Source organism: Stegastes partitus, unplaced genomic scaffold, assembly GCF_000690725.1.
Source record: "Stegastes partitus isolate 25-593 unplaced genomic scaffold, Stegastes_partitus-1.0.2 Scaffold43, whole genome shotgun sequence".
Lineage (NCBI taxonomy): Eukaryota > Metazoa > Chordata > Actinopteri > Pomacentridae > Stegastes > Stegastes partitus.
Genome location: NW_007577774.1, coordinates 410,364 through 480,234, shown reverse-complemented (window position 1 = coordinate 480,234; position 69,871 = coordinate 410,364). Strand labels below are relative to the sequence as shown.

Sequence of the window (69,871 nt, the reverse complement as noted above, 5' to 3'; positions counted from 1 at the left end):
CTGGTTTTTGAAGCGAGATGAGAAGGAAAACAAAGTGCACCTGAAGGTTTAACAAGTTAGAATGGCAGACTCTGAGAAAGAGAAGGTGCAGGAGGAGGAGTAGACTGACAGGTGAAGCGGCACTGTGCGTGACTTTGTGATGATGGTCTAATTAAGGGAAGCTATCTAAGAGACACAAAGATGGAGTTATGTTTGTGCAGCAGGTGCAGCAGGGAGTCAGGTTTCTGACAACTGCTACTGGTTTCAGTTTAGATTGATAATTTGCATTTTGAGTGAATCTGAGTTCATCCTTGACTCAAGGTCAACTCTCATCTCACAGCCTTGCACAGAGTTTGCTCAGTTTTAATGAACTCATTGATCTTCTTGTTCAAACTGTCTGCAGAGTGAGAAAGTGAAACGCAAACTCCAGACAAAGCAAGTCAGTTTTTGTCAAAGTGAGCAAAAAAATTCTGGTTCAGAGAGTGAAGCTAATAGATGTCTCCCAGAGGCCTGTTCCACTTTGCCTTGTCACAGCAGGTGTAAATATCACTAAATCCAGCTCACCATTGGGACTAAATGTCCCGGTAAGCCATGGCCCTGAAACTGGGACATCCTAATGGAACAGAGCCATCTTTAATGGTATTAATTACACCTGTGCTCGGTGCAACAAACATTTATTCCACTGGAGAATCTTCCACACAATAAACCATACGGCATAATTATTTTAGTGAGCATGCATGCTGGGGTAAATTCTTATTTTTACTGTCTTTTATTGCATTAAAAGATGTTCTGCCATGCTGCAGTGATTTTATTTTAGGTGAACATTGTGTTTTCCCTAAAGAAACATAATGCTACCTATGTTTTGTTCTTGATTTTTTTAATTTCTGGTGTTGAATCTGTTGACCTGACTTCATTTTTACCCTCCACATTAATACTCTCTGTCTGTCTTCACCCACAGAGCTGCCAGCAGAGGAGGGTGAGTCCACTTTAAGCCTCAAACACCTGCTTTTCAAACAGAAACATCTGAACGGCGATCATCTTTTAACGTTGCACCATCCGGACACACCTGTTCCCCTCACTTCCTGTGATGACAAGTCATTTGTTGAGCACCTGTCCATTGGCTCCTTGCTCACTTTCTACCAGTGGACCAAACAGCTAATAATATGCTCACATCACACACTGTTAAAGAAATCTGTCCATCCACTGTGGCTCAGGAGATGTTGAAACTGTCACTGTAGCCGACAAAGCAGCCAAAACATGCACAGGCAGGAAAACATGGAAGGCAGTGGTGTGAGTTTACACACAGGAAGATACGGGAAAAAAATCTGATTTACGTTACATTGTAGGAGGAAAACTAATCATCACACATCAGTTCAGCATTTCAGGCTGAACATTAGTTAATTCACAGGTTTTGCATATACACCACACTGAAATTTTTTCAGATGTACTGCACATATAATTCATCTGAATGCACTGGATTTGCTGCATTTTCTCACCACCAGGAAAGAGCATCTGGGAGTTGGTGGTGGAGCAGTTTGAGGACCTGTTGGTCAGAATCCTGCTGCTGGCCGCCTGCATCTCCTTTGTGAGTTTGTTCACGCTTTTTATTTACACGATACAATGCATCTGTGAGTTTTTCACAGTGAAAGATTCATGGTACGCTATGCATGGAGCCTCCAGATGTTTAGAATTGTCTTTTTATAGTGAAAAAACAGTTCTAGTTTGGATGTTGTTTGCCCATTTTACATTTACTTTGCTTCACTGCATCCCTCTAAGATGAACCAGACAAAACATACCACTAGAATGACAACACCAAAACAATTTTAAATTGAATTAAAAACAATAAAATTGCACTTCAGCATCAATTTGAAATTCTTAAATTTTGATGATGCATTTTCAGGCTGCATTTATCTCATTTATTCCCCTCCACAAGGTTGTGTCATCCTTAAAATGTGGAAGATTTTTAACAGAATTACAAACCTTAAATCACAGTCATAAACATTATTTTTGGATTAAATTGTGTATTTAACCAATTCAGCACAGCTCATTCCAAAAAAAAAAGGAAAGCAACAACACATTTAGCATCATCAACAGTTTACACTCTTGACCCCAGACTATCCACAAGCAGCTCCACTAATCAAATATATTCAGATTTAGTTTGTATTGTAGTTAATATTTGGATTAAAAAGTCAGTCCTGGAAGAACTATGTCATAAATTAGTTGCATTTTTTGTGTTGTTCAACTGTTGTGGAAATTTTACATCCAGGTTTTACCTTTGAATAAGACAACAAACACACTGCTGGGTTCTCCATGAATTTAATATTGTTTACAATCTGGAGAATGAAAGCACATCACTGCGATGGAGAACAGACTTCCCTCCTCTCTGCCACAAAGAAGAAACAAAAACATATCAGCTTTTATGGTGCCACACAAACTCTTCTGGCTCGCTGTAGATTTGAAGTTTAAACTTTCGAATGCAGTGTTTCGTTCCATGTAAGAACCGCTGAATCTATCTTTACACAGACAAAAAGCTTTTAGGAGGGAAAATGTATCTTCTCTAGTTGTCGTCACACTTGAACCGTTTTGACCCCTACACAGTTCTTTCATGAGTATGCTGAGCTACATGAAAGTTACTCTGGAAACAAGAAGAATACACTTTAAAAAATAGATAATAATTGATAACCTTAGAGCTTCTGATCGGTTTTACTTTCACACTTAAACAGAAACAGTTTGTGAACTACCAAAGAGCACATTCAGGGTGCAATAAAGAAACTGGCAGCGTGAGTTAGCTGCAGTCCTCAGTGATGAGCTGCATCTTTTCTGACCGCTCGCCTGTTTTTCTTTGTAATCGCACACACACCCGGGCTGACCAACACAACGCGTACATCACCGAGTTATTGAATTACATTTGGACCCGTTCTCATTTACACAAGGAATCCCTTCTCCGTGCTGCACCTCCCCTCGCCGTTGCTCTCTCCAAAACAGTTTTGTGGAGGAGAGCGGGTTGCTCGCATTGTCTTAATCCTCGATCTCTGCCCTCCGGCCTCCCTGTACAGCTGTCACTATGGCCTTAGAAGGCCTGACGGCTGCATGTGTGTGCAGCAAAGAGAGAGAACAAGATAAAGGGAAAGACAGAGAGAGAGAGAGAGAGAGAGAGAGAGAGAGAGAGAGTGCAGTGTGTGGGCACATATGCATGGCGGGAGCTTTATTTTAAGAAAGTCTCAAGCCAGGACGAGAAACTGTATCCTTGGACAAAGGTCAGGGATGGAAGGAACGAGGGATGGCTTGCAGCAGCAGGAGAGAGTGGAGGGCGAAGGGGGGGAGCCGGGGATTGGGTTGCACAATGGCATTGTTTGTTACAATGACAAACGAGAGCAATAGATTCAGAGTCGTATATGGTTTCTAAAAGAGAGAACACTAAATACTGCAAATACATGGTCGTCCTATTCATACACACAGGAATGTTGTACCACCACGACGTGCTGACAGGCTCTGACGCTCGTTCTGGAGATCGATTGTGTCTTTGAAGAGAAGCAGGGTGAAGACAGACTGGAGGGAGCAAGCAAGCAAGCAAAGGCTGCTTTAAAAAAAAAACAGAAGAAGAGTGAGAAAAGATGTGAAGCAAATGGAAAACATCACGATGTCGAGCAGAAACAAGAGCAGGACGGGAGGAATCTGCTCTTTTCTCTCTGGTTCGGTCCGTGCTCCGTTGGCCTGCAACTAATCTGTGTCAATGTCAACACAAAGCCTTTCCGAAACAGACCTGCGTTAGCAACATGGGAGTCGGAGGGGCGTGCACGTGTTCGACTATAGGTTTGGAAAGGAGTCACGTGGAGAGGAAAGATTTCACACATAGGATGACATAAGATACAACAAAGTGAAATGTCACTCGATCCAGCGATGCCTCAGAAGCTTCATAAATAGCCGCTCACCGTGACAAATTTATGTTTGTGCTTTATGCTAGTCAGCAGTAAAAGATAATACTGTCACCCCGAGCAACAGGTGCACAACAAACCTGAAGACACTTGTAGCACAAAGCAGCTTAACAGCAGCAATAACATATTGTTTTAACTCTAAATGGAAGTCCGCACCATTATACGATTAACCTCTCTGACCCCAAGACCCACTGGTAGAGCCAACAAGTTGGAGATTATTTAAACCAGCAGAACTTTTAGTGTACTTTTAGGGAAAAAATTAAAATAAATCAGCATACAGCACGCATCACGTGCAAAAAATAAAATAAAATTTAAAAAATGGGGTTCTTAGGTCTATTTTACTCAGTCTGTGTTTTTATATATTTACTTGCAGAAAATAGTAAAAATAAATAAATAAAAATACACAACAGAAGTCCCCAGAGTCAGAAATTATGTCTGTAAATCGTTTCTTTTTTATTTTTATTTAACAATATTCATATTATAATACTTTAAAACCAGAGAAAATCTTCAAATCCTCACTTTTACTGCCTTATTAGTGGCTTAAATGATTAGTTTGGCAAAAGCTCTTTATTTTCTGTTAATCAGCTCGTCAGTTAATTGGCTGTTTTAGCGGTGCATCATGTAATTTTGAGATTTTTTTTCGGAGAGAGTGTGAGAAAAGGGTTTTTGTTTTAGGAGTTTAAGAGCTTAAATGTTGAGATGTGTATGTGAAAATATTACATATCAAGCTGAATCATGTTATTTTGAAACTGATTCATTATTCATTTATTTTAGTCATTTATTAGGAGCAAATGTTAAACTTTTGCTGTGTTTTGCTTCACAAATGAGAGGATTTGCTTTTATATCGTTGTAAAGTGAACATCTTTGGGCTTCAAAGACGGTTGGTGGTTGGAAAAAACATTTTATAGGGCGAATAATTAATCGTAGTATTATAGTTATCTAATCTACAAGCTGCAGCTTTGCTCTTCCCAGTTGTTCCTCAGGTTTTTTAACACAGGAAGTAATGGGGATTAAGCTTGTTAAGTTTGGAAAACTTCAGTAGCTCTTCATCGTCAGACTTCACAGAAACATGACGAACAGCACAAAGTAAATGTCATTCAAATGTGAATTCTAATGTGCTCTAACTTTCCCTCTCAGGTGCTGGCTTGGTTTGAGGAAGGCGAAGAAACTGTCACTGCCTTTGTGGAGCCCTTCGTCATCCTCCTCATCCTCATTGCTAATGCTGTTGTTGGAGTGTGGCAGGTCAGTAAGCAGACACACACACATGGGAACAATTGCAATCACAAGGACACATACCTGCCCCCTGAATGCTGTCTTTTACACACACACACACACACCTAAATAGACTCTTATACTTAGTAACAGTCACACACAATAAATCACACATGTCGGCGGCTCGTTCAGGCCTCGTGTCCTTTACGGAGAGCACACACTCCTTCCAGGGCGGCGACCGGGATTTCAAAGTTCAAGGGAAGCCAGAACGAGAGGCGTGACGTCAGCAGGAGGTGAAAAGGTGGAAGGTTAAGCCGACGGGGCGAGTTGACAGACTGGGACCTGTCCTGCCTTGAAGGTTTAAACCGCTCCGTTACAATACACACCGTGCGATCCGCAGTAAAAATACAGAGGGACGATCACGTTACCAAAGGCCCGGGGTGTGTGCACGGTGCATGTGTGGGGTTCATATCAACCCTGCGGCAGTCATTTGGAAACTATGCACAAGGATTCACACATGGGGGGTATGGAGGAGAACGGAGAGAGGGAGGGCAGCTGGCATAAGTTGGGCTTTACACTTTGAGGCGGTCGAGATTCAGCCTTGGAAGGAACCACAGACTGAACTGAAACATCAGCCTGCTTTCTGATCAACCTGTTCAAGGAACGATTTCACAGGAGGAGGCTGCACAGTGCAACAGGGGGGTGTCTAGAGATTTATCGAATGTCAAACAACTGTGCAGGCTATGAGCGCATGGACAGTCAATGGATTTGCCAGCCTCAGAGCATCATTTTCTTCACCATACTCAGGTTCATCCCAAAATAGCTGGAATGTCCCTTTGAATCAACAAAAATCTTTTATTGTAAGCTTCACAAAGTTATTATATATTAAATCAATGTACTGTATTATGCCAGTAGTTTACAATCTGGGGATCTCAAAGGTGAAAATAACATTCTGGTTAAGCAGCTTGGAACCTACAGACATATTACAGTGGGGAACGATTGTGTTATGTTTCATTTAGGTCATTTCGTCCATCATGATTGGCGGATTGCGTAAAGCTAGTATACTTATATATTTAATTTCAGTACCTTCCTCTTCAGATACTCCTTAACATGCTTTGTGTTTCATTTTATTTTGGTATCCCGTCATTCTGTTTCTATACGTTGTACTTAAACGTCCGCATACAGTTAATGCATGGCACTAAAATGACCACACATTTTGTTTTGTGTGCAACAGGAGCGCAACGCAGAGAGCGCCATCGAGGCCCTGAAAGAGTACGAGCCCGAGATGGGGAAAGTTTACCGGTCGGACAGGAAGAGCGTGCAGAGGATCAAGGCCAGGGAGATCGTTCCTGGTGATGTGGTGGAGGTTTCCGGTAAGATTCACTGGAGGGGGGGCTTTCCTTTAAATGCAGCACTGATATATATATATATGTATATACAAAATAAAGAAGACCATTCAGCCACCCAGTGAGGGAGGCACAATCATGATTCACCTTTAAGACACTCTCAACTCACATTAAAATAAACAAAATGCACATGAGGAACTGCACTTATGAGTCACCAAGTGTTCTGTATGAGCCAAAGCATCCTACAAGTAAACAAACTTTGCATACTGCATAACAGTCTAGTTCATGTGCAGTTTCTAAACAGAAAATTGTCATTTAAAATGTATGAGCATGAGCGCAACAAAGCTAGAATTACATTTTCTACCAGAAAGCAAGATAAGCAGCATCAGGAAAATTAAATTAAAGTGATATTTTGTGTTTTGAGCAGTTTACGTGTGCACATGCACACTGTAGAGGATTTAACATCACACAAACAGGACGCATTTTAATTTTTGGCACACAAATAACTAAAACAAAGTTAATCTTGGTGACTTTTCCGAAAAAAGAACTCGCAAAAATTTCAGACTCTTGCTTTAAATGATTCCTGATACAATACAAGCAAAATAAAAGTGGCTATAGTTTGCTGATTCAGCCTGATCTATTTGTTTGACCCCATCAATTTAACATAAAGCATCCTGCAGCTACAGAATCGCTGCACGCTCATATATCCATACATGTATACGTGTCAGCATATGGCTGCTAATGTCCTTGCAAATGAATGTGGTCCTTTTAAGGCAGTCGAACTGAAGGAACTTTCTGCGAGACAAAAAAAAGGAAAAGAAAACTTCGAGTATAAATGCACCTAATATCACTCCTCTGTCTGTCCCTGTCCCTCTGTTTGCTGTACACCTGTTCTTTTCACTTCATGGCCTCCCCAAGGTCTCCCTCTCCCTCGCACTCTCACTGTGGTATCAGTTTTCAACAACAACACTATCTATCCGGAGTGCTAAAACCAGTCAATCAACTCCGCTGCCCCCTCCTTTCCTCCTCCATCCTGCAGATTGTTATGAAGCTCTTTGTACTGTGATGCCACCAAATAAACAAATCACTGCAAAACGAGCTCAAAAGTACATGCGGTGTTAATAAAATGTCTGTTTCTGTCCATTTCTCTGATGCTAGTCGGTGACAAAGTGCCAGCTGACATCAGGATCGTCTCCATCAAATCAACAACTCTGCGTGTGGACCAGTCCATTCTCACTGGTACGTGTTTCATCAGATACAGGAAAACTTCGGTCTTTCTGATGTTCACCACCTTCGCTGACCTTTTAACCCGTCCCTCACGCCTGCAGGTGAGTCCGTCAGTGTGATCAAGCACACCGATGCCGTCCCAGACCCCCGAGCTGTCAACCAGGACAAGAAGAACATGCTGTTCTCTGTGAGTCTTTTTCCTCCTTTTCACCATCACGTGACCTTTATATCTCCACCAAAACCTGAAAAACCACAACTGTTGAATCATTCTAAAAATGTTTTGTTATTAAACTTTCAACTGGGTCTTCTTCCACCACCAAATAACCGCTACAGCAGACATTTTCTATAGGCAGGAAGCATCATTGTGCAACTGACGGACACTTCTTAAACTACTCATACAGCTACAATGTGAAGAAACAACATTTAAAAAAACTGGCAAAGGACTGGAAGCAAGCAACAATATAAAATTAAAATAAAATGACTTAATTATTCTGAATAAAATGCAAAAATTGCAAGATCAGTGGAGGTACAGAGGGGTTCATGTCTTTCAAAAAAAGTCTGTGCATTTATGTTGGATTTCATGAAAGAAGTTTGCTTCATTTGTGTATCGAATTAGAGAGTTTGAATGTAAAAGGATACAAAAATACATTGATTGTATTGGCAAAAACGTTCATATAAAGAGCTACATATTTAATTACAGATTAATATTGTCATTTTAAGTAAATATGTACGTAATCTAAGAAAGCAGAAAAACACAGTATAAATAATATGGTAAAAGTAACTGTAAAATTATGAGAAAAACCACTAAATTGTTAGTCAAAAAAGTTGAAAACATACTGCATAAATAATATTGTAAATTTTCTGCAAAAAAAAGGAAGAGAAATTTATTTTTTAATTTTTAATGTTTTTTTTTTTTTTTGCCTAATACCTAAATTGGTTATTAACAGATACTGTCTATAAATTAGCAGACTTTTCTGTACTATGTTAAAAGCAGAAAACTACTGCAGTTATTTTTCATTTTAAAAAAATTGATATTGTTGGAGTGTGCTTTGGCATGCCTTTTTCTTGGAAGACATTCTGAAATATCACAATAGGAAAAGTACAAATAGAAAGAAGTAAATTATTGATGGGCGGTTTGCTTTAGAGTGTTTTATTTCCTGCATGACTGAACAACGACAGTATTTCCTTTTAACAAATTCATATTTTTTGTTGCAATATTGTGCAATTATTGTGTTGCTCTATCAGAACCGCAGGATGTATACATTCTTCTACTTAAATGATTACTAAATAAGTGACAACTACCCATTTAAGAAGTGAGAGAAAGAAAAAAAAATGCGCCACTGAGATACGCTGCAAAATTCCATGTCATGGACTCAACACCTGCAACCATACATCATGCTAAAGTTGGCAGGCTAACGCCAATGTTAACATGTTAATGCTGTAATGTTTACATGTTCGTCTCCTTAGCTTAGCATGTTAATATCTTCTAATTAGCATGACATGCAAAGCACAGCTGAGGCTGATGGGAATGTCATTAGTTTTGTAGCACTGGACAGATTAAACATCTGATCTGGTGATGGAGAAAGAGGAAAAGTTGTCATAACATTTTATTCAAAACCATAATGGTCATATTAAACCTCAGGGGAAGTCATGAGGTCATGCCAGTGCAGGCTGTCCAAAGAGTTTTCTATTGAATGTGTCCTTCTCTTGTTCAGGGTACCAACATCGCTGCCGGTAAAGCCGTCGGTATTGCTGTTGCTACTGGTGTCTCCACTGAGATCGGTAAGATCCGTGACCAGATGGCTGCCACCGAGCAGGAGAAAACCCCTCTGCAGCAGAAACTGGACGAGTTCGGAGAGCAGCTCTCCAAGGTGGGTGACACTTTATCAGACTGTATCTATCACCTGCCAGTTTGAATTATTCATATCATAAAGCTGCCTTCTCTGTTGTGTTTGTTGAAGATGTTTCACCTCTCATCCTAGAGGCTTCTTTAGTTCTGGATAAGGAGATGAGATGAAACATATTCAAGAACCAAAAAGAGAAGTCCAGTTGCCTTGTAATAAAGCTCTTATGATCGCTATGACCTTGATGATTAAGAATCTACACAGATGAATAAATATTTTAGACATATGAAGTATATAATAAGGAGATTTTCATATAAACAAACCTCCCTCCTGTCCTCCAGGTCATCTCTCTCATCTGTGTGGCTGTGTGGATAATCAACATTGGCCATTTCAACGATCCAGTCCATGGAGGCTCCTGGTTCCGCGGTGCCATCTACTATTTCAAGATCGCTGTGGCTCTGGCTGTGGCTGCCATCCCTGAAGGTAAGCCCCAGGGATCAACTTCTGTTTGGTTGCCCAAGAACATTATCATATCGAGTACTCATGTACTCATGTAGCCTGACTATATGACGCAGCTTCCAGGCTGATAAAAACTGTGTGAAGCCCCCAAACTAAGAAGAGAATAAATGAGTAAATCCACTTCTATTCATGTCTGCCGGTAGTGTTTGGTGGAGTTATGATAGTACGTACTTCTTCAGTGTGTCCTGGGATTGGATTTTCCCAATATATTCCTAAAAAAGCATCCTTAGAAGTTGCCTGAACCACAAAAACAAGATCTTTTCAAAGCGTAGAAGCTATCTCCAAGGTTGGATAAGAGCCGGAGTAAATCAAGATCTTTCACTGAGCATCATCAATACTCTTAATTCCAATAGATTTATGACTTGAACATGTTTTTCAGCCACTCAGTTATGAATAGGACCCTAAACAACAAAGGATGAAAGCATGAATAAAGTCCTATGGGGGACAATTTGGCCTGGAATTATTTCTTGTCACCCCACATTTTCTCATTATTTCCTAATTTTATGTACCAATCATTTGCACAGATATGCTTATCTAAATAAATGTGAAATTGACACAGATAAATCTCAGAAAATGAATGGATGGGTGGATGAAAACATTAAAACTTTGAAAGAGAAAAAGAGCACAAAAGGCTCCAGCTTGTGTCATCCATTGTAACCTGAGTCCTATTTGTGTACTTTAATCTGTGTGTAACATCTATCAACCCCATGCAAAGACATTTTCACAATTTTTACTGTCCACAGTAATAAGAAATGAATTCAAAACTTTCTTGTATTTTTTTTTTTGCCTCATAAATGTGATTGATTACAATTTCCTGGAAAAAATAAAATAACAAACTCCAATTGTTTGGCGCTCGTGTTCCTCCCCCGTCACACCACAGTCAGCCGTAAACAGTGCCAGCGCTCATCAGAGACCACAGCCTGGAGCTGCCAAAAGGACAACATCATCTGCAAACACAGATGCCATGATAATGTCACTAAACTGGCCTCCCTCCAGACCTTCTCCACACCATTGTCAGGGCAGATTTTTGCCAAGAATCTGAACACTCATCTCCCCTCTGAGTGCAGGAAGGAGTGAATGGCTTGCAGCGCGCCCCTCCCTCAGGAATAACTTTGGAGAACACAGTAGTTTGGGTGTGCTCCAGCCAATGTGTTAAGAGCAGTGTAGGTACCAACGCTATTTGTCAGCCAGAAGTCCAGGTGGGCTTGTCAGATCATTTGTTCTTGCCACTTGAGAAGTTCCTCGTGTTTTGTTCAACTTTCACCTGCTTGTCGTTGTTTTGAAGCAGCCTGATCATGTATTTCGCTCCCTGCTGTCCTTCACAGGCCTCCCCGCTGTCATCACCACCTGCCTGGCGCTGGGAACTCGTCGCATGGCCAAGAAGAACGCCATCGTCAGGAGCCTGCCCTCTGTGGAGACCCTGGGCTGCACCTCGGTCATCTGCTCCGACAAGACCGGCACCCTCACCACCAACCAGATGTGTGTGACCAAGGTGGGTTTGTTCACACAAACACAGGCATTTTCAGTAAAAAAGTGTCCAGGTAAATGAAAAGGAGATCAGATCAAGTGCACAAACTGGGTTTTACCTCCATGCAGATGTTCATCATTGATAAAGTCGACGGAGACAGCGTTTCCCTTGGTCAGTTTGACATTTCAGGCTCCAAGTACACCCCCGAGGGAGAAGTGTAAGTGACAAAAAAAACACATCTGATCAACTCTCAACGACTCAGAACTAACGATTTTTATTCCTCTTTCTTCTACCAGGACCAGGAACGGCTCGTTGGTGAAGTGCGGACAGTTTGACGGCCTGGTTGAGCTGGCGACCATCTGCGCTCTGTGCAACGACTCTTCTCTGGACTACAACGAGGTCCGCAGAGCATTCAGGGTTTTTGTGTTTATGACTTCACACGTCCTCGCTTTCTTTAATTCATTATTTCCCTTCACGATGCAGTCCAAGGGCATTTATGAGAAAGTGGGCGAGGCCACCGAGACGGCCCTCAGCTGTTTGGTGGAGAAGATGAACGTGTTCAACACCGAAGTTCGTGGTCTGTCCAAGGTGGAGAGGGCCAATGCCTGCTGTGCTGTAAGTTATTGTTGTATGACCCCTGATGACAAACACATTAGTCTCCATATTCAAAGCATAATCCAGGCTTTTGCACTTTTAAGGACTTTAAATTAAGTTTTTTTTGTTTTTTTTTTTAGCTTGCTAACATGTCAATATGGTGTCGTTTGTATACTCAAATACATATCATGAGCGAAATAAGCCATCAACACCAACACATTTCCACCTAAAAACAGCACTGTACTAATGCAGGTCTCAAAAACCCAGAATCAGAATCAACATTTTATATGTAATAAAAAAAAAACATTTAAAAAAAGAGGAATCAAAACTGTAAACTGTATTATTCTTGTTCTTCACAATGTGGTTCGGACATGTATGGGTGAATTGCTCCAATATTACAACTTGTGACTGTGCAGCATAAAGTACTTTTATAGTGCTTGCACAGTCATACAACTGAGCTGGTGTGCTCGAGCTGCAACAAGTAGTGGAGGGATGGAATACATTGTAAAGCGCTTTGAGTGCCGCCAAGGTAGAAAAGCGCTATATAAGTGCAGTCCATTTACCATTGGTGGAGAAAACATAACCTAGAAAAACAATGTAGATTTAGGCAGGAAGGGATTGTTTGTTTTTTTTTACAAAAAAAAACTCTAAATGTGTTATTTATTTATTAGGTATTTAATCAAAGACTGGACTTTAAATTCACATTTAGCAGCCATGTGCATTTTTTGATTAAAAAAATAATAATAATAATACTAATAATCACCTTCTAAGAGCACTTCAGTGTCTTCAAAACTGTTATTTTGGTTTTACACACCATAACTTTACTGCTCTGGCAGCTGTTTTCAGGGAAAAAATAAAAAATAAAAAATTTTACAGAACCTGCTCAGCAAACTGCAGATACATGGAGCAATCATTATTAAAGAGACACAGTTGATGAGCCAGAAATTTCCCTCAGGAAGAAAACAAAGCTAAATGACAGTGCATGTTGGAATATAAATTGATCAGGTTGTCAAAATCGCAGCTTCAGGTGAACGTTAATGTTGCTCCATAAATATTAAATGTGGAAATGAGCTAACAAGTTTGTAATATCAGCTTAAAGGATATGTCAGTAGTGGTCATGACTTGCTCCCACTGCCCCCCAGCAGGTTAAAAAAAAAAAACACTTATGGTGGTTGATTTCTGATCTTTTTGAACCCACTCCCTGAGTTTACCTTCTTTTCTTTCACATTCTGACAGGTCATCAAGCAGCTGATGAAGAAGGAGTTCACCCTGGAGTTCTCCCGAGACAGAAAGTCCATGTCAGTCTACTGCTCTCCTGCCAAGTCCGCCAAAGCTCCTGTCGGAAACAAGATGTTTGTCAAAGTGAGTGTGTGGCATACAGAAAACGGCACAGTCATAAAAGAATCATGACTGAAATAGAAAGAAGAAATGCAAGCAAATGGTTGTTTTCTGTGTAATCAGGGCGCTCCAGAGGGTGTGATTGATCGTTGCGCTTACGTTCGTGTGGGCACCACCCGTGTGCCGCTGACCGGCCCCGTCAAAGACCACATCATGACCGTCATCAAGGAGTGGGGCACCGGACGCGACACCCTCCGCTGTTTGGCTCTGGCCACCCGTGACACTCCTCTGAGGAAGGAGGAGATGAACCTGGAGGACTCCACCAAGTTTGCAGACTATGAGGTGAAAAATTAAGACACCACAGACATATACTTTCTCCCCAGTGGCAAAGTTTAAAGACAAGCCATATTAACATGTTTTAAAACGGCAGAAATGTTGCAGTGGACATTTTTTCCTGCTTGCAAGTAGCTAAAAGGACACTAAACATTTTTACTTTGCCACCTCCAGACTGACTTGACCTTTGTGGGCTGCGTTGGCATGCTGGACCCTCCTCGCAAGGAAGTCATGAGCTCCATTGAGCTGTGCAGGGCCGCTGGCATCCGTGTCATCATGATCACTGGTGTGTATCATGCTCACTATGATAATCTCAGTGTAAAAAACATTGACTAAATCTTCCGTTCTGTCCCCCGTCTCCAGGCGACAACAAAGGTACAGCTGTGGCCATCTGCCGTCGCATTGGCATCTTCAGTGAGGATCAGGATGTGACTGGAAAGGCCTTCACCGGCCGTGAGTTCGACGACCTCGCTCCATACGATCAGAAGAATGCCGTCCGAAAGGCTTGCTGCTTTGCCAGAGTGGAACCGTCCCACAAGTCTAAGATTGTTGAGTTCCTGCAAGGCTTTGATGAGATTACTGCCATGGTAAGAGGAGATTCTTCTGCTTAAAATGGAACAGAACCATTTGAATTTGAAATATAAGCAGACACAGATGAGGACTTATCTGAGGTTAACACATTATTCCTCTCTGTTTCCCCTCAACCCTTCACAAAGACCGGTGATGGAGTGAACGATGCCCCTGCCTTGAAGAAGGCGGAGATTGGCATCGCCATGGGCTCTGGCACTGCCGTTGCCAAGTCTGCCTCTGAGATGGTCCTGGCTGACGACAACTTCTCCTCCATTGTGTCTGCTGTTGAGGAGGGCAGAGCCATTTACAACAACATGAAGCAGTTCATCCGCTACCTCATCTCCTCCAACGTGGGCGAGGTCGTGTGGTGAGTTTACTACAGCAGAAACATTATGAGGGAAAGATTCGCCACTTAAAGAATCCTAAATGGATCTATGGGTCACCAATGACAAAGATTCCCCCAAAACACCAATCATGTGCTTTTTTTTACAGCCAAACCAGGAAACATCACGTCAGTAATTTTGTTGTTTTGATGCAACCACAGTGTGGGAAACTATGCTGTTCACTGCAGTGAAAAACCTTATTTTAGGGCAAATTCACCAAAAAAAATTCAATGGATTTGACTGGCAATTCCAGACATGCAGGAATCACTGACATTGCAGTTATTAGATACGAACCTGGTCTTGTTACCCCCAAATAAGTCACAGGGAGTATCACCAAGTTGGCTTCTGAGTGACGGAGTTTGCCTATATGGACTTGGATTATAGTTCACCTATTGATCATTGAGAAGTTTTTTTCCATGAATATAACCCCTTTGATGCTTAAATGGCTTAGATGTAAGTTGTAGCATTGGGGTAATTCGGCCACGCATTCACACCAGAAAACAAATGATTTGGAAAGCCCATCCATGCAAGTTGATAAGACTGGCTAAAGTGCTGATGTCTAAATCTGTGTTCAGTTCAAAATGTCATCAGTACTTTGTAGATTTAAGGTGGAAATGCTCAGCTATGGTGCTGCCTGTTTATTTTGCTGGAGATTGTCTTTAAGGCAACAGAGTAAAATGTACTTTCTTTGCATAAGACAAGAACTTCAAGCTAAAGAAATCATTAACTCCTCCTCTTCCTTCAGTATCTTCCTGACTGCTGCCCTCGGTCTGCCCGAGGCTCTGATCCCCGTCCAGCTTCTCTGGGTCAACCTTGTGACTGACGGTCTGCCTGCCACTGCGCTGGGCTTCAACCCCCCTGACCTGGACATCATGGGCAAAGCCCCCCGCTCCCCCAAAGAGCCCCTCATCTCTGGCTGGCTCTTCTTCAGATATCTGGCCATTGGAGGTAGGTTTCTCTTTTTTTTTTTTCGTTCAGTCTCATCCACTGAAGTTTCCGGTACAGATAAAGTGCTTTATATTTCTAGAAATGTCTTCCAATGTGTTATAATATACCATTTACAAAAACACTCTTACTCATATCGTCACATGAGACTTAGAGCTCAAGCGTTCGTCCCAACAGCGTCTGTAATTTTCATCCTAGTGATGCGGTTACCATGGGAACACATCCATCCACCATATTTCTCTAACGACGTCATCAGAAACTCTCTGGCGGCCCATTATACTATTCCTCAAGATTTTGGGTTGGGAGATCTGTCACAGTTTCCGTGAACACGTGGGTTTCTTCGGATGACAGCTGAAGCAGAATCTCTATTTTTAACATAATATTGTCCGTTCCAGGTTACGTCGGTGCCGCAACCGTCGCAGCTGCTGCCTGGTGGTTCCTGTACTGCGACGAGGGCCCAATGGTCTCCTTCCACCAGCTGGTGAGCATTAAATCTCTGCTATTGCTGAACTTTTCTTTCAAAATATATCACAACACTGACTTCTTTGTAAAACTACCAAACATCTTTACAAACATGCTTCTTGAAACTGTCAAACAATAGAGAGTGAGAATGTGTGCGCTTGTCTTCCTCGTCAGTCTCACTTCATGCAGTGCAGCGAGGACAACGAGGACTTTAACGGCATCCACTGTGAGGTGTTCGAGTCTGCTCCACCAATGACCATGGCTCTGTCTGTGCTGGTCACCATCGAGATGTGCAACGCTCTGAACAGGTGCGTCTACACTGTGAACCCATAGGGCATCATGGAAACTTTCACTTGAGCATGAACCTCAACATTGTCAATGCTGACATTTTAAAATGCTGAATACATTTTGATAATTATAAGTACTTCCTAATAGACTATGGCTTGTAATTTAATACTTTTTCGTTGTGCTATGATGGGCACTGTTGAAGGACTGAGTACTTCCTCCTACGCTAATTGTAGTTTTATACCAAAATGCCATCCAGAAAGCTGTTTAAAGGCCATCATTAGAACTTTAATTATAGAGTGCAGTATTGAAGCCATGGTCATGTATTGAGACATTACCTAATATTTTACCTTCCAAACTCCAAAACCTGCCAGCAGGTTTAAAAGGCATGTTATCTTTTTAAAATTTCACTCTTTATCACAGCCAGAAATGGTCAAAACTGAATAAATCAACGTATGTTCAACTTCTTGACTGTCTCTGAACTCATTATATAAGACGTGTGGTTCAATGGGGAAAATTAACTAAATCTAAGCTTACACTGATGATATTGTTACAAAAAAAATGACAGAAATAAACCATTTATACAAATCAGATTCTGTAATAAACAACCTTGGTGCAACTGAGAAGCCATTAGTTTTACATGGCAAAAATTCTCCAGTTTTAAAATATGTAAATAGTAAAATATTTACAGTATGTAGATCCACCATTTTTCCAGTGTTGGTGACACCATCAAAATAATGTTTTTTTCCCCAGTTTTTGTAAATTAAAACATTGAAGCAATACTGTAAGGCATTGTTTAGTTCTCTCTACCTCTGTCATAACAGTTTCTTCCCTCAACATTTACTGAAAAACTGTAATTTTTTTAGCTTTACACCCTTTTGTGCACATTTATTTTCATGCATTCGCATCCACACAGTTACTCTGCGCATTTTCCGTCTACATTAATGCACCCCCTCCACCTTCCCATCCAACCTCACATTCCTCCCTCTCCTCCTTCCCCCCCTCCCAGCTTGTCTGAGAACCAGTCCCTGGTGCGCATGCCCCCCTGGAGCAACTGCTGGCTGGTGGGCGCCATGAGCCTGTCCATGTCCCTTCACTTCATGATCATCTACGTCGACCCTCTGCCCGTGAGTCTGGCCTCCTGCACTACAACATCCATCTTCCTCCACCCCACTTCCAAACACACTTCACATGTCGCGTCTTCAAACCTCCATGTTGTATTTTTACAATTCTTACAAAGATGGAAGTTAAGGTTAAGCACAAACCAGATTAAGCTTTTTAACGAACTCTGCAAACGGTGTGACAAAATAGTCTTTTCTAGGAATGGCCAGATTGTCATAACCGGCATTTTTGGCTCATGAATTTAGTTTTATCTGCATTTACAAAGTGGTACTGAAAGGCTTTGACGGCAGAATGCACAAAGTTCACAAAACTGTATCATAGGCATAAAGATAAGAAGATAATGCCATCTATATAAAGTGCAAGCAGCAGAGGCCCCAGGATTGAGCCTTGTGAGACACCTTTTGCAATTTTAACAAATTCTGACTCTGACTTTTCCGATATACATCACTGCTGTTTTTCCTTGAGGCAACTGAAAACATTTTAGCATTAAATTCAAGGCACAATTGAGTGTACTGTGTACTTTAAAGATCAATTGCACTGTGTTTTCTATTGTTGAGTAATTATCATGAATTCATGGTCACAGTGAGAAACCACACATACAGAATAACACAGACTATTAATATTCTTTACATGCATCAAACGGGTATTTAAGTCATTTTAGCTCTAGTGTTACTAGTATCTGTGTCATAGCATATATACTGCATGTGTCTTACTTCACCACGCTGCTCCTCCTCTCATCCACAGATGATCTTCAAGCTCACTCACTTGAACGTGGAGCAGTGGATGATGGTGCTGAAGCTTTCCTTCCCAGTCATCCTTATTGATGAGCTTCTTAAGTTTGTGGCTCGCACATATCTGGAGGGTAAGTGGTTAAGAAATGCCTTTCCTTTTTTCTATCACCTTCAGTGAGTAAAACTGTTGGATACAGACAAAACAGATGTGTGCAGATATTTACAGGCAAACTTTATGAGGGAAAAAAGGACAAATATAGTACATACACTAACTGTCATCCTGAAGAGTAAATATGAAATATGAAATATCTGGCATATATCAGATTGCAAATCATTTTTAATCATTTTAAGGAATTTTTTGGGGGGGCAAATAATGTGCTTAATATAACTAGAAATCATGCAGCAACTATGTGTAGCTACAGAAATCAGGAATAGCTGAAGTAAACAGCGCTATAAACAAGAACTATTTTTAAAATGTGTGTATTTCCTTCTAGTCCCTCCCCAGATGGATTAATAATGAGAATACATGACTGAATTTTCCTATAACATTTCAATCAGTGTGTTTCCTCATTAATTAAAACAAAAACATGTTTGATAAATGGAATGTTACAGAATAATTCCCCTCCCATTTAAATGTATTTTAATGTCGTTTAACTTTTAACCTCTTTTTTCCCCCTTTTATTCTTGACACAGTTTTAATCATTTTTCAACCCTCTTTTCTAATCTCCTCCTCTGATGACTTCTAATTTTCCTCTCCTTGGATGCTCTTTTTCATGGTTCCCCCTTTCTGACATTCCAGTCTAAACCCGTTCCCCCTCCTCCATTCCCCTGTAACAAAACAAGGTATTCCCCTGACTCAAGCTAAAAGTTCTCTGCATCATGCATGCCCTTAAAAAGGTTTCTGCATTAATGTATTTGGATCCTGAATGTAGCTGCGATCAACTCAGCAGCTTCTTTTGTAAATTTCTAGTAGAAATCTGCATAATAACTGCAGCATCATACATAAGTTTGCATATTAGGTATTCTTTTGCTATAGGATACTAAATGCAACTCTATTAATCTTATTGATTTAAGTAGCTTTTAGATAATAGTAGAAGTAGTGTATTACTGGTTAGCATTTACTGCTTTGACTCTGCTTTTATTGTAATCAATGTTGTGCACGTTGCTAACACGGCAAATCAGAATATTAGTTGCTGTTGTGATAATAAAAAAACAGCCCTCTAATGTGTTTTTTGACATTGCTTGCATAAAAACTACAAATCAGTGCTTTAAATTGAGATTTTCTCTTCTAATGTCATCACAAAGTGGGAAAAAGTAGTACAGCCGTTGCAGTTTTTCCCACAATGTGACACAAGAGATGCACATAACAACATATTAAAAACAAATATACAAAGTTATCCTTAAAAGGAATAGTAAATTGGACATTTTAGGAACACACTAATAGACTTTGATGTCAAGAGTTAATTAGATGAGAAGATTAACGGCACTCGTATGCTTATTATTACAGCACAGAAAGTTGAGTCAGTGACCAGTTAGCCAAACTTAAGTGTGGCTCAATCCAGAACTAACAGAATTCACCTGGCAGCACCTGTAATGTTCTCTAATTAACATTATCATACCTTGTTTGTTTAACTTGTGCCCATTCTTAAGTACAACTGTGACTACTCGCCTTTTTATAAGAGGATATGACTCCTTCTTGCTCTTTGCAGTTGCCAGGCAACAAGCAGAGACTCAACCAAGAGAAAATTCAACATATAACCTGCCATTAAAAAAAAAACACAAAAAAAAACAGCAACTGTTGTTTCAACACTTATAATGTTTTAACTAATGGGTTTTAAAGGTGCTGGTAGGTGGAGCTTGTTTCTTCAATTTAATTCAGTTTAGTGTAAATTCACAATATAACACATCTCAAGGCACTTCACATACTAAAGTGAAGATATTAGAATATGGGGAGAAACCAAACATCATCTTGATCATGCAAACCCCTTGAAAAGGAAGAAATCTTTGACAGAACCAGGCGAAGGGAGGGCGGGATTCTGCCTCGACCAGTCAGGGTGAGGGGAAAGGAGAGACAGCTTCATGGCAAACGCAGTACACATCTTCTTAACTCTCAGCAGCAAAGCAAACTACCATATTCCTCACAACGTCCAACGATTCAGTCTAAATGCCTTCAATTTTCTTTCTTTACCCGAGAACTCACTGGCATTTGTTCTGTCCATCCAGGGAAAGTCTAGAGGCGACGTGAGGAGGCGTGGAGCGGTCGAAGCAGAGCGAAGCACTGAGACACAGAGGATGGAGAGAAAAGGCTGAACGCTCTGAGTGAGAGTGGCCAGAAGTCACTTGATCAAACCTCAAGTGCCATGAAAACAAAAGAAAACACATAAGCCATCTGAAAATACGTCAAAAAAAAAAAAAAGCTGCAAAATATTTTTTCTGTGTATGTACTGAAAATACTATATAGTGAAGAGTTATTAAAACTATTCTGTGTTGATTCTATTCTTAAAGAATAAAGATATGTAATAAAGAAAACTGACTTGTTATTTGATTTTAGCAGAGGTTTGCCACCATCTCATGGCGACTTCACCAATTTTCAACAGGCTTTCAATCCTTATAAAAACAGTTCATGTTTCCTGTACTGATGTCCGTGTTCAGTCATGTGTGAGATTTGCAGAATTTAGTTTCTTTTAGATTTTGACTTACTTTCAGTTCATACTGCAGCCGCCCTCACAGAGAACACAGCACTGTAGGCAGACTGCAAAATGTGACTGGATGTTGCACGACATCCTGGTATTTGTGCCATTTGACAGCAACTGACATACTAAAAATGTTTTCCTGGCCTAATATGTAGCGTAGCAGTATTGGAGTGTGAAACTTTACCTTTCCTATCTTGGTCTTGATGTGACGAGTGAGGAGTGGGTCAGACTGAGAACATTACACATGCCAGTACAGTTAAGGTCATTCACAAGTTCGCCACACTCTAAAACATACCTTACTTCAGCATCTACTTTATTCTAAATGGGGTCATAATTTACAAAATGAGCATTACGCTGCACTGGAGGAGACATGGCACTAATGACTGGAGCTAAAAACTTGTCTGGAAAATATTTACTGCGGCAATAAATCAAGAGAGAAATAGCATCACTTCCTCTTCTTTTTTTTGCAACAAGAGTCGCCTCCTGCTGGCCAATTATTATACAACTTATTGGGTTTCCCCTTTCCAACGATAGCGTTAAACGCAAAACATTTTTTATTTTTCTGGTCATACACTAGCAATTTAAAGTATAATTGCACCTTTCAACTAAATAGTTGTAGGACACACCTTGCTCTCCAGTCATGAAATTCTGGTTTAGTGAACATTTTGGTATGCAGCAGAATTAAAATTTGGTCAGTAATGACTGAAAAACAAAGTCTTCAGCCACAAAATGACATCACAAGTGAGTAGTACTAATATTCAACATGTTCGACAAAAACATCTCTCAAGTGTTACTAAACAAAATTAAGTCTTTGTCACATAATTTTAGATCTATTAATAAAGTCTCTCACTGTGGTTGTAGAGCTATGATTGAAATTAAATACATAGTTCTGCTCTAATTAGACTATATGAATGATGTACATTTTTTTGGACTTTGTCACATTTCCCAGGGTTTTTCAGCCTTTTACATGTGTGAGTTACATTTTAAAACTTCTGACAGCAACTATATTCAAAGACAATATATATATATATTGAAACCAACTGTATGCAGCTACAAAGGTTGAAGAAAACATGTGACAGGGTATCATGCGTTTTCCATGTGTATTGACACAAATTAGAATACCAAGACGTTACACTTTTACATTTCTTTACCGTTTTTCACTTTCCAAATCCACAATCATAAATTTGCTTACAGTTAAAAAGCCGTCATGGTTGTAGTAAGGACAGGAATGTTAATGCTTAGCTAAAATAAAAACAGAATTACTTAAAGGTGGAGAAAGCCATCCCTGAGAAAGCTTATTGATGCCTGAACTCAACAGTCAAACAACAAACACATTCCTTTACTTCAGTGCTCCTTCAGAAACTTTGTCGACAAATTCATAAAAAGTGGGTTAGCTCAAAGAAAGAGAAACACACCAGCCTTGTGTAGCGTGGAAGTGGATGTCTCTGTCTCACGGCTAAGACAACACAAACATCTTAATAGAAATCTTCATCAAATTAATGATATGTACGCACACAAACAGCATCCAAACACAACAGAGACAAAAGTGAGAACCATGGAGTTTATAGACATCAGCTTTTTCCTTGTGGAGCCAAAGCTAGCATTGACAATGACCTGCTGCTGCAATTGTTGTGCAAAGGAGCCTGGCTACTCGCTGAACCTTCCCTTTGGTAACAGGGTGAAGCAGATTGCACTGTCTCTGTGTTCTACCCTGCTAACATGTCCGCTGGTGTTACAAAAATCCTCTGAATTCACCCTGTTCTCCAGAAAACGACTATCATGTGCACGTAATCTGCCTATGTGCATCTACAAACGTCTCCTGTTGCTGGTCGGCTGGAATAGTGTTCTGCAGATGGGTCCAAACCACTTTTTTTTTTGCTTCCTGTTTACAGAACGAAACCCTCGTTTGTTTTTTGTCCAGTGCACACAGAACAGTCAGCTGGTGGACTGTGAGGAGTGTGTTAAATTAGAATGGCTTACTCCACCTTTAATATATATATATATTATATAATAAAATCACATTTGAATACTGTTAATTTAGGTGAATGTCTAGTTTGCATTACTTCATTATTGCACTGTGATCCATTGCTTTAGGTGGTCCTTCACAAAGATGCACAGAAATATGAATTACTTGAGTTAACTTGTGATGCAGTGAAAATCAAGTGTTGGACAGTTGAGTGTTCTGCTTGAGTCTGTCAGCGTTACAAACAGAATATATTCACATGTATTAGTAGAGAACAAATGTGAGAAAATGGTGAGTGTGGGAAAAAAACAGTGTCACTGACGTTTGCATGGTTCATCACAGCTCACTTTGGTCACGAAGTTTGATGAATGGACACCAAACCATCCTCTCTGAGACAATAATGAAACAACGTAATGCTTCTGTTTTTGTTTTTTTGTTTACAGTATTTCCAGTGTGACATCTCCAGTGGTCACTCTACCAGAGCATCCGTGTTTCATGTGGCCATGGTTAGTAGACCGTCCTCGGTCACTCTTGGAATGTTGAACTCTTGGTCTGTGCTTTTTGGTTCCAACGTAATTTTCCAAAACTCACGAGGCGTCCACAGGTGAGGAGCCATCTTGACTGATTCCTCCTTCCAGAATTTTCCTGACTTGTTCCAGAGTTTCCGCCTGCCGAACCAACTCCAGTTTCACCTGAAGGAGGAGGCAGGTGGCTGTACTGATTTTGTTTAGTTTCTGATGAATGTTTGCAGTGTCTGTCGTTTCTTACCTGCAGTGACTGAGAGAGCTGGACAAAGTCTCTCTGTACGGTCTGGCTGGTGTCGACCTGAGAGCGCAAGCTGATCACTTGGCTACGCAGCTCCAGACACTGTTGGTGCAAAGCTGCCTGACGGCCACAGAGATAACGGTCACATTAAATCTCATCTGTTCATTTGTACTCATGATTTATCAAGACGAATGCATTAGGGGACAGGAAGACACAGCAGGACATACACAGTAGGTGTTTGCAGCATACAGAAATTTGTTTTAGAACTTTTTTTTTTTTTTAACACAATTGGGCTTGTGGAATCAGTTTCCAATGCACAACCTCAACTTTGCAGCAACATAAAAGACATTAGCAGATGGTCGCACTGTATCACAATGTATAGTCAAAATCCGTACATGTGGACAGCAAGCACTGACTGTCAGTTCTACGTTTTCATTACTTAAAAATTGTATGATGTGAAAACTGTATTTCCTAGCTGCCATAACTGTGACAAATTAGCAGAAAAGTCAAAATAAGCAGGGTTCATGTGCAAATAATGAATTTCTAGGTAATGTCCTGGAACCAAGATGAAAAATTAAAACTCCTAATTGATAATAAAGAATCATTTATGGCTTTAAAAACAGTCTAGTGACAAGACAAGGTCCACCTAACTGGTTGTTTATCTTCCTCATTGAATAAAGAGTAAAACTTTGTATAGTTTTTTTTTTTTTTTTACAACTTATCATGATTTTGAAGTCTTTAAATATTTAGGAGTGTGATTTTGGTCAATTTAGCTCCCTTACCCTCATAGACTTCACTGGAGTAAATTTGCAGCAAATAACTACACAAGTATCAACAGTAAAACTAAGTATGTTTCTAAAAGCAAGCCGGATTTACTTTATCATTGCTGAGGCTCTTGTTGGTGGTCTGCACATGAGAGAGCGCCACCCGCAGGGCTTCCAGTTCAGTGCGGCAGGCCAGCAGCTCAGCCTGCATCTGTTCCTTTTGAGCCTGGATCCTCTCTGTCTCCACCTTCAGACTGGAAAGCTGCACTGTAGAAAGAATCACAAACGAGGCTCAGTAAAATTAGTATCACGAGACTTCTCACTGCACAGTTTAGATGGATGTTTTATTTACAAGGTTTCCCAGTTTTGGCCGTACGTTCTATCAGCTGGGACAACACTGAGGATGCAAATGTTAAATAAATCTGAATGAAATGACACCCTACACCAATCACAAGGCCTACTAATTGGCTTACCAGTCTAATAATAAACCATGAGTTGTTCACTCACCCTCTAAAACTTCTGATGACGGCAGTTTCAAGTGAGAGCAGGCAGGAAACAAGAAGGGGAGCAAAAACATCGTGTCAGCATCAAGAACGTCAACACAGAACATTCCACACATGACAGATTAATGCACAGACCCGTCTCCTCTGCCCGGGTGTCCAGCTGCTCCCTCAGGTTGACAATCTCAATGCGAAGCCGCTCCTCACAGTGCGCTCCCTGCAGGTTTGAGTTAAAAAGTGAATTTATATTGACAAATTAGGCAAGAGACACACACCTGCCAACTATAAACATGTGCAGCAGTGAAGCAGTGGCTACTGTTTCTCCAATACCAATTAAATGAAAATCCACACCTGAGACCTGACAGAAACTTCTTAAAATGCATACATGTGAGAGGTTTCAATTATTTCCACCAAAAATCTTTGCAAAAAGAAGAGGCACAAACAGTGAAGAGGAACTCCAACACAGACAAACAAGGTTTCTGTTCCCTTTACAATAATATGTAAAACTATTCTTTTCCATGTGTTGGATGTGATACAATAACGTGACATATTTCACTAAATGATTCACATTTAAATGAATTTCAAGCACTTGTGGGTGATATATACTGTAAACGAAGATCTAAAACAGCAGCTATACATGCAGTGTTGCTGATAACGACGAGCTGGAGTCTGGTACGTCCTCCTCCACCTCTTCTCCTTTCAGCCTGGACAGCTCGCTGCACATCTTCCTCTGAGACATGGACAACTCTGCCTGGACAAGAAATGCAAATTTAAACACCTCCTCCTACTGAATATACATATTATAAAATGTACACACAACTTATGGGCAGCTACTCAAACTTGCCCTGGGAGTCAAGTGACTGTTGTTGGCGTTAATCGCTGTGATGAGTCACTTTGCAGTTGAGTTGCACATTTGTGGCAAGAAATGCTGCCACTTAATTTCTGTTCTTGGCATCTTTGCTTGATTGGAATAAAACCATACATCTAGAGGATCATTTTTTCACTTTCTTGCCGAGTTAGATAAAAAGATCAACACCGCTCTTGTTACTGTGTCGTAAATGTGTAGAGCAGCAGGCTGGTTTAACACAAAGACTGGAAACGGAGGGAAACAATTTAAAGAGTTTGCATTTAACAAAACATGTAATTATTCCTTCAGGGGAAAAGAAGGATCAACATCACATCACCCACCAGTCGGCTCTGGACTGCATTCTGTGACTGGCTGAAAGATTTCTGCAAATCCTGAAGGAGGGCTTCTGAAGTCTGGACCTGAGACTGGAGCATTGATACCTGAACACACAAACATATTAACGAGTCTGTAAGCAGGTACAAAATGCACAATATGGTCGATAAGGGCAAATATCCAGAGCAGTGTTGCCCACCTGCTTGTGTGTGTGGTTGGTTTGTGTATCTAGTTCTCTCTCCAGCTCTTCTTTCTCCGCCTGCAGCCGACTCACTTCCCCTCGCAGCTCTGACACCTGCACAGCACACCACAGTTTTAATAAAATGCAAAATCTTTGGTCCATGTGGAAGCTTTTAGTTAGACCACAAGCTTAAGTAAATTAAACCTACGCCGACTGTAGTGTAAAGATGTCTTTTTACGACCGCTATACAATGCTGTAATTGTTCTTTCTTCAAAACCTACATTTCTGCAAGTGGATGAAAAGCTTCAAATCCGAACCTGAGCATTGAGTGCGTCCCAGTCGCTGTGCGTGACCAGCCGGTGTCCGGCAGGCGGCAGGTAAATGGCTTCAGGCACCAAAGTTCCTGTGGAAACCAGCGAGTCTGTGTCGTCCCCAGCGTGGAGCTTTCTGGGCAGAGACGGCGTGTCTAAGGAGAAGGAGGACAGCGAGGCCGAGTCACACTGCCGGAGGGAAAAATACCCTTCAGTCGTCAGCGCAGCCCCTTCTCCTTCTGCCGCCGCCGCCGCCTCGAGATCTGCTGGCTGTGCTGGTTGGCTGTGAATCCTGTCCGGCGATGCTGTTGCCTCGTCTTCTGTCAGGCTGTTGACGATCGATGCTGGAGACTCATTACTGGTGACTTCTGCATCCATCCTGCCTTTCCTTCCACTGACCTAAAAGGGAGAGAAAAGTAATGGTGGGATTGCGTCCGAAGCACTTGGGAACGCTTTAGGATAAAGAAACAGTTGCACACTGACCATGCTGTGTCCGCTGCCTCTCCTCCACTCCACAGGCTGAGACTGTAGAACAGCTATCCTGGCCTCATACTGTGCTGCTGTCTCTAAAACACAACAGGAGAATAACAAAATAATGATGAAACTTCTATTTCCAATCAGAAAACACATCAAATTAAAAAGTTTCCCTTCCCAGTCAGAAATACACAAAGCAAGTATTTATTAGCACAGTACAACATCACCTTCTTTTACACTAAATGTGGATTCAAAAATAAAAATACATATATATATTCTCTAGCAACTCTCTAGAGCACATTTTAAAGCCCTGGCATCTCTGTACATATCTGACCTGATTAGGGGATAAAAGCACATGTCTCTCAGGTCGTCTGAAAAAGCGTCTTACTTGCTAAATGAACACAAACCATCACTTTTAGCTGTATTTGCTGCTAAAATTACAGAAAAACTTCTTATCACAAGTTAAAACTTACTTCTGAAAACTGTCACTTATCTCTTGTTTGTATGTCAAACATGTAGAAGTACATTTTCTTCTATGTGTCTATGTTAAGGACATGGAGTGTTTCTTGAGTTTGTCCAACAATAAGATGTTCATCACCAGCCCACTCTACTACTTAGATCTATTTGCAACACCCAGGGAACAATTACATCTCCTTACAAAAAAAAAAATTCCTGTTTCATTACATAAATTTAGACCAAATGCACACAAGGACTGTCACAACCCATTCCACAACGCTGACCTCGGAGAGCCTCCTGCAGAGACTGGATCTCTTGATCACATTGTTTTTGCAGCTCTGCCAGTTCCTCCTGTTTGCTCAGCTCGCAGATCGTCGCCACGCCCTGCCAGTGCTCGACCTGAGCTCGGCACTCGGCTAGCTGGGCCTGCAGGCTGGCCTCTGAAAACGACACACAGGTTACTGTGCTTCTCCCTATTTACGTTGTTTCAAGGGTGTTTACAAGTGTTTGGTACTAAAATACAGTTGTATCCAGGGCAGGTTAGACATTTTGTTGACTATTAAAGTGAAACATAAATAGGCAAAACTCTGAAAACCAGCAGGCAACAAATAAAAATGACAAAGCAGTGTTGCTTCTTTTTTCATGATTTTAAAAATAAAAACAAAAATAAACAATAATTATGCACATGATGTCTGGGAACCCTTCAAATTCAATTCATTAACTCATTAGGCCTAAATGGACTCATTACATCTGTAATGCAGGCCAAGAACTGGGGTTAGGACGTCTCAACTAGTGACAACTCTAAGTTCTGACTTTTCAAACCTCTTAATAATAAAAGGGACTGAAGTGAACTTATGACTACAAAGCAGGGAAGGATATAAAAACACACCCAAGTGCTTTCAGTGTCCAGTTTCCCATTTCAACTGTCCCAAATATCAATAACAAACAGAAGCCAGAGGGAACTGTGGGAGTTTAGACAAGATCTGAAGACCAAGAAAACATTCAGATAAAACTGCACATCTGTTCAAAGAAAGGCAAAGCAAGCCTCCAACAAGGGCCTACAGGGAGGTTCAGCAGGCACAAGAGTGTCACTGTGCAGCGCCGTGACTCTGAAACAAGATCTATGTGGAAGAGGAAAGGAAAATTATCTGTGACCTCGGAACAAAAGTCAACGTCTCAAGTATGCAAAGCAACATCTTGATAAGCCAGAGTCACTTTGTGCTTTTAAATACTGCAGACAGTTAAAAATTATCGCTTTGGTCACAATCAGTGAAGGTCTGTTTGGAGAAAAAAGGAGCAACATCTGATGACAGCAACAATTTGCCAACTGTGGGAGGTGAAAACATTTGCTTTAGGGTTGTAGGGCAGCCAGGAGCACAGGAAACAGGGGAGAAGATAGGGAGAAGAATGGACTTCTGGATTCAAATGTCATGCAGTCAGACAAGGAACTGAAAGTAAAAAGAATCTGGTTCCTGCAACAGAAAAATTAACCAAAGCAAGTCTCCAGCATGTAACAGATTCTCCCGACTAAAATATCTGTGAAAATCTGTGGGCAGATATTCAACATGCTGCAAGACAGCCTAAAAATATCTCAGGACTTGAGGTGATCTGCAAGTGGGTGTAAATTCATAAATCAAGACAAGAAACCATCCTAGCCCACCACAAAAAGCCTTTTTTTTAAGAAGTGATATCTGTCAAACTAAGGGTTAACGACTGACTAAACAGGCTGATAAAACATGTGCATATGCCACAAGTATCGTAGATTTTTTTCTGTTCTTTTAATTCATTACAGTGTGGTAACATACGGGGGAAAAAACTACTGGAATATGTTTTCTGCAGGCATTTTAATTGCAGCATTTCACTCAAGAGATCAACAAAATAAATATTTGCCCAGGGGTTTCCAGATCCAGATCTTGCAAATGCCTGCACCTTACAGTAAGATAGGAAAAAAATCTCAGTTAATGTCACTGACTTCCATCTACATCCATCCAAGCAGGGTGCAATCTGCATTTGTTCCATCATGTTAGCCAACTAAATCCTGAAAGCGTGTTTATATCATCAATATTATTTTCAGCAGTGGCTCTGTGTCACTGTTACACAAAAATCCTTGACATGCTGTCAGTACAGCATGTTGGCCAGTTACATGATAATCAGTAATTTCAGAAACATTTTCGTGTGTAAGGTTGAGTCTGCTGATAACTACACATGCTTATTGTTATCACTTTCAGAGCACACAGCCAAATATCATGAAAAATCAAGGAGGTGATTGATATTTGGAGAACAAGTAAAGGACAACTGAACTCAAAATCCTTTCTGATTAGAGCTGGAATGATTCATCAATTCATCGATTAGTTGTCCGCTATTAGATTTATTCACAATTATTTTGATGGGCAATGAATCTGTTTGTTTGATTGATTATTTAAGAAAATATAGTCTCAATTCTCTAATAACAGCTCTTTAAATGTGCATGTTTTCTGATTTTTTAACTCCTCTGTGACAGAAAGTTTAATATTTTTGGGGTTGTGGACAAAAAAAGACATTTTAATACATCACACTCATTCTTTTAGAAACACTGATTGACATTTTACAACAATTTTTGTCGTTTTATAGACTAATAAACAAATCAGTCAATGAAGGAACTGATCAGCAGATTAACTGACAATGAAAATAACCATTAGTGCCTTATTCCTGATCCAGACTCACTCATTAGTGTCATTATCCATTCAATAAATAACTTTTTTCTTTAACTATTAACAACCCAAACCCCAAAGATATTCACTAAATAGAAGAACAACACTTCCATACGTTTGAGAACCTGAATGCTGAGAACAATTATGTATGATGGTGCCGATTAGATTTGTGTCATTTGAAATGTCAAATGTAAAGGAAAAGTGCAATTGTTATTATTACAAGTTTTTACCATTGTCACCATATTTTTGTGTGAAATTTGAAGCAAACACTTGTTACTCCAACTTTAGCTTGCAAGTTTGTAGATGTCTTCACACTCTGTGACCCAAATTTACCAGAAGACTTCTGATTCTGCCCACAAAACATGATTTTGTCTCAAAGGGCTTTAAAAGGCGAGTACTTTTACTTCAGTGCTGCACTTGGGGACACTTTTAAGGTACCTGAAGGTACATTTTATTCTACATTATACATTCTCTCTACTATATATTAGAGAAAAATGTACATTTTACACCACCACATGTGGTTACTAGAGTATTTGTAGTAACTTTATTGATATTTTTCAAGCAAAACATAAAACATATGAGCTTGTAAACTGTGATCCACAGCTAGATTGGACAATTCAACTGTATAAAATACTTAAAATTCGCCGATTACATATCTATTATCAGTAATATCTCAATAGCAGCATTCACAAGAGGACTGGTAGTACTTTTGCTGAATTAAACAGATTAAGCTAGCAGTGGCTACTTTCGCTTTTAGTAATATTGCAGCTTTATTAGCATAAATAAAAGCTCTGAGTGCTTCACTTATCACCGTTTATTGCTATTGTCCTGTGATATTTAATAAATCTCGGGTGATATCGTTTAAACTGGCAGTGAGTTGATATTTTCAGGTGGAATGACAGCTACAGAGCATTAAAAGTCACCAGAGCTCAGTTTGTACACAACTAAGTTAGCGTTCTAGTGTTAGCTAGCAGCTAGCGTCGCCCGTTCATTCCTTCGGTAACTGATGCTAACAGGCCGTTTATCTGTTACCTGACCGACGACAGGTCTCAGTGAAGAGGAGCAACAGGTTGGTGATGATAATTACGCAAAAAAAATGAGGTTGTAAAGCGGCCAGAGTCGCCTCAAACCCCAGCCCTAGCAGCTAGCTAACAGATTAAAGTTTAACGCTGCTGGGGTTTTTTTTTACCCACCTGTGTCTTCTCCGGTGGAGCTCATCTTCTCGTCCATCCAGCAGGAACAGCGGCTCACCGGCGAGGTGGCTGACAGGTAGAGAGAAAAAAACTCTACGAAAACTCAGAGGAAAAAAATGTCGAAGTCATTTCGTTCAAGCTCCGGGACTTTGGCGTGGAAGCGAGCCGCTCAGTGACAACTTCAGGAAACAACTTTCCCCGGTCCGAGCCTGCGGAAAACACGTCAACCTCCTTCCTGCGCACAGATGCCTCCCTGTTTGCTTCGACCGCTGAGCTGCTCGATCTGTTTCATGCTGCTTAATGTCACTTTTTTTTAATACCTGCTACACCCACATCCTCCCTGCAGATTACAGATCCTGATATGTCCTGGATTCAGTGACCTCTGGAGGTCACCGAGCCACAGCTTGGACCACATCTCAGGCATTCACATCGTCACAACTAAAGCATGGATACACTGGAATCCCATTAAATAATGTTTCTCATCCTACAATCAACAACCTAGTTATAGTCTATTTAAAGAAATATTCTCCTTTAACTCTACATCAGCCAAAACAAAGTAAAAAATTAACAACATTTATTATAATTTTTCATTTGCAATCAGAAAAGAAGAATAAGTAATAAATAGTCCTCAATGTTTGTTTAGATTTTATAAATATCAGTCTGATACTTGCATATAAGGAGAAAAAAAATGTGTAATTTCACTATATGCTGTATAATGACGATAAAAACTGATTCTGATAATAAAGATAAATCTGTGTTTCCACTAAATAAGGATACCCTCTGCTGGAGGAATGCCGGTATTATTGAGGAAGGGTCAGATTACATGTTGACATACCAGTAATCTGAATATTTTGCAAAAGGTATTTTAGTGCCCTTTTTATTTCACACTGCAAGTTATCTTTACAACACTTCTGTTTATGTGGAGTATTAAAGACCCATTTAGAAATAAAGGTCACATGTAGATTGATTTAACTGCATTTTATTTACTGCCTTCTTCAAGTTTTTCCATCTAAAAGCGAACAGGTGAGTGTAAAAGCAGTGTACGGAGGTATTTTCACATTCTTCCAAAGGTGAGTAGGCTGTTCAGTCTTTACCTAAATGGGTGTTTCCACTTTTTTTTTTCCTTACAGTTCTGAATAATCTCTGCACAGCTTTGTTTTACGAGGAGCTCTGCAGGAGGAGGGACGCTTTAATCAGAAATGCTGATACTGACACTCTGTCATAGATACTGCTGCACTGCTCTGGCTCTCAATGAAACTAAAATCTGCACTGAACTCATGGAAGTTTGTGGTTTTTCACACAGGTGGAGGCAGTTATCACATCCTTAACTTCAATAAAAGTACTGTGTTACAAGTAAAAGTCGTCCAATGAAAATGACATGGTATTAAAGTAAAAATATTATGAAGGAAATGCATTTAAAGAATTAAAGCTTCTGCAGAAATGTGACCTTGTGAGAGATGTACTATTATATGTCATATCATTAGAATATTATTACTCATGCATTCATGTAAAAGCTGAATTTTTAGTTTAGAACTATTTCATATAGAACTACATCTATTGATTATTTTCTCATTTAATAAACAGATTAGGTTTGGAAAACTCTGCACATAGTCAGACAAGTGCTGCATTTGTATAACCTGTTGGGTAGTTTAATTAATAACAAAACCAAAATCATACTTTTATAAGATCTTATGTTAAGTTACTGTAAAGTATCTTGTAACTAAAGCTGCCAGGTAAGTTTGTTGGGGGGGAAAAGTACAATATTGTACTCTGAAATGTAGTAGAATTATAAAGTGCAACATCACCTCATATATGTACTTAAGTAAATGTATAACTAAATGCTCGTTTATCTTTTGGCTGTATGTGTAGCATGCAGCCACTTCTCAGTAAAGTGAAAATGTGTGGCGTCTTATGACTTTTTTCATGCCAAATGATTGATAAGTTGTGTTCAGTAACTTTAACTAGCATTTAAGTTCATAAGAAAAAACACTGATTATGTTGTTTCATGCTTTAACTCCCTTCCCGTTAGTGGTAACTAGCTTTACACTGAACTAACATTTTTTTCACTTTGACAGGTGGAATAATTCACAGATGTTACACACCAAAGAATAACCTTGAAAGTAGGAAATTGCACGTTATTAGCAGCAGTGTTGCACTTCAGTCGTTTTGCACCTGCTTCCTTTGCTTCACAAAAGCACGACTACACAGGGGTTGATGGTTTCCTTTCCACAGAAGCTGCAGTGATTGTGTCCCCACCAAGCTGAAAGCCACTTGAAAACGTGATACCACAAAACTACTTTTAGCTCCATATTAAGTGAAGATCAGAGTTTGTGCAGCCAGAGTCTCTCTCACAAAAAGTCTGTGTATTTATAGATTGAATTCGACTTGGCTTTCCAGTCCTCGTCTCTCTTACTCGCCAGCCTTCGATTCTCAGCTGGAAATCTGATATCTGCAAATGAATGCGTCCTGCCTCTGCTGCATCCGTTAGACAGGGTGTGGCAGAAACAGAACTGTGGATGCAGAACACAAAGAGAAAAAGGAAGACAGGTGTGAAAAACTTGAGACATAAGATCCTCAAATTGTTACTGTATTAATGCTGTGACTCATCGATATATGAAGATAGAGACAAAGTCGTCCAAAAAGAAATTCAACACTGCGGCAAAGCATCAGATCTTTAGATATTTGCTGCAGAGGCCACATTTGAGATCTTCTCGCCCCACTGTTTGAGCAATATCTGAGAAATCTTAGATTTATGAAGCGCAAAGACACTGTCAAATGGAAACTCTGCCCATAGAGCAAAGAAGAAAAAGCCATGTATATTGAACACCGTCTTTTATTTAATCAGCTGTAATTGAAACATGGTCACAACGTAGAAAGAAAATACAAAAATTGGTCATTGATATCACTTTTAATGCAGGCTCACAATCCTCAAGAGCAGGAGTTGTGCACATAATTGGATATTCTATGTATTAGCTAACCCACAGACATTCGAGATGTGAACTGGATTTGTACAAGTACTGTATAAAATGCTGGTGAAGGTCCTCAGAAACAGTAGCTCATCTAAAGTGACTCACGCAAACCAGTGCTATATGCTGTTAAACCAAAAATACAATTTCTCTGAATATCATAAATAGTCTGGAAAGTTTTTTAAATATAAAGTGGTAAAAGCCTGAATTCATCGGAGTGGAGCAGAGGCACAGAAGACATGTATATAAATGCTTACGGCAAGTAAGTGATCAGTAACAAAAGCAGGTAGTGTGGTTTAACAGTTCATACAGAGGTAACATCATCTAGTAGTAAACCAGCTTCATCAAAGCACCACAACTCTCATGGGTTTCTATGAATATGCCATGTGCTTGTAACAAATTTATACTGTTGAGTGGTCCGAGTGACACGGCAGCTGGTGTGAAACCTATCATCTGGTCCTGCATCGCTGGAGGGATGCTTTTATGAACACGTTGCTTCACAAGTCCATGTCGTGATCGCTGACACTCTGCCGCAGATAGTCTTCATAGAGCTTTTTCTGAAGGGAAATAACAGAACGTTACAAACCAAACAGAGTATTTGTCATTTCAGAGGCGCTCACACACACACACACTACGCTACCTTTTTGGTCTTGACCACCTCCTGAACATACTCCAGCTTCTCCTGCAGCTGCCTTTTCTGTTTGCCAGACAGCGTTGGTCGAGTTCTGCAAAGAATTAAAGAGAAAGTCCTCAATGTTTAATGAGATTTGTAATTAACACGCAGTGCCTGCTGAAGTAGGAAAACTGATTGTTTCTTTTTTTTTGTCCTCTGCCAGGAGCAGGCCTGTAAATCCATAATCACATGCAGCTGCTTAACAACAAACTACTGCCAGTATCTGAAACCTAAAGCACATGGAGCAAAGGGGCATTTTACGATCCCTTTCTAAAACTAAGGTGAGATATTTTTTATGATCCCTCAGGAGGAAATGAAAACACCACAGCTGTGGTTAAAAAAAAAAAAAAAACAGCCATGGAAACATAACATTGATGCAAAAAGTAGCTAAAAATACAAAAATACAGTACAAATATAGGGTATGTAACAAACTGTACTATAGGAAGAACACATTTGGTTATAAAAAGTCCAAAAGTAGGTTAAAATATCCTCATTTAGTCCCTAAAGCCAAGGTGATGTCATAGTATCTGATCTGACTGCTTGTGGCAGCTTGTTGGTGTGAATAATTCTGAAACCAAATACATTCAATTTAAAGCAAGAATATGCTTTTTTAAATTTTGTTTTTAAATAAATGAATAAATTTCTGGTATGTAAAAGCCTTCAGCAAGTAATTTCTCATAAAGCTCTCTATATTTTGCAGTAAACCAGAGTTTGTGGTTTCTGTGGTGACAACTGTAGCAACACATTTCATGTTAAAAAAAACAATAAATTTGCCAGGGCTCAGGGGAAGAGCAATAACAGTGACAGAGACGATGAAAAGCATGAAAGAAAGAAAGAAAGAAAGAAAGAAAGAAAGAAAGAAAGAAAGAAAGAAAGAAACTCACCATTCAGAGGACAAATTTCAGATTTCAGTCCAGTCCAGTTATATGTCATTAAGTATGTGTGACTGTGTTTGTGCAACTACTCTCAATACCAAAGGAGGGAAACAAAAGTTTTGTACTGTATAACACAAGGTCAGCTAAAAAGAAGCTGAAAAGAAGCAGCAAATCCTTACAAGTGACAAGCTGGAACAATTTGGTATTTATTGCCTGAAAATTTTATTATTTAAACTGTATAGTGAATGTTTTAATGCTTTAAAAACAACATGAGTGTACTTAGGGAAATGGGTTAAGTCAGGACTAAAATATCAGAATAAACAAAAATGGTGACCTGATAACAGTATAGCAGCAGATGCACTCCCAGCAGGCTAAATGTTTTGATGGCACCAAGACTTTATCGTCCTACCTGAAGGAGAAGCGAGCGACGAGGAGCAGAAGGAAGGACAGAAGGATGAGTCCACCACAGCTGTAAAGCTGCTGCTCCACAGAGAGGGAGTCAAATACTTTCACCATGGGAGTCTGCAGAACACAAAAGCAGCCATGATTAGACTTGACCACTTTACGCAGTATGTAGACAATGCAAACAAGTACATCGCAGCAGTGAATAGTGCTTTGATGCTGACCAGGTAGAGTGAGAGAGCCTCTGTTCCCTCGCTGCCCAGAGTCATCTCCAGCAGGTCCTTGGACAGAGCGCCCAGCACCAGTATGGCCATCAGAGCCATTGGGATGCTGAACCCCAGCAGAGTCAGGAAGCAGCTCTTGCATCGTGCGCGTCGGTTCTCCATAGTGGTCTGCCTGTGAAACCAGAGGGTTCAGGGTTTATTCTACAAGGCCTCGCCGACTGATGTCCAGGTGTCGCACTAATCGGTGTGTTTGATAAAGTAATTCACAGGGGCACACTTACAGTCAAAAGCAATAGGACTCAATGAAATACTTTTTAAAAAAATGTAAAGATATGGCACTTGTTTCAGTAAATTCATCAAATTAAGTAAGTAATTGTCCTATTTCAGCATTCCTAATAATCCTTCCAGTTACACTTCAACTCCTGTTCAGTATAGTTTCATTAAAAATGGCAGTGAATACACAAATTGTGCCCAATTCTCAAAAGAGTTTACATGATTTCTTAAAAACACGAGCAGATGAGCCATATTTATATGCTCCTCCGTAACTAGTCACATAAATCTCAACAATAAATGGTCCATGTCAATGCATCTTCTGCATGGCAATAAATCTAAAACAATCAGAAGTGACAGAATGAAGCGTCACTGCTGCATGAATTAGAAAGCAAATACTTGTGTGTTACCTGTCATTATGGATAGTGTCGGTAATGGCCTCGCTGATAAGCTCACAGTCCTTCTCCAAAGAGTTCAGCGTATTCTGGACGGTTTGGTTAATAGTTCTCTCGATGGTACGACAAACCTCTTCAACCTGGTTGACACAGCGACTTGGCTGAGAGCAGAAGCAGAAAAAAATTAGAACTTAGTGAGTTTATATCATAATCTTTAAATGAATTACAACAGAAAGTATACAGAACAAATACAGGAGCAGAGTCCATAAAGTTGACAATCAGAACTAGAACTCAATGAAAAAAACAACTCTTGCCTTGTTTGGATTAGGAATGTAGATAGTGGGCATGTCAAAACCACACTTGTTGAGTCCCGGTCGTTTGCAGAGCTCCTGGACAATCTGCATCATTACTCTCTGAGACAGCCCGCCACAAAGCATAAATGAGTCAGGGGGAGACAGTAATGATGTTATTTCCTGCTTTCGAGCTTTACTAAGAGTTCGTTCAGTCATTCTCTTACTTAGGTATTCAATTTATGAAAGCAAATGTTTAAGTCTCCAAGCTTCTCCACTTCTATATATATGTAAGCCTTGTAAAGACATTTAAAGGTGGAGTATGCAATTCTAATCAAATAAACTTTGCAAATTTCTGTTCTGTGTGTGTGCACAGCCTTGGCTCTGTAAGAGGGAAACAGACAAAACCACTAGGACTGATCAGCACTATTTCAGTGTTTCCTCTGAATGTTTATGCACAGACAGGGGTAAAGGAGGCAGTGAGAGTGACAGTAAATCTTGGACATGCTAATTGAATAGTAGCAGTCCTTCTTCTGAATCGAGCTCTGACCAGATCCCTTTGGGCTTTTACTGATGGCATAGCTTAAAAACTGGTGTACAAGCAGTGCATAAGTGTAGAACCTTGTTGGCACTAAACTGTAGCAGTTGGTGACATACAGTACATCAGGACTTATTACATTACGTGTGAGCAGTGCTAAATATAGAAGTTTCATTGTCCCCAAAACCAATTTTAAAACTGGACTGTTGCTGTGTGTACCTGTCTGTCCGATTCTCCTCCGGCCTCGTCGGCCTTGCTCAGGTAAAATCGCAGCCGGTCTCCATGTTTTTCATTCAGGCTCTCCACAATGTTGAGGGTGCGCTTGCACAGAGCCTGGCCCATGGGGTCGAAGAAAACCAGAATTAGGTCGCAGAGTTCACCTGTGAATGACATTGGGAGGGACTATTATTTTCTACTTAATTTCCCATTACAAAATGTATTCTTATTTCACTGAACTGCACCACCCACCCAGCCAAAGGATAACCTCGTCCACGTCAAACGGATACTTCATGTCACCGTCCACCAAGCCAGGAGAATCGACAAATGTCACCAGGCTGAAGCGTTTCTGTCGCGATGTGCAGATCTCTGTGCTCAAGTACTCCGACACACCTGGAAATCAATCAAGAAGATGAGAGGATTGTGGAGAAAAAAAATGCTATTGTTTGATAGTGATCACCTAAAATTAAAAGACTGATTATAATAAAGTGAAACAACAACAACAAAAAAAGCAACGGAATAACTTTTACTACATAAAAATCACTGTTTATGTTTCAAGAGGCTGCTTGTAATTGAATACTTCAAGCTGTTCTATGTTACTGTATCCTCAAAAAGCTACACACAAACAAATTAAGTTGAATGAACAAAGTACAATGTATAGAGTAGGGCTGCATATCAAATATTCATCCAATCATGATTTTGGTTTCTTGCAAATAAATATCAACTACAATATTGAAGTTTAAAGTGCTGCTCATAGAAAACTCTGCTGCATATCACATCAAGCATTCCCGTAACTATGCCAGTTGTGGCTGCAGTCCAGAGAAGAGTAATACAGAACAGAGAATAGACAGACAAAATAAATAGAATAGAATAGAATAGAATAAAACTTTATTGATCCTTCGGTGTAAAATCTCATGGAAATTGAAAAATCCACATTTCTGGGAAAAAGGTGTATATTTTGCTTTTCAAACACACACTGTGTGAAGGAGCAATCTTATTTTGATGCAAAGATTTGTACAGTAGCAGGAACAACATAGAAGTGAAAGTAGGTCTCGATTTAAAAGTGAACGTACAGTCGAAATACTTTGTCCCTACAATCTATGAATAATTGTGATAAAAAAATTACAATATTAATATTGATCAAAATAATCAGGAGTATCACTTTGGCCATAATCCTGCAGCCTTAACATACAGCAAATCTCTGAGTAATATGACTGTGGTAAGTGCAAATTTCTCACCTTTAAACTCTTGCAGAGGTTTGAAATGTGGATATAGATGAAGAGTGGCATTTCCCTAAAAAGAAAAGAGAACCAGATCTGTCTGATCAGGTATTCAAGAAGCGCTGAAATCACTAGAACCCATAAATTACCATCATGAGGAATGACTCAGACGGATGGTGAGTGACTGATATTACAACTTATCAGACTTGCATTTTGAACACACCAGTTTTCTCACCTTATTTTATACATCTGTTTTTACAAAGATATGAAATGAAATGAAAGTTACACTCACCGTGAGAGATTCTCTCTTGCGTCCACTTGTAATGAAGCTGAAGCCTTGAGTCTCGATGGCCACTCCTGTGCGCTGGATGTGCTCTTCCACGTACCTGATCAAAACACAGCCACAAAAATACACTAAAATAGTAAAGTGATGCATTGAGAGAACAAAAAAACACAACACTAAAACCCCTACACCTGTGTTTAATCTGTATTGACTGACAAGTAGTCACAGCAAGATCTTTGTCACACTCATTATGGATTGCAATGATGATGTACATATAACCTACACTGTAGACTGTATATATAACTTATCTTATTTTTTTATACTTAAATCTCTTCTATCATGTGTATAGTGACAATAAAGGCATTCTATTCTATTCTATTCTAGGTAGAGTGTATTTAAAAACCACAATGGCAGGATGTAACATGCTACAGACACAAACTAAGCTGGACAGGCTCAGATTTGACGAGTTAGGCCTGTTACATCTTTTCAGTATGGTATTAGTGTTGCATACAGCTTTTATTTTGTCGTTTACATGACATTACTTAGTTTGGCAAACACTCGGGAATTTGATCTTCAAATAAAAGATTTATCCCCTGTAATCATACATTTTTTTATTATATATTTACCAGTTGATGAAGGAGCTTTTCCCAGCAGAGTGGTTGCCCATCAGCATCACAGTGATTTTTTTCCTGGGTGGCAGCAGCTTCACGCCCACAGATTCAGCCACTGTGATCAACCCTGAAGAAAACAGAGAGCACAATATAAACACGCACTGACACCTATTGTACAACAGGTGGACTGGTTTGTGTAAAATCACACATGTATCCATCAAAGAGTTAATTTTTATTTTTGTGATCAGAAATGACAGATGCAGCATTTATAAAGCACTGGATTTAGCTTCATATGCATCTATCACTACGTCTAATAATAAAGGATAAGAAAACTGATGCAAAGCAGACATTGCTGCCTACTTTTAGCTTATTGCAGTTAGGTTGGTTATTCTATTTTGATTAATTATGCATATGTATTTTATCTTTAAATTAAAGTGAGTAAACTTCATGCATTGTGCTGAAAGGCCTGCATGCATGCATCCTGGTGTCTTAATAAGCAAATTAGTGATTCATCATCCTCATGAATGCATAAACCACCCAAAAACAATAGCCTCATTTTACCCATGATCCTTGATTAATAGTAATTCAGGGCAACAATGGGGTATTATTAATATATTTGAGACTTAACACGTCATGTTTTAAGGGAATCTCATGTCTTAAAAAAGGATCTCCAAGCTTTCCTTGGTTCTTCCGTAGATCAAACTGTTTATCAAGCAGAAACTACATTTTAAATTGGAAGAACGTGATCCAGTTTGTTGAGACCCACAATTCCTTGCATCGCCTCTAGCTAAACTGTCTTCACAAGTATGGTGCAACCGACTCATTATGAACCCATAAAGTTATTGAGGCTGTCACAGAAGTGGGTCACTAATTCAACTTTCATCAACGGCAGCCAAATCACAAAATCCGCTACTAGCTAACCGAGCTAACGGTCAGGTTAGCCCCCCTACTTCTGGGATAATTTACTAGCTAAGTTAGCTAGCTAACCCCCTGTTAGCAAACGGCTTGCTATCTTAGCTTAATTATCAAACAGCTGACTGTTGGAGATATTCTGAGGCAGATTTGAGTCCTGCAAGTTCAACGCCGGCCAACTCACCGCTGTCGGGATCCGTGTACAGCTGATGACAGTCCCGCAAGATGCGCTCGTCGCAGGACACACCACCAGATATCGAGTCTGCGTTTGCGGCATTTCGGTTTTTGATTTTCCCAGACATGTTTTCTTGTCCACAGTGGTGAGATTAAAGATTTTGAAAGATTTATTCGAGCATCCAAAGTCCAAGAGTTTATGAACTAGCTGTGAACAAAGCCGGTTTGCCTGGTTTGAATCGCCCCGGTCCGCTGAAACACGGGGTTGAAACGTACCTCGGCCACGTCGTCAGCTTGGGCGGCTTTAGTCGCAAAGTCATCTGGGTAATGTAGTCAACGCAGCGTCATACAGGGACACAGGCTGTGTATATGAACTGCATTTTAGGTACAGTTTTACACATTAAAATGCTTTACTAAAAGGTAGTCGGTCTGTAAAGACAAAAATCAGATTTTCAGTAAAAAATGATTATTTAAGTTTCTCCATCACACAGTAAGAAATAAGATGATATAAAGAAAAATGTTCTTACTTAGACTATGCTGGCAACAAAAGGGAAATTTTTCAAGGGAGACTCTGCACACTGACAAAATATGAGACAATGCAGTACTTTTTATTTTTTTTACTTTCCACCACACTATGTGGAGCACAAATGTAATTGTGTCTGCAGCAGGCAGCCTGTAACACTAACAGCTATATGCACTAAGGGCTGTGCATCATCAAATCTGATGTCTCCAAACATGACCCTTTATCAGTAATGATCTATCCTTTGCATTTGACATTTGATCCAGCCTGATGACCAAATCATTTTCCCATTAGTAGCATAAAGCATTGTTAAGTATCATTTCAAATGCATAAATTGAGTGTATAATGTCAGTGTTCTCGTTATTAAAAGATAGTTTTGCACCTCTTTGTATCTTTTGCCCTTTTTTATGACTGTAGTGATAATGCAATACAGCTTGCTGCCATGGAAGAAAAGAGGCCTTCTAATTTGAGGCCACTCAGAAGTACATTACACTCAATTTAGTAAATGATTTCCAACAACATCTATTATACAATAGCCTACAGAAAGTATCTGGGTCTGCATTATGCTGGTGAAAAGATCAGCCACTGTGCATGCAGCTGAAATGCTACACAACTTAACAGTTTAAGACAAAAGCAATGATACTGCTCAGTCCAAATTAAACACATTTGGGTGGCGTTTTGCTTGCACAGGAACATGCACGATCAAATAAAAGCAGCTGTTTTGTACAAACATTTGTAGATTACTGTTTCTGATATGAACATGCAGGCTGAGTTCAGCTGATGTTAGACATGCTGCGAGAAAATGAGAACAGTACACGTGGCATAATGATGCAACTTTTATGAGGAAAACCGCTTATATCAACTCAAGCCTTCACAATGATTTACAGTTTCAAGTAATCCAGAAGGAAGCACGTTATCAGACAAAAACAAAATTAATGCAGGGTTCGTAAACAAACACCTTTGGCTTCAATTTCACATGTTAGCTTACATACAGAAAATTAAATTTGATTAGTAAATCATTATTGCTAATTAAAGTAACTACAATGATTCAGCATTTGGCTGTGCAGCATTTCAGTGAAAAAGCTCTGTCAACCTACCAGTTATTTACTTTTGCCTTTTACTAACCACAAGCCTGAAACCACTTTAGGCAGGAAAAAAAATGTAATAAAACCAGAGCTTTAGAGCCAAAGGTTGGAGGATTTTGTCACTGGAAGGTTGCCAATTTAAGTGGTACATCTGGGGAAATCTGGATGGGAAATACTCTCCCTTCCCACAACAACAAATGCTATTAGTGCTCCTACTGTAAATGCTCCAGCAGTGAAGGAAAGTAGCCTGGCTGCACTGGGAAACTTACTAGAGCTGAATGAGCTCCTAGATGGGTGTGAAGAATTATGAGATTAGGTTATATAATGGATCTATTATAGTGAGCTTTGAACAATAGAACTTACGCACACGCTGCTGCTGGGATCACACCTTAGAACAGTTTACTACATGTCAAAGAGGCAAATGTTGTGGCCTGACCAGCAATGAGAGCAAATCGGTGGGGCTTACAGGCTTTGTGGCGCCTCCTAGAAGTGTTGTGGGTTTAATTTAATGAAAGTTTTTTTTTTGTTTTTGTAAGAGTTTCCTTCTTGATAAACCCAATTACAGCCACATTCTTCTCTCTTTTTTCCATAAGTGCCTTGTGGAAGTTCACACTAATCAGAATTTATATCACATCTTATTAGATTTGTACAATCAGCCTGAAGACAAACATGCTATTTTGCAAATCATGCAGCAATTATTCCTTTTATTTAACTACTTTAAGATTGGTCGTGTGTTGTTGACTACCTTCAGATGACAGAGGCTTCTATGTGTTAATGTTTTTATCAGGAATCCTAACAGATATAAGCCCTTTCATCGCTGCCTCATTGATAAATATCCCCTGCAGTGAGATGACACCTACTGATGTGAACATTTGGAAAGGCAGGCTGTCGAGTGTGAAATGTCCTTTTGCATCCACCGTCTGTTACCGCTCGAAAACATGCTTGTCTGCTAGTTTTCGGTTCGGTCTGTGCTCAGCTTCGATGCACATCATCATACTCTTTTCACATGTAAAGATCCAAGTCACACTCCACTTTGCCTCCTTATCACACCTAAATGAATAAAGTATGTGCTATGTTCGGCAGCTCATTGTGTTTGCTCTTGCATGATCATGGTAGGTTAATGTGATCCTTGTTAACATTGAATACATTACTCTAATATGCGCAAATGGATGCAATGTGACCACACTTGTCCTGGCAGACTTGTCTTAAGCTCCTTGCAAGCAGTGAGTCAAAAGCTTTTTAATGAAACTGTACAGTTCTTCTCTTCTTTTTTTTCATGCTTTTTCCCCCCAAATAGCAGTTCTAAGACTGTTGGAAAAACAGCCGATATGCTTTCAGCCTGATAGTTTCACTCATTTCACAAGTTCTTCAATGTTGCTGCAGACTATATAGTGGAAATACAGTACATGGATCAGCCACAACATTAAAACCACTGAAAGGTAAAGTGAATAACATTGGTTATCTTTTTACAGTGTCAGCTGTCAAGCATACTAAGCAGAAAGCAAATAGGAACAATGGGAAGCATAAGGTTCTGAGCAATTTTGACAAGGGCTACATTATGATGTCAATAATACTGGGTCAGAGCATCTCCAACACAGAAGGTCCTGTGGTTTGTGGGTGCCCAAGGCTCACTGAGGAGTGTGGGGGTCAAAGGCTCGGCCATGTGGTCCCATCACGCAGAAATAACAGAAAACCTTAATGCTGGCTATGATAGAAAGGTGTCAGAACACATGATGCATTGCAGCTTGCTGTGTATGGCGCTATGTAGCCGCAGACTATGTGACATCAGAACTAGGTGATGGAGCAACGAAAGAAAGCTTCTTGGTCTGATGAATCCAGTGGAAAGTCGGAATGTGTGTGTTGTTTTGGGAAGAGATGGCAGGAGGATGCACGATGGGAGGAAGGCAAGTTGGTGAAGGCAGTGTGATGCTCTGAGTAATGTTCTGCTGGGAAACCTTGCATCCTGACAATCATGTGGATGTTACTTTGAGATGTACCACCCTCCTAAACATGGCAGCAGATCACATAGCCCCCCCTATGTCAACAGTATACCCTAACGGCAATGGCCTCTTTCAGCAGGATAATCCACTCTGCCTCAAAATTGTTCAGGAATTGTTTTAAAATGAGAGCTCAAGGTGTTTACTTGGCCTCCAAATTATCCAGAATCAGATCATCTGTGGAATGTGCAGGAAAACAATCCATGGAGGCTCAACCTCACAGCTTCCAAGACTTAAAGGATCTGCTGCTAACTCCTTGGTGCCTGATGCCACAGGACACCTTCAGTGCTCTTAGAGAATCCATGCTGGGTCAGAGAGATTTTGGAGGCATGAGGGAGACCCACACAATATCAGGCAGGTGGTTTTAATGTTGTGGCTGTTTCAGTGTATACATGAGCATTAAACTAATGAGATGCATATTATGTTTCTAATTATTTTGACTGTGATGAACATAGTGATAGGACATTCACATAAGGCATCATGCTTCATGAAGTGACGAGCACGCAGAACAGAAACCGCAATAAAGCTCTAAATATTTCCTTCAATGTTATATCAGAACAGTCTTTTGTCCTTGGTTACCAGTGGGCTTTCCTCTCTTTGGCAGCCAGCTCCAGGAAATGGGAGTGACTCGCATAGAGGGCACAAGACGAGTCAACATCAACCCATTTAACTTGTCCTGCGTCATCACCAGCTTGCAGCCGCAGCTCACTCACACTGTTGCCTACAGTAACAACAAAGACAACTCACTGGCTTAAAAAACCTTGCATCTCCATTTTTCTTTCGGTTTTTCTCAGAAAACGGTAATGAAAAATCCAAAACTATGAATAGGATAAATAAAGAGCCCATATTATGTACCTTTACATGTTCGCATTCATATGTTGGAGGGTTGACTAGAATATGTTTACATGTTTTATTGCTCAAAAAACAATTTTTTCTTCTACTCTACATCACTGCAACACCTTTTTCTCAACCTCTGGCTGAAATGCTCTGTTGTATGACTGTCTTTTCAAGACCCCCCTCCAGAAACGCCCAGTCTGCCGCATTACTCTGCTGGCCCGACAAAAGCGAGATAACGTTGATTTCACATTGTAACTCCAGATCTCTGTGTACAGGCAGAGAAATGTAGCCCTAATGGAAAAGGCTCTTGTGGAGAAAAGATGGCAGGCCATGGGGGAGCTGCTCAAATAGCCACTAGGCAGATGTTATGCAAATATGTTACATGATGACATAAATAAGTAACAGAAGAAAAGCCTGGATTTCAAAAGAGGTGCTTCAGGCAGGTAATGAGCAGTGATTCTGTGAGAGAGAATAACCCCCTTTGGTGCAGTCTTTGGGCTTTATAAGTTTGTAAGCAGACTTTTTTTTTTTTTTAATAAAAAGCAGGTTTATAGTAAATTTAAGGAAAGAGAAAATTCTAAAAAGCATAAAATGGGCTCTTTAAAATGAGAAAAAAAATCTTATTACATGTTACCTGATTCATCATGAAAGTTGACAGCAACTGTCTCCATCCAAGCATTGTCAGTGTTTCTAGGATCATCGACATAGCCTTTATAGACCTGAAGGAGAAAGATCGCAAGCTCAAGTACAAGAAAAGCCTCTATGTTCTTGAAGTCTCTTACTTTTCTCACTTGTTCACTAAAACGTGACGGTTAACAAATGAGTCCATGTTAGTTACTGACCTGAAATCCTGGTGATTTAAAGAGTTTGTTGATGCGCTCGTGAATTTTTGCTCTCTCTGCTGGCGGGACTGAAAGCGAGTTCAATGCTTCTTCTGAGAACTCTCGCTGCAGCGTGAGAGAAACCTGCTCCCCTGGATCTACCATCCCCTGCAAAACAATTATGTGAACATGGATAAAGAAGTCACAGGAGTAAGACATCCTTCACATCCCAAATCAACATACATTTATTATTGCTGTCCCTTGAATTACGGAAAATATCTTGGTAGACAAAATAAAAAGCAAGTTATAATAATACAGGGACAGTTGTACAAAATAACAGGCCACACAAATAGAAAGGAAATGTAGAAGTTACCTACCCCAGGAATGGCCCACTCCCCACAGTCTTTCCTCTTGATGGCCACAAACTGCAGAATAGGCCGTTTGGAGACAGAGTGAAGTATCTTTGCTCCTTTGGCATCAACTTTCCATCTGCATGACAGTGAAATATGTTAGGCTGTTGAGCATTTTTAAAAACTCTCCTGTTCTTTGACAATGAATCATCTTGATATTTTAAACAAACTGTGATGATTTTGTGATGTCCTGTTTTAGATGCACATCAGATTGTTAGGTACCAAAGTGTTATCAACTGAGTTTTCCTCTTTTGAATCCTTCTTTGTAAAACCAAATTAATCACTCAACAACCAAAGTGTACGGTAAAGACAAAGTTACCTCGTGACAATAGGATCTGCTGCGTGATTGGGTCCCCATCGTCCAAGCAAACCTCTCCCTGTCACCCCTGTGCGTCCATGAGGATTTCTAAGGAGCAAAATGTGTATCTGCAGACTTACATAAGAAGAATGCATTTTCCAACATGGCTTGAAGGCCTGATTGAAATACTGGTGCAAACACAAAACTATTTAATAAAGTGCACACACAAAATTGCAGACTTTACTTTTTAGAAAAAGTGCTCACAGCCCTACTCTGACTAGTCATCCTGAAGTCGGTGTGCATTAATATTAAAGCTTCATTAAGTGATGCCTTAGACATTAACCGGTAATGATGTGTTTCTGTAACATGAAAGAGCTGTGAGTGCTACAGATCCATCTGCAGCTCTGTACAGTGTAAGAATAAATCAAACTGTCAGCGTTACCAACTTAAGTAAGTCAGATGTCAGGGAAACTGGCTTAGAAATATTTCTCTTAGTTACTCCATAACTTACAGTGGCTTTCCATTTTCAATTTTGTAGGTGCCCTCAAAGCCTGTCCTGTCCACGGCGCCATCCACAGTGTTGAACTTCGGAGCAAAAACGCTGAAAAACAAGCAAAAGTCCCTAAAACTGGTATTAATTAACTCCAGTGGATTTTCTACGAGAAAAAGTACAAAAAAATCTTAAATGTCTTACAACAGCCAAGAAAATCTCTAATTCAAATCTCAGATCTGAGCAACAGCCATTACTCACATGGCCCTAATTCTATTTAGTAAGTGTAGTTAATGTATTGTTGAGTAGTTATGTGCTGCTCACCCAATCTCGGGATCTGCCCATACTGGCTTCTTTAAAACTGCAGGATCAGTATAGTTGACCGGATTATACTGCGGCCACTTCTGACTCCAGTCCACCTTGTCATCGGGCACCGAGAAGCGCTTGATTTTGGATCCTGGATACTGTGCCGACCTGGACTTCACGTGAAGTGCTGCTGCGGATGGCATCGTCCTGACACTGGTTGTGTAAAGTTTGCAGCAACTGGTACTGGTGGGGCTGATGGCTTTAGTAAATCTGAAAGGATGGGAAGGTGCGCAGGAGATTGCGGGCCTGCAGGGGAAGAAACATGAGATGTGAAAATCCAGTAAGTGTACCTTGTTCTTTCTTCCCTGCGGCAGCGTGGCCCCGGTGCCACCCTGTATGCATTCTGCTGCAAGTTGCGAGAACAATCTTCCACCTGAAGTAATAACGGCAAAAGTCATAAAGAGTCAACATATAGATCAAGGAAGGAGATATTTAACTAGTACAGTGCAATCAATACAGAACAGGATTGGAGGTACTGTTAAACTATAAAGCACAACTGTTATCTAAGTTAATGACGATTTGGTGAAGTCAGTCCTGAATTATTTATTTATTTATTTATTGTAGAAGCTTGTTTTTGCGTCATACAATGCATATATCAATATGATATTCAGCGAAAGTAAAGTTTCACTAGGATTTTGCTTAAGTTCATTAACAGCATTGGATTTAGCACGTGGTAAAGTCCACTGAGACATTATGTCAGTGATAGGCGTGTGAAGCAGACAGCTAACTATGTCTCTTTTCGATTGCAACACCAGTTTAGAAGCTAACCTCTCCTACATTGTCACATATTAACAGTTAAATCTGTGTAACTAATGCGTCTGTTCATACCTGACTCCGGAGCTGCAGACGGTAAACGGGAGTCCGAAGAGAGTCAGCGCTATACGAATCGAGCCGATCCAGTTTCGTCGCAGAAGTAAATGTACCATTCCTTGGGACAAATAAATCAATAGTAGAACAACCACAACATGCAGCACACAGTAACCAGGAAGTGCACGCGCCTGACGCAGTGACGTCTGCAAAGGGGTGTGGTTACGGCAGTCGTACTCGTTTCCATGGTGATCTGATTGTCTTAAAAATAAAATAGCACGGGGCAAGAAAGAAAGAAATGGATATAAAATGTAATTTATTGCACTGTGTTTTATATCTGTAAAATATTAAAGCATCAAAACTATAAATGTTGTGCATTTTTGTTTGTTTTTGCCGTGTTAAACGACAACACCCATCTCGTCAATATCTAGTTTGCTGCCATGCTAATCGTGAATTGTAAACAACGCATAGCCAGTGACTCTGTGCGACTGTAATGTAATAATGTGATGTATTATGTAATAATACTGATATACAGCATAGTCCATGTACATGTAAACAAAATGCCTCGCCTATGAGCACAGTGCTAACCCAACGTTACGTACACGCAGTCATTTTTATGACAACAATAGTAATACACGGGGTCGGACAACCATTAAAAATATGTCAATTTGATCAAACACTCAATTTTTCTTGTCATAATGAGCAGCATGCAACATATTTCGGCACGCCTACTCGTGGCTGCTGCATGTTTAATTTGCAGATCGCGCTCGTTTCGCTTTCATTAAGGAGCCGAACGGGCGGTGCCTCCGGTTTGAGCCGTGGCCAACTTATCCGACTCCGTCCCAACGAGCTGAACTTGTAACTAAATCTAACGCGCCTGTATTACCGTAGTTTGGCACGCGCATTTACGCTCGGCGCTGAGACCAAATCCGCGCTCGCGCACGAAATCCATTTACTCCTCAGTAGTAGAGAGGGCCCCGTCGAGTCTCTTCGCTCCGTCGATCCAACAATCCGCTCGGTTAACGCCGTGAAACAGTGCTGAGAGCGGCGGCGGTCCCTCGGTGAAACACTTTGACAGAGCCGGAGCGGTTTGGAGAGGAAGAATGGCGGATTCGAGCAGCACCGCAGCGGTCGGGGCCGCAGGCTCCAACAGCGCTGCTGCTGCTGGGGCGGCTGGCACTGTTGCGCATGAAGGAGCGCCCGGAGCTGCGGGACCGAAGCCCGGGTCCGAGTCCGTGAAGGGCCAAATTTTTGATGTGGGCCCCCGCTACACGAACCTGTCTTACATCGGGGAGGGGGCGTACGGAATGGTGTGGTGAGTAGAGCTTGTCGTCGCTATAGGGCTGCCGTAGTATAAAGCGACTGTACTAGCTAACATAAGCTGTTTGTTAGCAAACACTGTTAGCTAGCTACCCTTAGCGGTTGTATTCAACAAGGGGTTCCAGTAAATATGAGCGCAGCCACGATGTGTGTGTTTAAAACCGCTGGGCCGACATTTAGACAATGTTAAGCCTCAAGGCAGCACATCTTGTGGTTAGCAGGTTAGCCTAGTAGCTACAGGCGTGGCTACGAGCTTTAACAGGAAACAAGATTGAGAGTGATTGCGCAGGACGTAGTTTGCTATCCGATCTGAAATCCCCTGCAGGCTGCATTTTACCGCAAATGCTGGTTAGTTACTGCTGTAGTCTAATTTCCACGTCCGGCGCTAGTCTCCCAATCACACTGATCTCTTCTTGAATTGTGATAGCTAAACAATCAGTCTGCTGCAAAGCTGCTGCAGAGGATGCGATTGGGATTTGTCAGTTGTAGCGAGGCCTCTCCTCGTGTTATCGCTGTATGTGATCTCTACAGCTTTGTGTGGACGTGTTGAGCAATTCTGTTGCACTTGATATCAATGTCAAGTCGCTGCTATCGAGGTTGAACTGTGAACGCGATCAGATGGGACAACGCTGCGTGTCAGTGCGAAATGGATGGTGGCATGAGAGCTGGGATTACACATCCATTTGAGCAGGACACACCGTGTGGCTCACTGTCAGCTCCTAACGGGAGTGTGGGAGCACAGGGCTGTTTTGTTTATGTCATCGTGGTCATGTGATTGCACTGTTGCAGCATTCGGTGTTTGTAAACATTGTCAACACCCACCGGTTGGTACAGTGACAGAAATCCAAACTGCCCTTAAGTGTACGATGCACAACAGCCTCAAACCTGCGTGCTGATCATTAAACAAGTGCACAGACGTTTTAATGTGATGTGCACATTCCAGCACACCATGTCATGTTCATCATGGTTCATCACTGTGTTTCAGCCACTGAAGAAGGCGTGTGAACTTGCCCAGTTCATGCAGTGTGTTGTGCAATAAGAGAATGCGCTTTTACCAAGAGGAAAGATGTGATGTAATCATTCCTGTTGAGGGTTTGTGTCAGCGTAAAACACCAAGTTTGTATGATTTTTCTTTCTTCCCACAAAGTGCTTTGGTTGAGGGGTTTATCATTTTGACCACTACACTTACAGGGATTACTAATACGTTCAGTGCTCCCAGAAACACACCGTCCACGTCTTCTTTCAGCACGGCCTGGTCTCCGTGTACTCTACACCTCCACCACGCTGACACTGCGCCTACACTCAGATCTACACCTACAGTGCTTCACGACATATTACTGCAAAAAAAAAAAAACACACACATGCATGTTGTCAGTAGAGACATTCTGCAACGCCCTTTCGGAGTTTAGTATCGGCCCAGCGTCTGATGCTGTCATTGTCTGTGTGAATTGTGCAGTCTGTAATATGACACCTGTTCTGTGCTTCTATCCAGCTCCGCTCTGGACAACATGACAAACCAGCGCGTAGCCATCAAGAAAATCAGCCCATTTGAGCACCAGACGTACTGCCAGCGCACACTGAGGGAAATCAAGATCCTGCTGCGTTTCCACCATGAGAATATCATCGGCATCAACGACATTCTCAGGGCACGGCACATTGACAACATGAGAGATGTGTATCCTATCATGCTGTATAGGGAGGGTCTTACAGCATTTGTCTGCATTCTGCTCATGCATTTGCAAACTTAATTTAATTAGGGTTTGTTATTAAGTTCACGTTTTAATAGACCCAAGAACTTGGAACAATCATACTCATTTGTACAAATTTGACATACAGAAACAACGTAACTAAAATCAGAAAACCTAAAAAAAAAAGGAGCAGCTGTGACTTCAAAAAAGTGATCAACCTTGAGTCTCTAAGGAGGCCTGGAAGAAGTTAACTTGAAGACATTTTGCAGCACATACAATGTGTGGGTAGTATGTTAAGGCACTTCTGTGTCATTGAAGATCTTAAGGTTAAAATATGAAGTGATTCTGCACTTTGGCTGCAAGATTTGCATGTTATTTATTTAGTTTTAATGGAAGGATAATAAGAATCTCTGGAAGAGCTGAATATTTTTATTTAGTGTTATCTGCATTTAAAAGACATTTGTGCTCAAGATGTCATATTTGAAACCATCAGGAGAGTGAAGACGAGTCAGAGCCTTGGCTTATTTACTCATTTAGCCACGGTGATTTTAAAAACTTGATCTTTCCTCAGCTTTTGACAGTTGACACCATGTCACTCTTTGTCTCATATTAAGTTTCGACTTCTGACAGAGAGAACACAGCACAATTACAACATATAATGTAGTGCAGACTCCAAATCTGTGGTTTTAATCAGAAATCAAATTTTCTCACAAATCTGTGCAGCTTTTGGTGAAAAAAGATACACAAAAGGACCTGTTTTTTAAGCACTGCACTCAAAAGTGTTAAACATCTGTTCATGTGACATTCAGTGACCTGTAACAAAACTGTGTAGTGACTCATGAAGTGTCTTTAACTTCATTGCAGCAGCTTTGTTTTTTTCATTTCAAGTGTGTTTGAGAATTCTGCTGTGACCACACAACTCAAAATTATTGCACCTTTGTGTGGCACATGGTATGAATACACCAGAAAGAAAGACAAACAAGACTTATTAATTCAGCTTTTAGCCACTACATTTTGTCTGTAGAGCTTTAAGATTGATTTGACTGGGAGTTTGGTGGGATCGCTAAAGGAAAGAAAACCTGGACAAGCTTAATCTAGTCTAGGCTGTGTATGGATAAATAATCCTGTGTGTTGGTTTGAGCTGCTGGCGTAGTTAACAAGTATTCTGAATTGTGTTTCATCATGTGCAGTTTGAATAATTGCATTGCCCAGAATTGACAACGCCACGTTTATTCTTGGCTTTTGCCCAGTACAACCTTATCCAACACCTTCTAAAATGTGCCGTTTTTACTAGTTCTGATTGAGCTGCTAAATCTTTGTGAGGATTGTTGTTATCTTTCAGCCCCATTAGACAGTAGCGACTGTCCGCAGAGCAGCTAGCAGTGATGTGTAGGCACGGCCCGTCAGTCAGTGCTGCTCTGGCAGTTTCTCTGTGAAAAGCTGCATTGTCTTCAGAAAAATGGAAAGGAAATGTGTGAGTCCTTGTATTTTTTTGTCTTGCTTGATCTGCCTGGCTGCTCGCCTTTTTTTTTTTTTTTTGCACTCCGTCGTAGCTTTTTTGTGATGACTCCTTAGCAAGGCAAATATAATCAAATCCAAGGATGATATCAACATCATTTAGAGGTTGTGTTCCGTATGTAGCTCAGATAGTAAGAAGTCTGCACAGTGTGGCTGCTTAGGTTGAGGAGGCTGAGGCTACAGTTAATGCAGTGGCTTTTGGTTCACAGGGATGCTTTAAGTGGAATGCAAACAGCTAAATTGGAGTTGTGTAGCAAATTTCCTAGTAATTTATCCAATTCAACCTTATGTTGGCGCTGGAGGAAAAGTAAGAGCCATGAATGTGCGTGCAAAATGTCTTAACTGGTGTAATATTTTTTGATGAAAGTGTTCGACTGTTAGAGCAGAGAGCACGAGGATAACGTCAACTCATACGATGCTGCCAAAGACATCCGATGTTTGCTGTGTGTCAGGTGTGTTAGTGATAGAAAAAGTTCTATATATTTTAGCTGCTAGTTTCTGTAGGCCCAGTTTTTAGGGTTTTCTCATGCATCTTTTGAGGAACAAAATTATTGCAACACACTTACTGCACACAGATTACCAACCTGACTCATTTAAAGTGTTGTATCAAGTCTAGAAAAACATAACAGAGCACCATTGTGCTCATAAACTGGACCAGTTAATAAGATGATGATGTGAGACGCTGTCTTTCCAAAACAGCCAACACTTGTAATCACACCTAAACAAAGGTTGCAGTTATCGAATGCAATATGATTCTTGGCTCAGTTTTGTCTGTATTTAGCTAAATAATGCAATAGAAATGTAAGAACAGTCTTTATGTACGCTATTTCCCAGTCCTTCAGTATCAGTGGATGCTGTCGGCCTTGTCGTTGTCCACCTTGACCCACCTTGCCTCCCAGCTACATCGTGCAGACCCTGATGGAGACGGACCTGTACAAGCTGCTGAAGAGCCAGAGGCTAAGCAATGACCACGTCTGCTACTTCCTCTACCAGATCCTGCGAGGCCTCAAGTACATTCACTCTGCCAACGTGTTGCACCGTGACCTCAAGCCCTCCAACCTGCTCATCAACACCACCTGCGACCTCAAGGTTGGCCTACGCACACAGACACGTACATTCCATCATTACTGGTTACAACTGGGCTACTTTCTTTGCTTTGGCTGCAGCTTTTACCCTACATTAGAAACAATCTTGTGTTTGGGTTGTTAATTTGTTGGATTTTACACAAGATGTGCATCCTTTGTACAGAATATATAGAGCATCTCCAAGTCACAACACCCATTTATATGCTGTAGCCTTAATGTAGATGTACACGTTTCCTGTGATATGGGAGCAAGCACAGGTCATGTTTTGAACATAAATGAAAAAAAGATCCTTTTAGGCTCAGGCATGTTCCATTTAAGTTGAATGTTTTGAAAATTTTCTGAAATAGAACCATTGTGTTTATTTAAACTTCAGCACTAGTGGAAAATGACACCAGCTCTCAACAATTACAAGAATTCTGGATGGCTCTGCAAAAAAACCCAACTTGTTCGGTGCAGATGCATTGAGCCTGAGAATATACACCCCGAATCAAAGTATGTATTTGCAGATATTTTACACTAAATGTCCCACAGATGGATGAAGTGCATTAAAAACTGTTTCCTTGATCGCACTTCTAGAGTCCTAGCCAAACATAAAGTGGCCAAAAGTGAAATATCCCTGGAGTCCACAGTGTCATATTATTAATAACTAATAGAAAATAAACAATAATCATTAATCATAGTTTTCTATAATTGAGAAAATGTACCTGAAGACTAGTAAGCTCAATGTAAATGGTGCATGCAGATTGCTGGTTATTGTTGAGAGGCATCCTGCGATACGCAGGAAATCACAAGTAGAAATCGTCCACTGCACACAAGTGTACTCTCAAGGAGCAATCAAGAAGTTATCAGCCTGCACCTATTAAAAAAAAAAAAAAAAAAAAAAAAAAAAAAAAAAAAAACCTGATTTAAAATTGGCCACTGTCCTCCTCCAAGTAGCCTCCTTGTGCAGCGATACATCGCTACCAGCGCCCCTGCCACGCTTGGAACGCTCCCTGGAAGTCCCATCCTGTTAGCATGTGAAGCACCATCTGTGAGGCGTGCTCGAGCTCCTCCACTGTGTCAAAGCGGCGACTCTTCGACTTGAATTTCCTTTCTGTTAAGAAGAATAAGTCGCAGGGAGCTAAATCTTGCAAGTAGCACGAGTAAGGACCAGCAGTTTGGTGTTGTGGCCAAAAAACACGTACATTTTCAACATGCTGTGAGCAGACATACAGTGCACCCAAATGTCGTCACGTCACAGTTCAGGCTGTTTGCACCAAATGTTCTCCTTCGGACGCCTCAGGACTTTACAGTAGAACAGTTGACAGTCTCACCACGGAGCAGTAAATCACGGTGCAGAACACCAGAAGAGACAAGCATGTTCTTGGTCACGCACCTGACCTGATGCGCCTTCTTCCATCTTGGAGACTGCGGCTCTTGCACTGAAGCCTGCTGGTCTCTGGATCGTAGCCATATATCACCAGTGATGATCCTCAACGTTAGGGCTGAATCATTCTGGAGTGTTTGCTCTTTGTTTAAGTTTAAAGTCGACAGGAAAATCGCAAATGTGCACCTGCCAGTGGCCACAAAATGCATGTACCACATGTGCTGACGTTTATCGCACTGGACATTGAGTCCTGACACATGACAGTCTCTATTTGCGTCTGATGCTTGCACGTGTTGTTGCAGCCTTTTTGATCATCCCTCATGTAAGGCATCACAGATTAATAATACACATTAAAACCTGTCTAAGAACGCATTGTTATACAGAACAACCCCAGAAACTGGCCAAGGCAGTTGGATTTATAGAAGATGAAGTATAATTTTGTTCTGCAGTGATTCGTCAGTCACGTGGTGTTTCAGGGGTTGAAATGAGCCTTTAGTTGCCATATTGTACAGCCTTTAGAGTGCTCTTGTGAACTCTCATCAGCCGACCATCAATCCCTGGATTAGTTGATGATGTGGGACCAGTAAGGAATGAGGTAGCACATGTTGCAGTGCCATTCTGACGCATAACACTCCAGGGGAAAAGATACACAAGTTCTGCAAATATAATAATTGAAATAAATACTGCATCTGTGACTTTATTCCACTATTCCTAAGAACTACAGTAGAAAGCAACTGAACTTGTTTGACCTCTTCTCCAAGAGGCTTCTTCGCTTTTATAACTACTGTCACCCCCAGAACACATGACTAAGCACCCATTAGTTCCTCAAGGTGTGTATGGTTTGGAAAATGCCAGGTGTGGGATAGTAAACCTGCATTATATATACCTGGTCAGTGGTGTTGAAGACCCCCAGCTTTGTTTAGAGATGTGTGTTCCAGTTAGACCATGACCTGGATGACTGAGAATCTACTTAATCCACACACCTTATTGAAAGTATATTATATTAAAATGTATTTAAATTGATCTATTTACACACCTAACAGAGGTAAATAAAAAAGATGATAAGAAAACTTATAGTGACTAGTTAGTTGCAGCCCCTCCAATACGATCCATTCCTCCCTTTCTCTGTGCATTATTACTGCTGGAATACCTGATTTCTTACAATATTCTACATGAGCTGAAACTTAAAAACATGGTTTGAGAATCCGAAATGAAGTTTTAGAAATAAAGTCTTTGAGACAAGCTTGAAATGGGAACTCTTGGAGCTGTAGAACCGCTAGAACGGCTCCTCTAGTTTAAGAGAAAGTTGACTTACAATATGACACATCTGGCGGACTGATTTTCCTTTTTTTAAACCTCTGACCCTTTGTGTCGTCCTCAGATCTGTGACTTTGGCCTTGCACGGATAGCCGACCCCGAGCACGACCACACAGGCTTCTTGACCGAGTACGTGGCTACACGTTGGTACAGGGCTCCAGAAATCATGCTCAACTCAAAGGTAAGAGTGGGAATAACTGGTGTCAGTTCTTTAAAGACTGGACAGGTTCTCAGTTTGTTGACTGTATGTGTGTTTGTGTGTCAGGGCTACTCTAAGTCCATTGACATCTGGTCAGTGGGCTGTATCCTGGCTGAGATGTTGTCCAACAAGCCTATCTTCCCTGGGAAACACTACTTGGACCAGCTCAACCACATACTGGGTGAGAGACAGTTTCCATTCATTTCAACACCCAAGACATTAAAACAATGAGCAGCTATACTGAGGCTCTTTGCTCTGTACAGGCATTCTTGGCTCTCCATCTCAAGAAGATCTGAACTGCATCATCAACATGAAGGCAAGGAACTACTTGCAGTCTCTGCCCGACAAACCCAGGGTCCCATGGGAAAAGCTTTTCTACAAGGCAGACTCAAAAGGTACTTTGGCATCTACAAGGTTTATGTGCAGACCTGAAGTGTCAGGAGTCAAGAGAGAACAGACATTTCTATTTAACCCTTGTAGTCTGAAAAACACAACATCCTTCTTGGTTTGCCCTGGACGTATTTATTGCAGCTATTTCGATGCCTTTGAAAAAATCAAATTTCACAATACAAAGTTTGTTCCTTGATATAAACAATCTCAAACCATTATCATATTGAATTATGAAATATCTGGATAACCAAGACTACATGCACTATGTATGGCTGACCATTACTCTGACCAAGATATGAGCTTAGAGGAAGGGAAACTACTCTGAAAATAGCTCAGGCTTCGTAGGGTTGATCTGAGGTAACAGGTGGAGGCTGATGGTGCTTTGAAGTGACTTGATCCCAGCCCAGTATTGATCATGACCCCCAGCTATGTGTGGAATCCACTGTGTAGACAAACTAACAGACATACAGATGGCTATGAACATGAACCGACAGATAAAGGACAAAGGATTCTTATGCTTCTTTTGTCACTGTTGAAATGTGATCAGTGTGAATAACAAAGGGCTGACCGATTTAAAATGTAGCATTAAGAGGTTCTTGGTACAGACTATTATTACCTGAAACCAGTGCTGGGGTAATGTTTCACACATGACTTGTTACCGCTTTTGAAAAGGACATTACATTACTTTTCTGTTTCTCTGCAACATCGTCTGACAATTATTCCTACATAAATGCTAGTTAACAATATAACTAGGAGGACATACACAGTATATTTCCTTTTTGCGATTTAATTACCAGAAAGCTAACAGAAAAGTTGGTGTAAACCATTCCAAGCAGCACTTCCAAGAAACATGTTGCAGCAAAAACAAGGCTTAATTATGTGTCTAGCAAAATCGAGCTGGCTGATTCTGTAAGCTGTACCGCCTCAAAATTACGTAACTGTAAGTGATTAGTAACTGTAAGTGATTAGTAAGTGTAATTGGATTACTGAATTTTGGAACATTAATGTGTCTCAATACTTTGTTATCACAGACACAGGTAATGTGATTGTAGTTACTTTGCAGTGCACTACTTTGTAATGCATTACCCCAACACTGCCTGGAACTTAGTAGTAGTAGGAAAACACTTTTGAAACACATTTTTATCAAAAAAAAGTAATCTAATTTAGAGATTATCCAGTGTAGTGGTAATATACAGTATATTGGGCATCATCATTATTGTAGTTACTGTATAAAACTCTCAAAGTGAAGTTCGAATGATTCAGTTTCAGTCCATTTAACAGTTTTGACCGTGAAATAAAATAGCTGTAGTTGTAAGAAAACTTGTATTTTTATTGTTACAAATGAACTAAATAAAGGTTTTATTTTGTTTTTTTTAATAATCTAATGCAGCCCTGGATCTGCTGGGCCGCATGCTGACCTTTAACCCCATCAAGCGCATCAGCGTTGAGGAGGCCCTGGCTCATCCTTACCTGGAGCAGTACTATGATCCCACAGATGAGGTAAACATACAGTTTCTGTGAGCTACACATTTCATTTTTGCAACAGAACCTATTGAACACTCAGCCTACCAGTGTTAGGACTTGTTAAAAGGAATTTTCACAGAACAACAACACATGGAGAAACAAATCTGCATTAGGGCTAAAGGGCTCAGTTGTTCTAACATGCAGCTGCCATTGTCACCACTGTTTTCGACAAGATTTAATTGTAAGCTATTCTGCTTTGTGCTGGGAAGCCTCTTAGCTGGGTTTGGAATGCAATTAGTATAAGTTTGCACCATGGTTCAGCTTCAGAGAGGCTGAAGAATGTGATCACTAATCATTTCTCAGTTTGTATAACTGTCAACAGAATCCCAGCTCTGCACTTTTAGAAATCAAAGTTGTGGATTTGTTAATTGATTTCTCCAGTTTAAAACACACCAAACTGCTGCTGTTTTGTTAAGTTTAGTATTTGCCTTTATGGCATTGCAGCAGTGTGATGGAAGTAAACAGCTTGCCCACTACACTTCTCAATTTTACAAACATAAGGCTGCATTTCTAAAGCTACATTTGAATGAAGCGGCTCTTCAGCGTTTTGCTGACGGTTTGTGAAATGTGTGTGCAGCCTGTAGCAGAGGAGCCCTTCACTTTCTCCATGGAACTGGACGACCTTCCCAAGGAGAGGCTGAAGGAACTGATCTTCGAGGAAACGGCTCGTTTCCAGGAAACCTACCAGGGCTCCTGAGACACAGGTACCTGAGAAGGCTCATCGCAGCCAAACTCTCACAGCAACACAAGGTTGTAGCAGTAGCAGATTAATTGGTATATTTTTTAGAAGAAGGACTTAAAATCAGATGTCAGTGAATGAAACGTCTTCACTACTGTTGGTCTGTCACGCTCATCCTGCAGTACCTTGTAGGCTTTTTTTGATTATCATTCTTGAGTATTTTATGTGATTATGCAGCTGCAGGATGACATAGTTTAAGATTTAAGTCTGAACAGTTTCATCTGAAAGACTGGAGACTAAATGTAGGCTTTTTGCCGTTGCCATTCTAGCAACATCCTGATGACGTATACAATTGCAGTGAAAGATACATGCAAATGAGGCTGAGAAGAGGCTGATAGAAATCAAACAACGGGCCTGTTTATTACAGAGCTCAAACAAATGTTCTTGGAACACTGTTTGGAAAAAGAAACTGCATGAATCAGTCAGATCAGCCAGAGCTCTCTGTTTCTTCGTGTGTGTTTTATTTCTATTAGCCGGACCACTAGATGTCAGTGGAGCACAGTGCCATTCATGCAGACATTTAAACACACCCTTGAACCTCAAGTGTAAATTTCACAGCCAGTGAACTTGTGACAGATACAAGATGACAGTAAATGTACAAACAAGGCTCAGAAACGAGGAACATTTCCCACAGTCTGGGAGCGGTTTTCAAAAACTCGTGATTGCTGTGTTGTAATCAGACAAAAGCCAGATACAGACGATTATATTAGTCGCAAAATCTTGGACTTAATGTCGCTGTAAGGAAGGTACAGTTTGCACAGCATGTTCATCAGAGTGGTACCGTGCACTTAGTAGCACTGATGCTGTACAGGACTGCCACTTACATCAGCATGTAACACAACAAATTTGTTTAATTGAAACTGCATCACTCATAATTATTTTTATAATAAATAGCCATTGTATAGACAAAACAAAGTCACAAAGTGAAAAAGTGCATAAAGAGAACAATATTGTTAAGATAGAGGGACTGCAATACCATCATTAAAACATAGACGTTTATGCATCGTTGCTTTCTAGTGTTTCAGGTTTAATGTTTGCAATCAAATCGGTAGATTTAGTCTGACAACATCAAGATCAGCACCTACAATATACGGTGCTGCTTTCCCTGCAGTTTTTGCACCACATGAACAGCATGAGTCAGTCCGTCAACATGAGATCACCTGCTGATTCATCTCCGGCTTTGTCTTCATCAGATATTCAGTGTAGTTACACAGGAGGGTCTGAATGATCTTTTCTTTCAAAAAATGAATTGATAGTTTGTGAAATGAAATACAATGATGGTAAAAAAAAATTAAAAAATAATAATAATTTATATTTGTAAGTCTCACTGGTGCTTCTCTTTATAAAATATAGTAGCTCTGTCTCCAAAAACAGCAGCAAGATGTGACTACATGGTTGCAATCTGAAGACCTTGGAAATGCTAAACCTGTATTCTTTGTCCAGCTACATGACAGTATTTCCATGTAACTGAATGGACATATTATAGATCTGTGTATTTATTTTTACGCATAACTCTCATACAAAGACTAAAGAAAAACAGAATATCACAGCACAAAATTAAGGGAAACACTTCTTTTGTTCGTATTTATGAACAGTTCAGTCGTAGTCCTTTAGCTCTGACCTTAATTTGTTAATATGGGAAGGTGGTAAGACCATTTTAAATATTATCTAATCTACTTTTTTGGACGTTTGGAAACCTGCAGTTTGGAAAGTAACAATTCTGATTATGAAAAAGGAAGCGTTCATGTCTGCTCATGGTTCATATTTTGACCTTTTGGCAGCACTTTAATGCAGTGAGTCATTCTAATGGACGTATTGGTTTTCCTTCCTTTAATATTACCTGCACTACAAGCTCACATACTGTAAGTGTGTGAGTCAGTCTTATCGTAAAAGATCAGAACGAGTCAGAAATGAAGATGTGAACCAACATTCACCAGAAGTGGGCGTTTCTGATTTATTTTTAAGGGCATGTATTTCTTTTCTTCTTCTCAGTCCTAAGGAGTGACAAAAGCCACACGGAGGCTTGGAACAAGAAGACCCCAAACGACAAGCTAAAACAAAAAGAAAAATGCATCTTCAAGAAACCAACAAAAAGAGAAAACAAGAAATATGAACATTTAACTGCTTATCTTTCCATTTCTACTGCAAGAGAGAGCTAAGTTTAAATTTGATTTCTGTGGTTGGGTGGGGTGGTCGGGTCTGTCGTACTGTTTCAGTTTCGTCCATGTTGGACTCCTCCCTCCTCTCGCCTCATGTTTGGTTTCTCGTGTTTGTTTTTTTTCGTCCCATCTGCAGTAACTCACTGCCCCTCTCCTCATCAAACCTTCATTCATGTCGCTGATCTGTCTGAGCTCTCCTGTCTCTCCTCTCTAAGTAGCCTCCTCTCATATATACACATACTACTGTATTAACCAACACCATAACTTTCTTGTCTTGATCCATGTAAATCTCAACCTGGAAAAAATTGAGGGCTAAAAGCACGGGGATGCTAATCGGGTTTGTGTATATACATACAAAAAAATATAGAAGCGTTTTTTCTTTCTTTTCTTTTTTAATGTGCTTGTCGCGGTTTTCGTTTGTACACCATTGTTTCAGTGTTTTCGGTTCTACTCGGAGTCGTATTTGTATGTTTTGGGGTTTATATTTGCGAGTCATTTTTCAACACTTTCTTTTTGAGACAGACTTTCAGTGTTTTTACTGGCATGTCGGCAGGAGTTCTTTGTTGTCGCTCTTTTCTTTTTTCTAAAAAACAAAAAAAAGTGTATGATGTTCATATGAATGCATGCATTCCTGAAATTTACCAAAGTGGCAGAGAGATGCAAGGAACCTGGCTGGCGAGCGACATAGGAATATTTGTTTTTGAACACATTTCTTGACCTACACCTTGGACCAAGAGCAGAAAAACTGTACTCTCCGTTTATTTTTGGAAGGTCTTTTATATCCAGGAGGTGCTGCGTGAATTGAACTAATTGGATAGAAACAAAAACTATTAAATCATTTCCATAAGTTGCATGCTTGATGAGATCTTGTGGCTTTGATGCCAAAGCCCCATTTTCCAGAATCTTCACGTCAAATCAGTTTGTTTTATCTTCTTCTCACTGCGGTGCTGCCCAGCTGCACCCACATTATCGCCACACCGTGAGAATCACACTTGAAACATCTGAAATTGAACGCCCAACCTCCGTCAGTGTAGGTTTAAAATGTTTATTTGTACAAACACGGAAACTGATGTGGAAATGCTACCAAATCCGAGTGTAACATTACTGTATCACCTACATTCAGCCGTCGTTCTGTATTGAATTACATTCCTGTAACAAATCCAAAGCGGCAGACTGGTGAAGCTCTCTGTGCAAAGTTTGCTTAGAACCATTTTTAGCCAACACTCATTCTGGAAAATGGGGTTTGTTTGACAACCTTTCACATCCCACATTTTTTTTTTTTTTTTCTGTCTGCTGCAGTTTGACTCAGGACAGCTGTTGTGTAGAGTCAAACGCAGCCAGAGGCCTCAGCTGGCCCTGAACAGATTAATGCAAACTCCAACAGGTATTTTTAGATTATGATCAGTTCGGCTTATAGCGCAGAGAAAAACAAATTACATCCTAGTAAGTCGTCCCTGGACCGATTTCATCAGAATGGAATGCACTTCCATCATCAACACTTGATTTTCCTGCTGTGACATGCCAGTGTGTCAGCTGTGAAAAAGATCTGATGATGTGAGTGCTGATTGTTTAGTCGCAAACTTTTACAAGAGCAGCGCCTGGTGTACGGCCCCCTTAGAAAACTGTGTTTAGCCTGATTAATCAACTACAAAATCCCAGGAATGTACAGTTTCACCTGCTCCGTGCACAGTCGAGCGACCGTCATCAGTCCGTGGTTGCACTGTGCACACCTCAGTTCGCCCCCCTCTGCCTGTTTTCTGTCCCTTTTGCCTGTTTGTGTTTTCCCGGCTTCCTGTTAACATACCAAGTGTTTTATTTCTCAGAGATGGCGTGTGCATGTCCTCTTATCTCTGTCTGTTCATTATCCCCCTTCAGCTGTGTCTTTGTTCTGGATGTGACTGTACTAACTGCTGCTTGGTTGGAGCTCCACTCGTGGGTCCAGTTCAGTCTGCACTAATTATTATTTTTTTGCCTGTTGTACTGAAAAAGGCTCACCAAAAAATATATATATATACGGACCAACACATGCACTGGATCGATGCTAATAGACGCAGATCCGGAGCGCTCACTGGCCTCGCAGATTTGTTGTACGTCTCGAGCTCGAGTTGTTCTCTCAGAAGCCATAGCCAGCACTCTGGGATCGATGTGAGGCTTTTTGGTGCATGCGGCGATGTTCATCTTTTTCGTTCAACCTCCCGACTCTCACCACGCTTTACTCAAAAGGGCTGCCTCCTCCTCTTCCTCCTCCTCCTCCTCCTCTTCTTCCCTCCCCCGTCCTCCCACCTTGTCCTGCTTGTCCACAGCAGGACTGGCGAACACCTCCCGCTGACTTTGCTGCCGCTTTCCCTCCTCAGAAAACCTCACCTGTCCCCACCTGGATCATGAACACAAGCAGGAAACTTGCTCCAATCACATGACTCAATCAGCACGTCTGCACTTTGTCTTTCCAGCCACGCGCCCTCCCCCTCCTCCCCCAACCCCTCTCTCATGTGATTAGTTGTTTTGGTTGGTCTTTCACCTCCCCTGCCTCGTATCCTGCTTGTTGAGCTTTAAGTTTATACGTGCTGCGTGTGTTAAGACTCATGGACGGTCTGCAGTAATTTATGTCTGTGTACAAGTGTTTGTGTATCTGCTCATCGGTAACGTAAAGCCAAGACTCTTCTCGTCCTGTCTGTGTGTTTGTTTTGGAAGTGAACACTGTTTCCTCGCAGCTTGGGCCCTCTCCCTGCAGTTACCTGTGCTTTTGCATCTCAGAGATGATTTTTTTTCTTCTCTTAGACCAACACAAAAACAGTCACACGGATATTTTCATACGTACACTCGGTCACCAGTTAACCAGGCCCTGCTAGCTTCTTCTTTTTTTTTTTTTTTTCTAAACCTGCCACCAGACCAAACATCTTACTGGGTAACCATGGGAACGAACCAAGAGGACCACCAATCCTCCTGACACACTCGCACACGCTTCCCCTCTGTCTTTTTGAGGGGCATTTGTGTGTTTGTGAAAAGTTGCACTTAAACACACCATCTACATTCACACAGTATCGACCAGTCTAAAGGCCTGTCCGTCATGAGGCCTGTTTCCAGATATTGTTGTTTTTAAATGGCTGTTCTTATTATTGCTATCGTTGATATATTGGTGAGATGTTGTATTTTCTTTCTTTCTTTGTTTTTTTCTTTTTACATTAAAAAAAGGGAGTTAAAGTTGTATCATTTTTTAAATTAGTATGTTTTTATTTGTATTTTTCTTCCTTATTTCTCTTATGGGCGTGATTATTATTGGCAGTGTTTTCAATCTTTCTGAAACCTCTATTTTTTTTTTTCTTTGATTTCCCCTACAAGATCTTATGAGGAATTATTTTAAAAAAAGATATAAGTAGATTGTCAAAGAGATATGAGTTATTGAGGGTTATAGTCTGTATATTCTATGGGTATTATGAATTAAACGATTAACAAAAACAGAATTATATACATATAATTAAATAAAATTTCCTGATACTGTTAAAACTCTTGGGTTGTGTTTTTTTCTCTTTGTTTCATCTTTTGCATTTTGTTGATGAACTGCAGGGGGTTATTTCACAAAGAAATACTTGACGTGTTGCTTCGATGTAACTAAGTCTAAAGTCATTCATTGCATAAAGCTTTAATTGTGCTTTAATATCTTAAGTACGACCAATTTGCTGCGAAGTCTTGCAACTTTTTACAATTAAGAAACATGGCTGCACCCAATGATAAAAAAAAAGTAACCTGAGCAACGCAAAACAGCCAAAAACTAAAGCAAAGCAACTCGCACACAAATAACTGTAATTATTGCAGCTCTTTTGTGTTGTTGATTGTTAATTACACTGAATAAACATGTCACTGTCATTAATGATGTAGTTTTTTTTTTTTTTAATGCTAGTCAAGTTGTTGGTATTTACGTGACACATTTAAAACAACAAATGTTGACCCAAAGTGCTTTCCGATAAAGAAAATAGATTAACGCTGCAAATTTATATAAGGTGAATAAACCAACATGTAAATAGAAACCAAGCAGCAACCTTGGAGGCTAAAAAAAAAATGCAGCTAATGCAAAGTGCCAAAAGCTGTAGTTCCTCAAATGGCCACTCAAAGACAAGGGATTGTCCTCTCAAAGGTGGACAATCACAACATGTTAAAGTGTCCAACTTTACAGCAGAAATAAACCAGTTTGCGACCTGGTACAAAAAACGGTTTTGGTCTCTTTCCTTAATATCCGCGCTCATGACAACTGTACAGGGACAAGGGGATTTTTATCTGCCTCACCTTAATATTATTAGGGCTTAAAGTTACCCATAAACAAGGGCGTTGCTATTTTGAGTTACAGGTGGGTGTCATCATAGGACACTCCAGTCCATCTTTTTTTGGATTAGCTGGGAGTTAAGGGGAGATGCCGAGACGGTGACGACCAAGACGCATCATTGAGCTTCAGCTTTAGGAAACCTGTTGGTGACGCCATGGGGGTTTTGTGAAACTTTGTATACAGCCTAGGAGAGAAACTCAACAAGGAAGGACAACAGTGGAGAGAAAGAACGCCCCTTTAGCTGGTTGAGACCTCCAGCAGAACCGGGCTCAGGGGGGGCAGCCGTCAGCCTTGACTGGTTGGGGTGAGGGTGAAGGGGAGGGAGAACAGGATTGCCGAGGCTTTAAATTTGAACACGCTCTTTAGCTGGTGTCAATGACTGTTACCATGGGAACACTAGTCAGTAGGTGTCACTGATTGTTACCATGGAAACCTGGCTCTTCCTTCTGACTTAGCCTGAGGGTAAGGTGGCTAACTTTTCAGACAGAAATCGGTCATGTTTTGGGTGTGTGGGCGAAACTGTCTCACTTAAAACAGGAAATTGCAAAGTTTGATGTGACAAACTCGTCCCAAATCTGTTTGTCAAAGCTGATTCAGAAGTGAATTCAAGCCTCAAAGTCTGGGAAATGCATATTTCATCATGAAACTAACTTGCTTTTCCTGCTGCACAACTTGTTCCTCCATAGCATGTCTGAGCTTGGCTGCCCCCGCTCAGATTCTCATTCCCAGAGTCTCACAGCACCGTGGACTGCTTGAGATTAAAGAAAACTTTAGAACGTATCTGAAAACAAGGATAACAGGTCAGTATGGAACATGATCCGGCTTTGATGCTTTTTGCATGTCAAAAAGATAAACCTGGAATTTGAGAAAAAGCTGGAAAGTCAAAGTGCCCTGCAGTGAATAGATTTCTCTGTTCTGGTGAAAACCAGGCTTGTTGTAACATTTCAGAGCGAGCTCGGCCTGTCGCACCATTGTTTGTCACATTCCAGCTTTGTTGTTGAAGCTGAACAATATACTGCTGACTTTGTGCTGTATGTATAGCGGGCATTCGTGCTAGTAGATACGTTGTCGTTTTTCATATTTCTGGCCTTGTGGGTCACACTTTAGTTTACACATCTGCACATGCCACATCCCTTTAGTCAAACACAGGATAAGGAACCTGCTGCGCTACCTGTGATGCCTTTATTCTTTCACAATTGTCAGCTTATGGTCAAATCCTAATGCAACAATCAGGACAATAGATGGCAACGCTTGCTTTATTTCCACATTTGATGCCACCTGAGGCATCATCATAGCGCTTAATATGATCTGTGTCATAATTGCACTAGTCCCAACAATGAATCAGAATAAAAGAAATCCTAGAAAAGTGTTGGCAAACATGCAGCACGCAGGTATGACACATCCACACAAAAAGCCATTCGTTCCCGGGTAAACAGCAGCAGTTTAAAAAGAGCGAAATAGTATTGCCAGTGGCAGGGGAGAGGCCAGAGAGAGAGAAAACACAGTGAGGTGAGCTCTGGGTTACGAGCTGGTCTTTCATTAACTGAATTTTACAGCTCTGAAGGTTTCAGGTGTCTTTGGTAAGAGCGAGTAAAGTGGAGTTTGATTTAGATGTGAAGAAAGGAGGAACGTATTCCTTCCGTCTGACCAGTCTGTCTAGTTTTTTCTTATCTTGTAGCAACAGACAGCCAGTTTTCTTCAGAACAGCTTTTGTTTTTGGACGTCACTGTTCTTTGCAAGTTCAAAGAGGGTTTAACAATCTTCTGCTAAACAAGGACACACTTCCCTGTCTGACTTGATTCTGAGCAACTCCTCCTCTGTGAGATTTTTGCAGAGACTCTGTCAGGGATTTGTGCTCGCAGCGAAGGATGAGCAGTTTTCTGTATTTTGTGCTGCCGGCGTTGGGAGGATACACTCTCGCCTCGGTGTACCTGCTGAAGAACCCACACATTCTCCACAGGAAGAAACGCACCGCTTTCTACTCCACACGCATTTCACACAGAGGAGGTAAGAGGGTCGGTGGTGGCCTGCTGGCAGGAGTGTCCGTCATCAAACTGTGTGACTTACAACCTGATTTAGACACGTGCAGTGCAACAGCTGTACTACTTGTCATAAATACTTACAGAGTAGAAGAAGACAGTTTGTTCTTAAAGTATTTATTTTCTGTATTTAAAGACTCCCTGCAGATAAAAAAATCACAGCAAAAGCTTCCTATATGGTGTCAATTATTGATATTAGTGGTGGATGGATCGATCCAAAGTATTGATAGTATCAGTATCGGATCAATACTTACAGTCGTCCTCAAATGTATTCATACCCTTCCATTAAAGAAAAGGCAAAATTCATAATAGTCACTCAAATAACTAGAAAATGAAAAAAGTAATAATAGATTAAAAAATGCTAAATTATAATTTAGTGAAATAAGACATTGGTTTTGCATGGTGGCTGAAAAGAATAATTTTAAAAAACAGAACAAAAGACTGTCCTGGACAAATTAGAGCACTTTGCTGATGAGCAGTGGACCAGAATATCTGTCAACAGGTGCAGAAGTTTGAGAGTTACAGAAAACACCTGATTACAGTGATTGGCTCAAAGGGTCGTTCAACTAAATATTAGTTCACACGTCCCATCATGCTGGTTTGCTTGTGTTATTTTTGTTTGTTTTTGTTTTAATATTTCTGTTGAACCACAACTCAAAAGCAATGCCATGACTCTTTATTTATTATTACTTTTTGTGAACATCGCTTCTCTCACTCACGTCTCTCCTCTCCTCACTTCTCACATCTCTCCTCTTCCCTCCTTACTTCTCTCCTCACTTCTCTTTTCTCGCCCACATCTCTCCTCTTTCTCACGTCTCTCCTCACGTCTCTCCTCACATCTCTATTCTTTTTCACGTCTCTCCTCACGTCTCTCCTCTCCTCACTTCTCACATCTCTCCTCACTTCTCTTTTCTTGCCCACATCTCTCGTCTTTCTCACTTCTCTCCTCACGTCTCTCCTCTCCTCACGTCTCTCTTCTTTCTCACTTCTTTCCTCTCCTCTCCTCTCATCTTTCTCACTTCTCTCCTCTCCTCTCCTCTCCTCTCCTCTCCTCTCCTCTCCTCTC

The 69,871-nt window shown here is 40.6% G+C and overlaps 6 protein-coding genes across 7 annotated transcripts in view; 3 read left to right on the top strand and 3 right to left on the bottom strand.

The window, feature by feature from the left end:
- Positions 1-20,822, top strand: part of atp2a1 (ATPase sarcoplasmic/endoplasmic reticulum Ca2+ transporting 1) — a 21,330-nt gene extending 508 nt beyond the window's left edge. The window contains exons 3-25 of the mRNA XM_008305421.1: positions 938-955; positions 1,482-1,564; positions 5,052-5,156; positions 6,361-6,499; positions 7,631-7,711; positions 7,801-7,886; positions 9,415-9,570; positions 9,885-10,026; positions 11,388-11,554; positions 11,659-11,747; positions 11,827-11,929; positions 12,014-12,145; positions 13,361-13,486; positions 13,586-13,804; positions 13,970-14,081; positions 14,159-14,382; positions 14,512-14,732; positions 15,494-15,696; positions 16,089-16,174; positions 16,330-16,463; positions 17,450-17,567; positions 18,307-18,424; positions 20,517-20,822. Of these exons, the coding sequence (XP_008303643.1) occupies positions 938-955; positions 1,482-1,564; positions 5,052-5,156; positions 6,361-6,499; positions 7,631-7,711; positions 7,801-7,886; positions 9,415-9,570; positions 9,885-10,026; positions 11,388-11,554; positions 11,659-11,747; positions 11,827-11,929; positions 12,014-12,145; positions 13,361-13,486; positions 13,586-13,804; positions 13,970-14,081; positions 14,159-14,382; positions 14,512-14,732; positions 15,494-15,696; positions 16,089-16,174; positions 16,330-16,463; positions 17,450-17,567; positions 18,307-18,424; positions 20,517-20,527 (2,873 nt within the window). The 3' untranslated portion in view covers positions 20,528-20,822. The remainder of the gene's footprint in view (positions 1-937; positions 956-1,481; positions 1,565-5,051; positions 5,157-6,360; positions 6,500-7,630; positions 7,712-7,800; positions 7,887-9,414; positions 9,571-9,884; positions 10,027-11,387; positions 11,555-11,658; positions 11,748-11,826; positions 11,930-12,013; positions 12,146-13,360; positions 13,487-13,585; positions 13,805-13,969; positions 14,082-14,158; positions 14,383-14,511; positions 14,733-15,493; positions 15,697-16,088; positions 16,175-16,329; positions 16,464-17,449; positions 17,568-18,306; positions 18,425-20,516) is intronic.
- A 1,247-nt stretch (positions 20,823-22,069) lies between these two features.
- Positions 22,070-31,635, bottom strand: rabep2 (rabaptin, RAB GTPase binding effector protein 2). The gene is made up of 12 exons (XM_008305409.1): positions 31,464-31,635; positions 27,865-28,020; positions 27,134-27,216; positions 26,657-27,049; positions 26,358-26,453; positions 26,167-26,265; positions 25,616-25,729; positions 25,117-25,195; positions 24,986-24,997; positions 24,591-24,745; positions 23,718-23,834; positions 22,070-23,641 (listed from the first exon to the last, which is right to left on the bottom strand). The coding sequence occupies exons 1-12, from the start codon at positions 31,498-31,500 to the stop codon at positions 23,537-23,539; spliced, it is 1,446 nt and encodes a 481-aa protein (XP_008303631.1). The 5' UTR covers positions 31,501-31,635; the 3' UTR covers positions 22,070-23,536.
- Positions 31,636-34,278: 2,643 nt separating this feature from the next.
- On the bottom strand, positions 34,279-41,771 carry LOC103375184 (uncharacterized). Its single transcript, XM_008305398.1, has 12 exons — positions 41,523-41,771; positions 40,442-40,553; positions 39,825-39,918; positions 39,551-39,605; positions 38,565-38,705; positions 38,316-38,476; positions 37,583-37,681; positions 37,284-37,429; positions 36,604-36,775; positions 36,387-36,499; positions 35,070-35,154; positions 34,279-34,986 (listed from the first exon to the last, which is right to left on the bottom strand). Exons 1-12 carry the CDS (start codon positions 41,638-41,640, stop codon positions 34,927-34,929), a joined length of 1,356 nt encoding a protein of 451 aa, XP_008303620.1. The 5' UTR covers positions 41,641-41,771; the 3' UTR covers positions 34,279-34,926.
- A 1,084-nt stretch (positions 41,772-42,855) lies between these two features.
- nudt9 (nudix (nucleoside diphosphate linked moiety X)-type motif 9) lies at positions 42,856-50,066 on the bottom strand. Of its 2 annotated transcripts, none has more exons than XM_008305379.1 (9): positions 50,030-50,066; positions 49,165-49,264; positions 48,295-48,582; positions 47,992-48,102; positions 47,502-47,588; positions 47,150-47,261; positions 46,794-46,940; positions 46,586-46,670; positions 42,856-45,835 (listed from the first exon to the last, which is right to left on the bottom strand). In XM_008305379.1, the coding sequence occupies exons 1-9, from the start codon at positions 50,046-50,048 to the stop codon at positions 45,690-45,692; spliced, it is 1,095 nt and encodes a 364-aa protein (XP_008303601.1). In that variant the 5' UTR covers positions 50,049-50,066; the 3' UTR covers positions 42,856-45,689. The 2 variants fall into 2 exon arrangements, with proteins under 2 accessions (XP_008303601.1, XP_008303607.1); XM_008305385.1 differs by having other exon boundaries at positions 47,992-48,081.
- Positions 50,067-50,117: 51 nt separating this feature from the next.
- mapk3 (mitogen-activated protein kinase 3) lies at positions 50,118-65,957 on the top strand. Its single transcript, XM_008305358.1, has 9 exons — positions 50,118-50,458; positions 51,956-52,138; positions 54,569-54,758; positions 57,502-57,618; positions 57,703-57,817; positions 57,900-58,031; positions 59,417-59,526; positions 60,128-60,254; positions 62,282-65,957. Exons 1-8 carry the CDS (start codon positions 50,247-50,249, stop codon positions 60,245-60,247), a joined length of 1,179 nt encoding a protein of 392 aa, XP_008303580.1. The 5' UTR covers positions 50,118-50,246; the 3' UTR covers positions 60,248-60,254; positions 62,282-65,957.
- A 2,508-nt stretch (positions 65,958-68,465) lies between these two features.
- gdpd3a (glycerophosphodiester phosphodiesterase domain containing 3a) overlaps positions 68,466-69,871 on the top strand; it is a 9,785-nt gene continuing 8,379 nt past the window's right edge. The window contains exon 1 of the mRNA XM_008305369.1: positions 68,466-68,773. Coding sequence (XP_008303591.1) covers positions 68,635-68,773 — 139 coding nt within the window. The 5' untranslated portion in view covers positions 68,466-68,634. The remainder of the gene's footprint in view (positions 68,774-69,871) is intronic.

What these genes read in the sequence shown, in the direction of transcription:
- rabep2 (XM_008305409.1), bottom strand. Translation starts at nt 31,500, where the DNA reads ATGGACGAGAAGATGAGCTCCACCGGAGAAGACACAG. An exon ending in GGGACGCACTCAATGCTCAG is followed by an intron (nt 26,454 to 26,656) that starts GTTCGGATTTGA and finishes TGTGCTGTGCAG; the next exon opens with GTGTCAGAGCTGCGAGGGGA. An exon ending in AGAGCCTCAGCAATGATAAA is followed by an intron (nt 23,835 to 24,590) that starts GTAAATCCGGCT and finishes TGTGGCCGTCAG; the next exon opens with GCAGCTTTGCACCAACAGTG.
- LOC103375184 (XM_008305398.1), bottom strand. Translation starts at nt 41,640, where the DNA reads ATGTCTGGGAAAATCAAAAACCGAAATGCCGCAAACGCAGACTCGATA. An exon ending in AGGCTCTCTCACTCTACCTG is followed by an intron (nt 36,500 to 36,603) that starts GTCAGCATCAAA and finishes TGTGTTCTGCAG; the next exon opens with ACTCCCATGGTGAAAGTATT. An exon ending in AGGTGGTCAAGACCAAAAAG is followed by an intron (nt 34,987 to 35,069) that starts GTAGCGTAGTGT and finishes ATTTCCCTTCAG; the next exon opens with AAAAAGCTCTATGAAGACTA.
- nudt9 (XM_008305379.1), bottom strand. An exon ending in TGGGCAGATCCCGAGATTGG is followed by an intron (nt 48,103 to 48,294) that starts GTGAGCAGCACA and finishes TACCAGTTTTAG; the next exon opens with GGACTTTTGCTTGTTTTTCA. An exon ending in GGGAGTGGGCCATTCCTGGG is followed by an intron (nt 46,941 to 47,149) that starts GTAGGTAACTTC and finishes ATTGTTTTGCAG; the next exon opens with GGGATGGTAGATCCAGGGGA.
- mapk3 (XM_008305358.1), top strand. Translation starts at nt 50,247, where the DNA reads ATGGCGGATTCGAGCAGCACCGCAGCGGTCGGGGCCGCAGGCTCCAAC. An exon ending in AAATCATGCTCAACTCAAAG is followed by an intron (nt 57,619 to 57,702) that starts GTAAGAGTGGGA and finishes TTTGTGTGTCAG; the next exon opens with GGCTACTCTAAGTCCATTGA. An exon ending in CTACAAGGCAGACTCAAAAG is followed by an intron (nt 58,032 to 59,416) that starts GTACTTTGGCAT and finishes AATCTAATGCAG; the next exon opens with CCCTGGATCTGCTGGGCCGC.